This window comes from Rana temporaria, chromosome 10 (genome assembly GCF_905171775.1).
Source record: "Rana temporaria chromosome 10, aRanTem1.1, whole genome shotgun sequence".
Lineage (NCBI taxonomy): Eukaryota > Metazoa > Chordata > Amphibia > Anura > Ranidae > Rana > Rana temporaria.
The window spans coordinates 62,963,978-63,036,066 of NC_053498.1; the positions used below are offsets into that span (position 1 = coordinate 62,963,978).

At 44.2% G+C, this 72,089-nt stretch overlaps 1 long non-coding RNA gene across 1 annotated transcript; it reads left to right on the forward strand.

Moving 5' to 3' along the window:
- Positions 1-49,756: 49,756 nt before the first annotated feature.
- On the forward strand, positions 49,757-56,070 carry LOC120916066. The gene is made up of 3 exons (XR_005743944.1): positions 49,757-49,790; positions 54,540-54,702; positions 55,834-56,070. It is a non-coding gene; the product is annotated as an uncharacterized LOC120916066 (long non-coding RNA).
- Positions 56,071-72,089: the final 16,019 nt, after the last annotated feature.

The window sequence follows — 72,089 nt, forward strand, 5'->3', positions numbered from 1 at the left end:
GGTTGTTTTTTGTGATGAAAAAAAAAACAACAGTTTTAAAAACGTCATTTAAAATGACCGTGTGTGGGGAAAACGTTGTTTTATGTCTTCTGAAAAACGACCAAAAAAAAAATTCGAGCATGCTTCAATTTTTTGTCATTTTTCAAAACGTTGTTTTTTGTGTCATAAAAAATCACAGTGTGTAGCTAAAACGACGTTTAAAACTACGTTTTTAAACCCGCGCATGCTCAGAAGCAAGTTATGAAGCGAGCTTGAATGGAACAGAGTGCCGCCGTACGTGCTGAACGTAACCGCGCTTTGCTAGAGCATTTAAAAAAAAACTATGGTGTGTAGGCAACGTCGTTTTTTAAAATGAAGTTTGAAAAACGTTGTTTTTTTTCATGAGAAAAAACGACATTTTTTTACAAGACAAAAAACGACCGTGTGTATGCGGCATAAGTTTCCAGTTCATCTACTGTACCCTCACCTCTAATTCAGAGATTATCTGCCCAATCTCCCTAATCTCTTTAGTGAGTTTGTCAGTTATGTCATCTGAAGTCTGTTTCAATGCCTTCTGTAGCATCTTTTCAAACTGCTTAAGTATGCCAGATTGAATGGTAGCTTGTGAATGTTCCTCCTCAGAGTCGGTCTCACCTCCACAGTGCTGTGCCTTTAAACTTTGTGGCAGAGAAGTGGTAGTGCTCTGTGTGCTGGATCGTGAGGTGTTTGGCGGCCACATTTTGGAAGAAAACGCCTGGTCGGCGTCTCCTTATGATTCCCAGCTTTTATTTTTAGTTTGGGGCCCCGCAGGACCATATTACTGGCTCAGACGTGTTCCCGGATGTAAGCAGCAGTATCGGGAATAGTTTCAGAAGCCGCTGTAGTTCTACTATATTCTACTATAAAAAGGAAAAAGTGCAGCGCAATGATAAACAAATGATATTAAATATAATATATGTGCAAATCAATATCCAATAAGGAAAAGGAACCAGACGGATAAATATAAATAAATAAATTAAGCATATGTCAAGTGAAAAAAGTCCATAGTGATGATCCACCAGTGCTAAAGAATTCACAATTGTGACAATCCCTTCACCATAGGTCTCTCACCTTCCAGCATGGACCCCTGAATTACCAGGAAGTCATGCAAAGCAGATAAACCAAAAATCAGATGTCTCAAAAAACAACCGGTAAGGTAAGGTTGATTACCACATTTGGGGCACAATGGGGACATGTATGCAAAATCCTAGAGAAACATTGGGGTATCCTAACCAATAATAAGGAACTAGCCAACATAGTAGGAGATAGTCCAAAAATGGTGGCACGTAGAACAAGAAACCTAGGGGACATCCTTATGCATTTGGAATAGCACAACCTGGCTGTCGAAGTATCCACGGAGCAAAGGGATGTTTCCATGTACAAAATGTCAGATTTGTCCCTTTGTGGATAGAACAAGTGTATTTATGGATGCAGAGGGCCAGAAAGAGTTTGAAATTAGAGATCTAATTAACTCTTCCACCACTATATGATCACCTGCCCCTGCCCAAAAATATATATTGGCAAGACGAAGAGAATGTTAAGAGAATGTTAAAAGTAAGAATAGGGGAGCACCTCAGAGATATAAAGAAGGAGAGGGAAAGAGACCCAGAGAAAGAGCAAGAGAGACCAGTGGCCAAGCAGTGTCATCAAGGCAAGACTGATGGCTTAACAGTGAAAGGAATTTATGTCCTTAAACTTCCGGCTAGAAGAGGAGACTTTAATTGTATATTATTACAAAAAGAGAAGTGGTGGCTATATACTTTGAGATCGCTTATACCTCTAGGTATGAACACTGAATGTAACCTACAGTCCTTCTTGGACCAATAGAATACATACTTTCTCCTTGTATTGGCTTCTCTCCCTGGCTCTATAGCCCCCCTGTATTTTTCTTGGAACTGCAGGCCCCACCCGCCCAAACCTACCTTCCCGGATATAACTGAAATTAGTACACTTGACACAACTTTAAGTGGCAAAATATTTGGCCGCGACACCTTTATTGATTTACCAATAAATTTCCATAACTTTAATAAATCGTTCAAACATAAATCATCATATACCATGTAGCTGAAAAAACCTGCTCAGTTCTGAAAACTCGAGCAGTACTCCAACAATTTTCTTTTATTTACAAATAACGTCCCCCCTGGATACCAGGGTGACCCATCACATAAAGTAGTCGCGACTGGGGCGGGAGGGAGGGAGTCTGTGCTGCTTGCTTCACACAGGGCCAGAGGAAGACCACCGGAAGCTGCTGGTCCTTAAATAGCCTCCAGGCTCTTCCAGCAGCTTCCACCGCACCCTATTGGCTGATCCCACCCGGCCTGCCGAGCTCCTTAGCAGGCCAGGTGCTGCCATTAACCACCTTAACCCTTACCTACCTAGCAGGGCTGAGGGAGCCGCAGTCCCAAGAAAGTGGGCTCATATTGTGCCCCCTTTATTCATGGAACTGCAGGCCCCACCCGCCCAAACCTACCTTCCCGGATATAACTGAAATTAGTACACTTGACACAACTTTAAGTGGCAAAATATTTGGCCGCGACACCTTTATTGATTTACCAATAAATTTCCATAACTTTAATAAATCGTTCAAACATAAATCATCATATACCATGTAGCTGAAAAAACCTGCTCAGTTCTGAAAACTCGAGCAGTACTCCAACAATTTTCTTTTATTTACAAATAACGTCCCCACCAGGCGGGCTTGCCCTCAAGCCCGGCCCCCCCCCAAGCATCGCGGCCTTCTCAATCATATTCTGTAAACCTAAATTAAAAATGTCCAAACCAACCTCCGACAAGTGGATCCCATCCCTCCTGTACAAACCCGGGTAGCCACCCTCTAAATCCACATGACGATAGGAGAAACCCCCTAACTGTGGCATGAACTTCTCCAACGCCCTGTTAACCCTCTTCCTCATTTTCTCCATGACCCTCCTCTGCTCAGAGGAGAGCCATGTGAGCCGAGGGACTATCTCAGAGAATACCACTATCGTATCCGGGAAGGCTGAGCTGAAACGCTGCAGATCACTTTTCATTGCAAAAATTAAATCTAACGTTTTGACCTTCCCTAAGTCATTTCCACCCAAATGGATTACTAACACCGATGGCTGTGGCCATAACTGACAAAGTTTAGATAGTTGAAAATTCAATTGGGCCCATTGCAGACCTCTTATACCTCTCCATGAAACACTGAAATTGTCCGGGTGTAACGACAAATTGGACGAGTACACACGCTGATTCGCTCTTTTCTGAGCCCAATATACAAAGGAGTGCCCCAGAATCCACACTGTGAGCTGGGTACCTAAAATTAAACGAACAAATTAGGGCGAACATATAACTGAAAACATTTTGATCTCCACCCACCTAGTGCTTTAATGTCACCTTCCGGGACGCCGGACCGTGCGGCCTCCGAGGCTGCCCCGATCCTAAAAGAATGGGATGAAAATTTGAAATCCTCCAAACCCAATTTAGCCAGACACCTCTTCAGGATTGAATCAAATTGATATTTGGTAAGGGGAAGAGAATCAACATGAGCCAGGAAATACTCCCCCCCGGGTGGTCTGAACCTTAGGAAATGTTTCACCACTGCTACTGGGCAAATAGACAACTCATCCTGCATTTTTAAATTTACCCATCTACCTTTACCAACCTGGTCCGTCTTGGAGTGCTGTAGCCATATACGCACACCAGCTTGTTCCACCAACACCTGTTCTGGCCGTAGACCAGAACCACCTTTTTTGCTGGCCGGTATCAGTTCCGAAACACGGAAGGCACCAAAAAAGGCCAGCACAAACGCTGTCTTGAAGAGTAGTGCCTCGTATCTCGAAAAACACACCGCCTCTGTAGCCTTACACAGCCCTTTTAGGATTTCCAGCGAGATTGGTCTCCTCCCATCCGTCACCGGATTGGATCTTCTGTACCCCTTTAGGGCCTGTTTTACTGTAAAATAATAAGAACACGGCTTCAAACCTAATAAACGGAAATGAAAAGAAATGCCGGCCAACACCTTAGTAATGTGACTACAGGACAACTGTTGCCGCATTAAACTTGACAAAAAAGCTAAGATCGCGCCCTCAGAAGGCTGACTAAACACATGACCCTCTTGGCCTGCAAAAGCTATCCAGCTGCTCCAGGCTGCAGTGTAACAAGCCCATGTTTTGGGTGCCAGAGACCTCGTAATTGCCGCCGACACTTCCTCTAGATCATCTCCCACAGGTAGGCCGGGCAAGAAAAACCGAGCACATCCGCCTCCGGAAAAAGACTCCGAAAACGCTCCTCCTGCAGGCGAGACAGAGAATCGGCCAGATTATTCAACACCCCTGGGACATACTTAGCCTTCAGCCAGATGTTGAACTTGAGGCATCTGAAAACAACTTGCCGTAGGATCCTTATAACTGGCAACGACTTCGATGACAAGCAGTTGACAGCATAAAGTACCCCCTTATTGTCTGTCTCAACTAGAATTCGCCTGTTTGCAAATTCAGTTCCCCAGCCACTAATATTGGAAATAATTCCAAAAGGACCACGTTTTTGGTCGCTCCCGAAATCACCCAAGACTCTGGCCAAACTGCGCAACACCAGTGTGTTTTCCATATTGCACCGAAACCTTTCGAACCCTGCCGCATCTGTAAACAAACGAAAATCGCTGGCGACGACAAAATCTGCTTGGAAAAAAGACCTGCCGTTGTAGCAGTCCAAAAATCTTGCCCACACTAGAAGGTCCTCTTTCAAAGGGGTGGTCACCCTAATATGATCAAATGGCGATTTCTTTCCTGCAATGGAGAGATGCAAGCGTCGAGAAAAAACTCTGCCGACCGGCATTATCCTGCACGCAAATGCCAGAACGCCTAGCAACGATTGCATCTCTTTCAGGCGCACTTTTCTCTTCCGGAGCACCGACGCAATTAAACCTTTCAACTTTTGTACTTTTATAATTGGCAAACGGCACTCCATGCTTTCGGTGTCTAATTCGATGCCCAAAAAATCGAGCGACGTACCGGGCCGACGCGTTTTGTCCTCAGCGAGCGGAAAACCAAAATCTTGCGCCATCGACTGAAATTTAAACAAAAGCTCCGCGCATAAAAAGGAATCGGACGGTCCTATGAACAGAAAATCGTCCAGGTAGTGGACTATACTGTCCACTCCTGACTGCACACTGAGTACCCAGTGAAGAAAAGTTGCAAATGCCTCAAAATATGCGCATGACAGCGAGCACCCCATTGGTAGGCATCTGTCGAAAAAATACTGCCCTTCAAAATAAAAACCGAGAGAGTCGAATGCTCTTGGCGAGACTGGCAATAACCTGAAGGCCGCCTTTATGTCCGCCTTTGCCAGTAGCGCCCCCGGACCATGCAACTTTATTCTTGAAATCGCATCTTCTAAAGTGGCGTAAGATACCCTACATACCTCCTCCGCAATGTCGTCGTTCAACGATTCTCCTTTGGGAAAGGACAAATGATGGATTATCCTATATTCGTTAGGTTCCCGCTTCGGTACTACGCCTAACGGTGAGACCCTAAAATTCCGAAAGGGGGGTTGGTCAAAAGGCCCCGCTATTCTACCTTCTCTCAATTCTTTGCACAGCTTGTCCCTTACCACCTGAGGGAATCGCTCGACTGACTTCAAATTACCCGCTAGCCTGCAACCTTCCCCTGAAAAAGCAGGTAGCGGAAAACCCTGATCAAAACCCTCCTTAAGTAAACATGCCTTCTCCCTGTCTGGGTACCTGTCCAGCCACGGGCGCAGACTTTCCAGCCTCACAGGTGTGCAGGCTTTTGGAAAAATATGCTGCGCCTGCGAAGGGATGGCCACAGCATTTCTCTTAAAGCATTTTATCGCTGGATGCCCGCCAGCGCATATAGAGCATTCGTGCCTATACTTGCAAGCACTGTTCCAACGGCATTGGCTCTCGTTAAAAGCAAAACAGCAGCCTTTTCTGAGAGCCGCTGCGGGAGTAGCTCCAGGGGGCTGCCTAGGAGCTGGCGGTTTCAGGGGTGCCATCAAATTTAACCACAGGCCTACATCTTTCATACCCCACCTAAGGGACGGGTGGATTGATAATTTCTGACGGTATGACTCATCATAGAAGAACCAACCCATGCCGCCAAAATTTTTGTAAGCTTCCAACACGTGGTCTAGATGCTGGAAAAGCCCACCGCACTGCTCCGGGTGTTTTTCTCCTAGCACACCTGCAAATATGCAAAAGGCCTGGAGCCAGTTGTTGAAAGACCTAGGTATTGACCTGCGCCTCTCATCCTCTCTTTCTTCCCGCTTGCTAACAGCCACTTCCTTATTTGCAGGTAGTAATGAAAGCAAGTCTACATAATCTCCATTCCAGATCTTTTCTTTCAAAGCCAGGCTCAGATGGTAACCCAAAGGAGACACCTCACAAGGCAATGCCTCCTTCATAAACCTCTCTGGTACGCAGACTTTAGGAGTCTCCTTGCAACTTTCAACAGAGCCTGAACCACTAGCAGTAGCTAACTGAGGAGTAAACACAGGGGCAACAATGGGGTTAACAGCAGCGTTACCTGATATGTTGTGAGGGGTTAAGATTTCACTCTGACTAACAGGCATTTTAGCATTTAAAGATTGGATCAGTACTGACAATGAACCCACAAGCCCAGATAATAAAGATAACTGGCTTAACTCACCCACTGCTGGGGGCTGGATGCCCTGCTGCTGAGCGCTTGCCTGTGGTGGACCTTGTTGCTGCCTGAGGGCCTGCGCCGCCGGCTGTCTGCCTCTGCTGACCTGTGGAGTTGTCTTCTTTGCTTGACCCCGGCGACCCCCCTTCTTCGCGGGGGACTGTGAAGCCGCACGCTTCTTCTTTCTTCCACCCGAGCTCCTGGTCGCCACGCCCCCGGCCTCGTCCTCCGACTGCTGCGTTGACATCCCAGCTTCAGCCACTGGCGGGGCACTCGCTCTCTCCGGCGGGGAGCTGCGTCTTGAACGAGGGGATGGGGCGGGAGCGGGCGGTACCTGCACAGAGCCGTCCATCAAAATTAGCTCACCGCCCCATGGCACGCCTTCTTCTCCTTCCTCGCAAAGCCGCGCCTCCTTCTCCGTACCAGCCGACAGGCATTGGCGTAGCCACGCTTCGCCTCCGGCTCCGCCTGCCTTCTCGACGAGCTGCCTTAGCAAATCTTCCATCTGAGCAGGTAAGACGTTCAAGCAGGAGTCCGTGCTGCTTGCTTCACACAGGGCCAGAGAAAGACCACCGGAAGCTGCTGGTCCTTAAATAGCCTCCAGGCTCTTCCAGCAGCTTCCACCGCACCCTATTGGCTGATCCCACCCGGCCTGCCGAGCTCCTTAGCAGGCCAGGTGCTGCCATTAACCACCTTAACCCTTACCTACCTAGCAGGGCTGAGGGAGCCGCAGTCCCAAGAAAGTGGGCTCATATTGTGCCCCCTTTATTCATTCTCTCTCTCTCTCTCTCTCTCTCTCTCTCTCTCTCTCTCTCTCTCTCTCTCCCCTCTATCTATTCTTTACATATAAAGGAACTCTGTATTTAGGATATCCACACTGTATGAGAGCAGCAGGTGTTTTTTTTTGCAAATCCATCTTAAAACTAAAATACAATTTCCCCATCTCCTTCTTGGTTTCTTCCTGGTTTTTGAAGAATATGAAAACACAACAATCGGACAGCTATGCACTGTAAAGATTACAAAATAATAAAAAGGAAAACAAATATCTGGTGTCTACATGAAAAGGAACACACTCCAATAGAAAACATAAGTAAAGAGAACCGTTGTTTTTTCTTCCTTTCTCAATTTTTTCCATCCAGGAAAATATTTTTATTAGAGGGGCGGCTTCACAAGGGAGAAGTGAATGCCGTTCCCAAAATTCGTCCAGTATGGTTTTGTTAATCTGAACAATCTACAGAAAAGTGAATAGTGTTTATCCAGCTTAAATATCAAAATGCTGGCTAAGCACTGCAGTCAACTTTGCAACTTTCTCATCCTTTTTTTGAGCAACAATCAAGTCATCCACATATAAAATGTACATATATTCAGAATGAACTTATTTTGAGTATCAGCATTTGGATTGTCTGCATTAATTTCTATTTCTATATCACTTTGTTGCTTATCTTCATGTGACATTGATGTGGAATTTCCCTCAGTCTGAAGTGTTTTGCCCCGTACACACGATCAGAATTTCCGATGGAAAAAGTCTGACGGACTTTTTCCATCGGAAATTCTGATCGTGTGTATGCCCCATTGGATTATTTCCATCTGAAATTCTGAGGAATTCCATCAGAGTTTAGATAGAGAACATGTTCTCTTTTACTCCGATGGAATTCCGTCGGAATTCCGATGTGATTTTGGTCTGGACAAAGGTCCGACCGTGTGTACGGGCTTTAGTGTTAGTTTGTTAAATCTTGAACACAAGGTTCATCGACAATTACACTTCTACTAATGGTTACCTTGTTTGTGTCTTGGTGTAGAATTCTGTATCCCTTTTGATATTCACTGTACCCCATAAGTACATGTTCCTTTGTGCAAGCATCCTATTTTGTATGTTTTTCTTTTGGAATGTGCACATATTATGCCATGCTTTCTGAGATTTGCCTGTGTGTTATCACCTGTATATTCAGTTCCATTGTCTGTGCGCAATACACTTTATTTTATTACACTTTTATTGGTCCTTTACAAGGTCATGTAATCTGCTGTGTCCAAGGGATCTAGGAGCCATTCAGGAGCTGGGCAGTACCCAGGGGGGCCCATGTGTTTAGACAGCCCTGCTCATTTGTTAACTAGAAACTATTTTTTGAGCTAAAGGGTTTGCTAGTCACTTTTTATAAAAAAATAAAAATAGACACTTTTGCATTATATAAGCCACTGTCTTTTACTGACTGCCATCTGAATCTGTGTATGTTGCATGTCTAGGCACTAATTAAGTGCACTGACTCAAGTTTTAGCCCTCATTCACATCGACTGCCACTTTGAAATCATGCAACTTCATCTGTAAACACACAATGTCAAAGCCACATGTCAGCGTGATTTCAGGTGCGCTTTTGAAGACATCTGTGCAGCTTCATGCACAGATGTCTATGCAAGTCACACCTGAAACTACTTTTTAAAATGAATGCGGTACTGCAAAGTTGGCATTGCATTGATTTGAACATGGCCATTGCTGACAATAGGGTGCCACTTGTCATGTGATTTGACATGTCAAATCGCTAGACAAATCGATCCAATGTGAACGGGAGCTTAAATCTAATACATTTTGTAGGCCAGTGTGCCTCAGAACTGAACATCAATCATTACTTTTAGCCAATTGCAATGAAGCAGATCTCTGATGAGGAAAATAAAGACAACTGGATCAACAACAAAGCTGTTTCCCAACAAATAATCACATTCATTGTTTAACCACTTCCATACCGGGCATTTTCACCCCCCTCCTGCCCAGGCTAATTTTCAGATTTCAGCGCTGTCTCACTTTGAATGAGAATTGTGTGGTCATGCGACGTTGTACCCAATTTAATTTTGATAATTTCTTTCCCCACAAATAGAGCTTTCTTTTGGTGGTATCTGATCACCTCTGCGATTTTTATTTTTTGCGCTATAAACAAAAACAGAGCGACAATTTTGAAAAAAAACCACATAATTTATTACTTTTTGCTATTATAAATTTCCCAATTAAAAAAAAAAAGAAAAAAACTTTTTTTTCCTCTGTTTAGGCCAATATGTATTCTTCTACATATTTTTGTTAAATTGCGTGATAGATTGGATTATGCAAAAGTTATAGCGTCTACAAATTAGGGGATAGAATTATGGCATTTTTTTTTTTTTACTAGTAATGGCGGCGATATGCAATTTTTGTCAGGACTGCGATATTGCGGCAGACACATCGGACACTTTTGACACTATTTTGGGACCATTCACATTTATACAGCGAACAGTGCTATAAATATGCACTGATTACTGTATAAATGTGACTGGCAGGGAAGGGATTCAAACCAAGGGGCGATCAAGGGGTTAAATGTGTTCCCTAGGGAGTGATTCTAACTGTGGGGGGAGGAGACTGACTGGGGGAGGTGACCAAACGGTATCCCTATGTAAAAGGGACACACCATTGGTCTCCTTTCCCTGACAGGATGTGGATCTCTGTATTTACACACAGAGATCCACGCCCCTGCTCTGTGCGAGCAATCCCAGGTGCCCAGCGGACATTGCGGCCGCCGGGCATGCACATCGAGTCCCCAGTGATGTGGCAAGTGTGCTCGCGGAAGGACTAAGGATTACTGTGGACGTGATATAACTATCCGCTGGGCAGGAGCAGTTTAACCTTCTGAGCGGTATTCCCGAGTCTGACTCGGGGTGAGATTTTTGGGCTAAAATCGGTAACCCCGAGTCAGACTCGGGCTTGCCTCGCTGGATGTACAAGGAGTGTTTACTTACCTTGTCCCTGGATCCAGCGATGCCACCTCGCTGTGTGAGCGAGCGGGACCTCGCTCGATTCACACAACGTCCTCCTGTGCCGCCGATCTCCGTTCCCTGCGACGTTACGACGCACGGGGACGGAGAACGGCGCCAAATTCAAAAACGTAAACAAACACCTTACATACAGTATACTGTAATCTTATAGATTACAGTACTGTATGTAAAAAAAACACACCCCCCTTGTCCCTAGTGGTCTGCCCAGTGTCCTGCATGTCATTTTATATAATAAAAACCTTTTTTTCTCCCTGCAAACTGTAGATTGTCCACAGCAACCAAAAGTGTCCCTTTATGTTAAAAATGGTTTTAGATCAGCTAAAAAACAGTGATAATAAATTATAATCACTTGCAGAATTGTGCGATAGCGATTTGTGGGGAAATTCGTCATAAAAAAAAAAAAAAAAAAAATAGGGGGGCGTGGCTTGGCGCGCGGCGGACATGGTCGCTCAGTGAGAGAGCTCCGGAGCACACACGGCCTGCAACGGATAATTTCCCCGACCCACAGCTCTCAGATGCCGGGCAAGCGGTCTTACAGCACCCCGCACTCTCGCGCTAAGAAAGGAACGTCTGCCACGCCGGCTCGGATCATTACAGACCTGTTTAAGCCGTCGGCTGGGGCCCGCAGCACGATGGGGAAAGCCAAGATGGCGCCGGAGCAACACCACGAGGAGGATTACAGCGAGGACTCCCAATCCCTCCCGGAGGACTCAGGTAGGGAGGTGACCCGCTCCAACAACCCCCTCACGCTGGCGGACATGTCGGTGATAGCTGCAGACATTAAGTCTGCGTTCTCCGCTGCTATTACCGACATTAAGTCCAATCTCCTTGCACTTAATGAGCGCATGGCGGGAGTCGAATCTGATGGGAAACAGAGAGACAGGGCCATCCACCGCCTTGAAAGAGCCTCCTTTGCCCACAACTACCACTTTATTGAAATAAACAGGCACCTAGAGGATTTGGACAATAGGGGAAGGAGAAAGAACATTCGTGTAAGGGGTATCCCTGAATCTGTGGAGTCTGCCCAAATTATGCCTGCCTTGCAACGCGTGTTCAACAGTTTGCTTGAAAGACAGGAGGATGTAGTGATTGATTTTGTTAGAGCACATAGAGCTCTCAGGCCAAAGGGCCCTGACTCCGCTCCCCCTCGGGACATTATCTGCTGTCGGCAGAGTTTTCCTCTCAAGGAGGATATCATGAGAAAGGCGAGGGGGAATGATCACATTGTATTCAATGGGGCCACCATTATGCTGTTCCAGGATCTCTCCCAGATTACGCTGAAGAACAGGAGAGCCCTGCGCCCCCTGCTGGACAAACTCAGAGAACGTGACATGAGATATTCCTGGAAGTTTCCCTTTGCCCTGTCAGTGACCTCTGGTGGCCACCAACACACACTACGAGACCCAGATGGATTGCGAGATTTCTGTGCAGCATTGGAACTGGATTATGTCCCGCTTCCTGACTGGTATGCAGAGTTCCTGGGACCTCAACCCGAAAGTTCGCCCCTCAGATCACCTTTCTCCACCCCGGAGAAAAGATTCCATAAGAGACTGAAACCTCACCGTATGGATGGCTCTAAGGCGGGCACCCCGCGTACTTCCAGGGATGATCGCAGAGAACGTGGGGATGACTGATCGGGGCTATCTCATGCCCGAAATTGATCTATCGCTTTACTCCTTACCCAGATGTTCAATACTTACCTAGCTCTCAACATGCTATCCCCAAGTTTCCCCTTTTTATTTGCTAAGTGATTGACAGTTGTTGATTTGATGCCCATGCCGTCTCCCCTTTAGTCATCTCCCTAATTCCCACTGAGAACCACGTGACAGCGGTTTTGAAACTATTGCCTGAACTGATCACATAGGTTACCAGGCATTCCCCCCTCCTTCCTTTGGGACACCGGTTAACATTGCCTCTCCTACCCATCTAGTTGACGTAGCTTTCAGAGAGGTTTCCTTTGAAGCACAGAGGGTGGTTTACCGGATCCAAGAATGTAGATGTCCCTGATAAGGGTCGTAATACAGGGCAAGACATGTTTGATGAAGGGGGGGATGGGAGATGTTATGGGCTAATTGGGGAACATTGTACTAACTGAGTCGCACAATAGCTGGGCATCTGTTTTTTTTTTTCTTTTTTCTTTTATTTTTTCATTTTTGTTTGGCCCTCCTGTTTTCAGGGCCGGGGAAATTACGTCAGCTACGTACGGTGGCTGACGATGCTACATTAGCCTTAATTTGCAGGCTGTGTGTGTTTTCTTTTTTCTATTGAAGTTGACATATAAATCGTTTAAAACTTACTGTATTGGTTTAAAAAATATACCGGTAAGGTTGTCGGTCTATTGTCCCGCCGACTGCCTCCCTCTACCCCCCTACCCAGTGCCTCCGCACCCACTGAGTGGTTGTGGACGCACTGACAAACTCCGCCCGGGGAGAGATCCCTCACCCGGGAAGGGAAATCTGTTGCTCTCCTTAACTTGTTCCATCCTACACCTTACCTCTCCTTATATCTCTCTTTCCTACTCTCATACTGGCTGGACCTACAGCCTCTCTTTTTCTTTGGTATAGTCGATTTTGCTTTTAAACTGTGTCTCTACTTGTATGACAGTGCCTGTGTTTTGTGACTCTTTACTGCAGGTGTACTCCATCTCATCTCGCTCTGGGCTCTGACTATGGCTTACGCGGATCTTGGAAGGGACCCATTTGTTGTGTCCCATAATGTGAAGGGACTGAACATCCCTGAAAGGCGCTCCACCCTACTGAGGGAGCTCAGGAAAGGTAGGCCTCAGTTTGTGTTTCTCCAGGAAACCCATTTAAGGAACACATCATGTCCCCCGATTGACAGACTCATGTTACACAGAGGCTCACCATGCCACTAGTGATGACTCCAAGGCTAGGGGGGTTTCCATTCTGATACACAAAAATACACCCTTCATTCTCCAGGAAAAACTTATTGATCCAGGGGGTAGATATGTATTCCTCAAGGGTTTGTACAACAATTCACCTGTGACCCTGGCCAATGCTTATTTTCCCAATAAAGCACATGTGTCCTTCTGTCAGCGGATGGTTCAGGAGTTATTGGGTTTTTCCACTGGTTGCCTGATCCTAGGGGGAGACTTCAATGTCCCCCTCAATCCGCTGACAGATACATCAAATGGGAAAACTTGCATTACTTATAGGACTCTCAGACGCATTAAAACTTTACTTCAGTCTTTACAATTGATTGACGTATGGAGGTTTCTAAACCCAGATGGACGGGACTTTACTTTCTTTTCGCCCCCACACGACAGACATTCTCGCATCGACTACCTCTTTATCTCCCAGAGGGATCTGCCAAGGGTCTCGGGGGCACGCATTGGAATACAGTCCTTTTCAGACCACGCACCTATCTCGCTCTCCCTGGGAGACTTTGCAGCTCTTCCCAGTCCCCCATCGTGGAGACTGAATGCTTCCCTCTTGACGGACCCTGCCCTCCTGACTGAATTGACTACATCCCTAGCCGAATTTTTCAGACGTAATGTGACAGAAGATGCTGACCCCCTGATGGTCTGGGAGGCGCATAAATGTACAATACGTGGTGACCTAATGAGGATGGGGGCCCGTCGCAAGAGGGATAGAGAAAAAAACATTAGGACCCTGACAGAGCAGATAAAGGGACTTGAGACCCTTCACAAACAATCTCTGTCTGTTCAGACAGCTACTGAATTACTAGAAAAGAGGAAAGATTTGCAACAGCTTTTTGAGGACCGGTCAAGACGGTTCCTTTTTTTCAGGAAGCGGATTTACTACGAGTCTGGTAATAAGTCAGGGAAGCTTTTGGCCAGGGCCCTGAAGGAACAATTTAGCAAAAACTATATCCATGGCATTCGGAGGCCTGACGGCACACTGGATGTCACCACTGAAGCGATTGCAGGACATTTCCATGATTTCTATACGAAGCTGTATAATTTACCACCCCAGCATAGAATGGAGGGCATGGAGGGAGATAGGTCACAGATAATTTGTGATTACCTGATTGATAGTGGCTTACCCACTCTCTCAGAATCCAACATTGCTCTCTTGGAGGGCCCGATTACGTTGGAAGAAGTAGCATCTGCCATCGCGCAATTAAAATCAGGGAAAAGCCCAGGCCCAGATGGCTTCACCTCTATCTACTACAAAACTTTTGCACAGATCCTGGTGAACCCTCTTAGAGCTGCATTAGACTCACTATCTGAACCTAGAACAGTCAAGCCTGATTTTCTCTCAGCACACATTACGGTACTGCACAAAGACGGTAAAGATCCTACCGAATGCTCCAGTTACCGCCCCATATCGCTTCTAAATCTTGACGCAAAGATACACGCGAAGGTTTTGGCGACCAGACTAAGCCCCATTCTCGCGGATCTGGTTGGACCGGATCAGGTGGGCTTCATGCCGGGTCGCGAAGCACGAGACAACATGATAAAAACATTACTACTTACACAGGCGGCACGGACCGGGAACATCGAGGGCCTTCTCCTGTCCACCGATGCGGAGAAGGCCTTCGACCACGTTGCTTGGGACTTTATGCTGGCCGTATGCGCGAAGGTGGGCCTGGGCCCCCACATGTTGGCTAGAATTTCGGCGCTGTACCAAGGCCCCACGGCTAAACTGAAAATTAATGGCACGCTATCTGATAAAATCTCGATTGCGAATGGCACCCGACAGGGGTGCCTGCTATCTCCCCTCCTATTTATACTTTCCCTAGAGCCTTTCATCAGGACGGTCAGGAATAACGCAGACGTTCGGGGCTTCAGGATTTCGGACAAGGAATACAAGGTCGCCGCTTATGCGGACGACCTTCTTTTCTTCCTCACTAACCCTGTGACGTCGCTACCAGTTTTGTTACATGAGTTTGCTAAATATGGATATATATCCAACCTCAAAATTAATTACTCCAAGTCGGAAGCCCTGAACGTCTCGCTGCCGGATAACGTTGTAGCCCAGGTGAGGGCAGCGTCCTCCTTCAGGTGGGAATCTAAGTCTCTGAAATACTTGGGAGTGTGGCTCACGCCCAATTTAGCAGACACCTATAAACAAAACGTCCCCCTGTTTCTCAAAACTGTAGAGGCGGACTTCGAAAACTGGAGATCAGGTCGTTTCTCATGGTTTGGGCGCGCGGCCATCATCAAGATGGTTATCCTTCCGCGTCTGCTCTACCTCTTTCACACCCTGCCCCTTAAAATACCTCGGGCCTTTTTCACCTCGCTGAAATCTACCATATTGAAGTTTCTTTGGAACTCGCAAAAGGCTAGAATTAAATACTCCTTGTTACTGAAACCGAAGGACCGTGGGGGGGTGGGTTTACCTGACTTTGTGTTGTACTACAGGGCCGCCCACCTGACTAGGGTCATTGACTGGCACTGCCACAGCTCACTAAAGGACTGGGTGTCGTTGGAGGCGGACCTGTGCCTGCTCCCACTCAAACACTTACCATGGATCACTTGGGAAAGTTGCCCGACTAATCTCAAATCACACCCCGTCACGGGTTGCACTTTAGAGATACTTCATAAAATAGCTAAAACATCCACTATCACCTCTCAACCGGGACCTCTGACACCCTTAAAGGATAATCCAGACTTTGTACCAGGCCTAAACAACCCACATTTCGGTCCACCTGACAATCTGAAGCCCCTCCTGGCTGGGGATTGCTTCAAAGACGGAATAGTGAAGGAATGGGCTACACTTAAGAGGGACCTGAACGTACCACAGTTACCTATGTGGGCATACTTCCAATTACGGAGCTACCTGGGGGGAGCCCCCAGGAGGGTTGCATGCTGTAGGGCCCCTACTGCCTTGGAGTCAATCTGCCTTGAGGGCACAAGGTGTGTGAAACCTACCTCACAAGCCTATGTATGGCTACAGAACGCAGAACACGGGGCCGCCGATGAGCTCAGAGCGAGATGGTCAAGGGAGTTGGACATGGAGATCACGCCTACACAGTGGAGGTACGCCTGTATTTTGATACATAAATGCTCGATAAGCACTGCTATGCAGGAAACGGCATACAAAATTATGACCCATTGGTACAATACCCCGGCTAAGATGCATGGTTGGAACCCACAAATTTCGGACTCCTGCTGGAGATGCGGACATGAGAAGGGCACACTGGTTCACATTTGGTGGCAGTGTCCACTCATTGCACAATACTGGGAAAAAATCATCCGGCTGATTAGACAAATCACCGATACAAGCCTTACCCTGAACGCAGCCACTTGCTTACTACATGTCACAAATTTCTCATTGAAAAGATATAAAAATTCTCTGACGAGACACTTATTGAACGCAGCAAAGTCACTAATCCCATTGTATTGGAAATCTCAAAGGGTTCCTTCCATAGCTGATTGGCTCAGGAGGGTATCGGAGGTACATGGCATGGAGGAGACCCTGGCTCAGGCGTCTGATCGAGTTGACAAACTCCACAAAATATGGCAACCTTGGGTCGCTTTCAGGTATTCCTCTGCTTACCCTGACGGGGCCTTGCAGACGTCTGCCTGAGAGGTTCCTGGGAAATTGCTTACATCGACTTTTTACCATACCTTATACTACTTCTCTTTTCTGTTTTTTCGTTATTTCTTCCTGGCTATGATTCGCGATTATAGCAAGGGCTGCTTGATGGAAATAGTATGCTACGACCACCCAAGGTCCGCACCCCCTCGGGGTCTTCTGTTTTTGTGGTTGCTTTCGTTTTTTCTTTTTTTTTTCTTTTTTTTTTTTTTGAGAGAAAAAGAAAATGGCTGAGGCCTACTATCCAGCATTATCCAACGACAGTTACCTTTGCCTCGGGCAATAATAATTATTTGACAAGCAAGGTTATGCTGGAAATCCTTTTTTCCTTTTGTCTTTTTACACCACTTTACATGGGTCGTAATGGTTTTGTTTTGTTTGCCTTTGGCATGTTTTATAACTTACTATGCCATGCTCCTATCATATCACTGCTCTGCGAGCAGCTACATTGCTATATGATGTAACCTGTCCTGCCTCTGTTTATTACAATAAACTTTGAATGTTTAAAAAAAAAAAAAAAAAATAATGACAACGACAATTCTGCAACTGAGCAAATTTCTGTGATTTTGATTTGATTACATTATTGAATAATTTTTATTATAATTATATTATAATTTGTTATAATTATTTATAATTATTTATTATATTATAATTTATAATTTTGTTTTTAAAAAAATGTCATACCCGGGATGCCTATTAGAATCTTGTTTGGTCAGATTTAAGTGAGTTATTTCTAAAAATTACAGGCCTACAATATAAAACGCCAAATTTCCTTGCAAATAATGGTACCGCTTTCAGCATGTTTTTTCTGAAAGAATCATACCGCCAGGGAGGTTAAAGAATATGTCAACCTAAAATGTCATATTCCTGATACAGTATCTGCCTGCTGTATCATGTACTTTTATGAAAAAATATCCTCTTCTCTTTGTATTGCTGTGCATGGTAGCCAATCAGCTTCTAATGATGCGTACACACGATCATTTTTCGGGTTGTAAAAAATTAAGTTTTTTTTATGTCATTAAAAACGATCGTGTGTGGGCTTCAGAGCATTTTTCGGGTTCTGAAAAACGGCCAAAAAAATTCGAACATTCTCTATTTTTTAACAATGTTTTTTTTTTTTTTTTTTTTTTTTATTACATTTTCAAAATTACAAGCATATATTGTCAATAAACATAGACATTATAAATAGTAGCAGTTAAGGAGAACACAAGTTAGATATTTACATTAAGCTCCAGTGTTTTTTAGAAGGCAACAACAAAAGAAAAAAAACAGTAATTTGAGTTTAACATATGTTGGCCATTATCTGGAGACTTGCTAAAATATATGCTTAGTGTTGAATTTAGTAATTAAAAACCAGATATAGTAATATATTAACAGTGTAAGGTAATATGAGAATACATAAAGAAAAAAATTAAGGGTCATAATTTCTAGACCTTGTATAATGTTGGGGTAATATATAATGAAGATAAACAGGGATTTATTGTATAGACATTAGGTTTGTACTGTTTCAATGGAGCTCTAAAGCTGAAATATACTGATAAATAAAAACATTAAAAAAAAAGTAATGCTGCTACCATTTTTGCATATAATAACAATATATGCTAAGAAAGAAAAAACAACAACAAAAAAACTAAAGAGGCAAGATAGAATAGAGGGAAGGGGAAGAAGAAGAGAAAAAAAAATAAAGATAGTACGTAGATAAGATAGAAAAGGTCAAAAGGGTCCCCGGGGTATCTTATTATGTTTGTCTTATGTTATTAGCATATTAAATAGCTATTAGTAGTTATGTTACCAAGGTCTTAATAATGTGATGTCAAAGTTGGGAGGGAAAAAATGAGTCACCCAAGGATTCCAGATTTTTTCAAATTTTGCAATATTATCATTGGTAATGGCTTCCGTTTTTGAGTGGGTCATGGCTTGGTTTATTCTGGTTTTGGTTTCTGAGATCATTAATGTTGGGGTTTTCCACGCTTTGGCGATTGTCTGCTTTGCTGCCGTAGTGATTTGTAGAAGGAGTTTGAATTGAGTGTGGGAAATAGAAGTCGGTTTTAGATTTAGTAGTGCAATTGAAGGGTCAGGTTTTATTGTTTTTTTGAATAAGGTGGAGAGGATTAGAAAAACCTCTTTCCAAAAACATTTTGTAACCGGACATTCCCAAAATATGTGTATATGTGATTCTAGTTCACCACAGCCACGGAAGCAGAGTGGGGAGTATTGCGGAATATATTTCGCAATTCTGACAGGAACCAAGTACCAGCGCAAAAGTACTTTATAATTTGTCTCTAGAGCTATTATATTTTGTGAAGATGATTTTGTAGTGGTCCAAATTTTATCCCAATCAGATGATTCCAACTGAAGTCCAAGGTCTCTCTCCCATTTTTCCACGTATGATGGTGGATCTGCAGTAGGCAAAGTAATAAGGTGTTTATATATTATTGATATGAGACCCTTAGAGTGAGGTTCGCGTTTACATATACGTTCAAATTGCGTGAGTTCATCGATTTTAACAATGTTTTTAACGTTGTCGTTTTTCCGGGTTGTAAAAAATGGTCGTGTGTGGGCTTTAACGATGTGAAAAATCCGCACATGCTCAGAAGCAAGTTATGAGACGTGAGCGCTCGTTCTGGTAAAAGAACCGTTCATAATGGAGTAAGCACATTCATCACGCTGTAACATACAGAAAAGCGTGAATAGTCTTTTACTAACACAAAATCAGCTAAAGCGGCCCAGAGGGTGGCGCCATCCGAATGGAACTTCCCCTTTATAGAGCCGTAGTACGTGTTTTACGTCACCGTGCTTTGCTAGAGCATTTTTTTTCACGATCCTGTGTAGGAAAGACCGTTTTAGATTCAATAGGTTTTTATTGGTAGCATTTTCACATACATGTATGTATTGTACAACATAAATTGAGAGCAATAGAAGATAAAGAAGGCAAAAGGGAAAAAGAAACTTCCACACAGTGCTGGCACATATCGTACGATATTACTATAGTTTTCACAAAATAGTCACAAAATAGTCATAATGCATAACTCTAACTTGAGTCCCCCCGAGGCCCCTCGCCCGGAAGGCCAAGCGGGCCGCGCCAGACGGCGACCCCCGACGGACACCCCAATGGGATCCAGCTGTGTCCCCCGAGGGCCCCCCCCCGGCCCAGCCCGCCCCACCCCCCACACCGGACCCCAGGACCCCCACATCCATCATTGACAGATGCGTCAGGACCTCCCATGGACCGTATGCAGAGGGCTGTCCCCCCAGGGGAGCCGCGTGAGTCAGTGGGAGGAGAAAGAGGAGGGACGCATAAGGAGGGGGGGAAGGAAAGAAAAGGACAAGAAGAAAGGAGAATGGGAGGGAAAAGAATAAGGGTGAACCTTAAGTACTGAACTTTGGAACATGGATCTGCAATCAGCCCTATTGTTTTATATTCATTAAACTTATAGTTAAAACTTAAATAATATCAACCTTATACCTCGGACAGCCACTCAGTCCACGCTCTCCATCGCCCATGAGCTTCCATAGACCTGCCTTGGGACGCTGCGAACATCCGTTCGTAATCGATATGTGTGCTGGTGGTTGTGATTATTTCCCGCATTGTGGGAGCTGTGTGATCCCTCCAGTGTCGAGTGATTGCTAATCTAGTACTCATTAGAATATGGGATATAACTGCTCTATTAGTTTTGGAGAAAAATTCTAATCCCAGCGAAAGGACCGCCAGTCCCGGAGACAGCGGCACCTCTGCCCCCGTCACCCGGGCAGCCAAGGAGAAGATCTCCTCCCACACTGGACGAATGACGGGGCATTCCCATAGTATATGGAACAGAGTCCCCACCAGTCCGCATCTTCTCCAGCATAGAGGAGAAGCCTGAGGGCTGAATTTAGAAATCCTATACGGAGTCAGGTACCATCTTAACACTATTTTCTGATTGAGCTCCCAAAGATTGATACTCCTGGTGGAGGAGTTGGAGATACGGATAGCTCGCTGCCATTGATCTGATGTATATGAGGCTCCCATGTCTCCCTCCCACGCTACTATATTGGAAGATTTTACAAATTCTAGTTTGTTGTTCAAGACGTTGTAAAATAGGGATATTCCTTTAATCTTGGTAAATTGTTTAGACAGATAAAGTACGATTTTCCATGGGAGTTGGATCGAGAGAGTCGGACCAGTCCTAAAGAAGTGGTTCAGACGTAAGAAAGTGAAGTGGTCAGCCTCTCCCAAGCCAAACTCCACCTGGAGTGATCTAAACGTTTTCCCGCTTGGGCCTATCATTAGGTCTGATATATTGACTATTCCCTTATTGGACCAATGGGCAATGTTTAAGTCTGGTATGATGCCAGTAAGGCATGTTACTGGTATTGGGAGAGATGTTTTGGCGGATTGCGAATGGGAGACCTTTAGAAGTACCTCCCAGGCCTTCAAAGAGGCTACTATTGTAGGGGATAGCCCGTCAGTGGGTACGGCTCGAATTGTACATGCCATTAGGAGGTCATGTAGACTTCCGTGTGGATATTGAACTTCCTCCAGTTCCCGCCATCTCGTGGATGGCGGGTCCGGGAACCAATTCCTCAGCTGTGCCAACACAGCCGCTATATGATAGTCTTTCACCACTACATTACCAATCCCTCCTGCCCCTTTAGACGTTATCGAGTTCCTAAATGCCCACCTTGCTTTTTTACCTTTCCACAAAAATCGGTTGATAAGGGCCTGGACTTTAGTAAAAAATGAGTTAGGGACAGGAATAGGGAGGGTCCTAAATAAGTAGATAAGTTGTGGGAGGACCATCATCTTGAAGGCTGCTAAGCGGCCTGACCACAGCATCTCGGACTTAGCTAGCTCCTGCAGTTTGCCCGGGAGGGAGGCCAAGAACGGGGTGTAATTGTTTGTAAATAATTCCTTTGCTTTGGCTGGTAGCACAATTCCAAGATACTTAATGCCCTCAGTGCTCCAGGCGTATGGAAATCGCGAACCGAGTGACCTCCGTACATTGTCATTGATACCCATCCCCAGAATAAAGGATTTATTCTCATTGACCTTGTAATATGAGATCGTCCCAAATAATTGAAGTGTTTCATGTACCGAAGCCAGGGAAGTGACAGGGTCTGAGAGCATCAAAATGATGTCGTCAGCAAAAAGACTGATAGTATGTACAGTATTAGAAGAGGGGAAGCCGCTTATATCTCTATGTGCCCGTATATAGGATGCGAGGGGTTCCAGAATCAAGTTAAAAATTAAAGGGGATAATGGGCACCCCTGGCGGGTACCGTTGGTAATAGCAAAGGGTTTGGAAAGTGTTCCAGAGGTGAACACTCTAGCTGAGGGAGCCGAGTAAAGAGCTAATATTGCCGCACAAATGGGGCCCATGAAACCAAACTTCCTCAGGACCATCTCCAGGTATCCCCAATGGACCCTATCAAAGGCCTTCTCTGCATCCAAAGCTAGGAGCAGAGAAGGCCTTTGCTGAACCCCCGCAAGATGAACGATATTAACCAATCTTCTCGTGGCATCCGAGGCCTGACGCCCCCTGGTGAATCCCACCTGGTCCGGATGGATCAGTGTAGGCAGTATGTCCACCAATCGACCCGCAATAAGCTTGGCATATAGTTTAAGATCATTGTTCAGTAGTGATATAGGCCTGAAGTTGGCTGGGGTGTCAGGAGTCTTCCCTGGCTTGGGCAAGGTCACAATCAGTGCCTCCAGCATTTCTGGGGGGAAGGACGAAGAGGCGGCGGCCTTGTCAAACACCTTTAGAATGTAAGGTGACAGGATGGATTTAAACATCTGATAATACTCTCCCACAAACCCATCAGGTCCCGGGGATTTGTTGGCCGGTAGGGAGTCAATGGTTTTTTGTATTTCTTCTACCGTAAATGGGGAATTTAGAAATTTTAGTTGTGATGGGGAAAGCTGTGGTAGGGAAACTTTATTAAGAAAGTCATTTATCGAAGAGATAGTGGGTTGAGGCGTATGTTTGTCGTCCTTCAGGTTATAAAGGGCGCCATAATATTGACTAAAGGCATCTGCCATATCTTGGGGGTGGAGTAGTTTTGTTTTGTGCTCGGGGTGTAATATATGAGGGATCTTGGCTTTAATTCTGCGTCCCTTAAGTCTATTGGCCAACATTTTACCCGCTCTATTGCCTTGTGCATAATAAGTCATTCTCAACCTTTTGGAATGCCTCTCAAAGTCCTCCAGTAGGAGAAGCCTGAGATCGCTCCTTAGTTGCATTAGTTTAGTAGAAATTGTATGAGTGGGTGCCTGTTTATTTTCCCGGTCCATCTTTGCGATTTCATCGGTAAGGGTTTTTATTTTTAAATGCTTCTGCCTATTTGCCCTTGCCCCCAGTTGAATAAGTATACCCCTTAGATAAGCTTTGTGAGCAGACCACAGAGAGAATGGGTCTTGACCAGGTACATCATTTATATGAAAAAATTCCTGCAAGTGGTTTTCAATAAGTAGTCTGTTGGCGGGTTGTTGCAACAAAAATGTATTGGCCCTCCATACAGGGGATGGATTGGCAATGGAGCCATCCCTAAGAGTCAAAGAAATTGAGGCATGGTCTGACCAGGATATGTCATTTATAGATGATGAGATGGATCTGGTTAGGGAAGGATAATCCGTCAAAAACAGGTCTATTCTCGTGTACGTGCGATGCGGGGCCGAGAAGAAAGTGAAGTCTCTTTCCCCTGAATGTTGGCATCTCCACACATCAAACAGTTCTGCCTGATGGATCGCGTCTTGTAGTGTCACTCCTGCTCTAAGTGCCTTGGACGTGGTGTCCATATTTATGTCGGGCACAGCATTAAAGTCCCCGCATAGTAGAAGGAGGCCCTTCTTAACGGGTTGTATTTTTCTTAATAGCTTATTGAAAAAGCGAACCTGGTGGGCATTTGGAGCATAGACGTTCACAATGGTGTAGGCAACTGTGTTGATATCGCAGACCAAAATCAGGTATCTACCACTAGGATCAGCTATTTCCATGTGCAGAGTAAAGGTGACCGTGTCCCGAATGGCAATCAGGACTCCCTTAGTTTTAGTGTCCGCATTCGCGGTAAATACATTGGGGAAGTTTCTGTGGGAGCACTGAGGCGCTGATTCTCTACTGAAATGCGTTTCTTGAGCGCATATAATGTCACTTTTGTGTATCATAGCTTCCCTCCATAGGGACTTTCTCTTTACAGGGTGGTTCATACCTCTAGTGTTGATAGATAGTATCTTAATCACCATTGGTAGTAACTGGGGGTGATGTTTTGTGTAGCAGAGTCACATTTGAGAGACCTGAGGTCCCCTTGGGTGTCCCAGACATCAGTGGCTGAGTGCGACTGGCGCAAAGGTTACTCACTGTGGTCCCTGGTCGGTAAATTCTTTCAGAGGCTTGTGGAGGTGTTTGAATTTTGCATGTGGGAGAGCGGGTGGATTCTCCGAGCGGATTCCATCTCAAGTGGTCATGTGTGGCTGTGCAGATCCAAAAACAAGAAAAAAAAGGAAAGAACGAAAAAACAAAACATGAAATTACGCGTAACATCCGTAAACAACTAGCCATTACCATGGCAACAAAAGAACGCTCGTGAGGGCTATGCCCGGGTGCAGCTAAACGCTGCTCAGGTGTTGGTGGGGATAAGTTCATGCCCAGGAACCATTCAGGATCCCACAAGATTTGGTTAAGTCCAGGATTAGATCATCATCACACTTGTAGGAGAACAAAGGCACAGTTTAAAAAGAAAGCACCAAACTTAAAAGCAAAATAAACAAAAAAGAACTCATTTGTGTGATTTTGCATTTCTATGCGTAACTTGTTTCCAGATAGGAGTGACTGTATTGTTGTGCGAGGTTGGCTTGTCTTCCTCTCTAGAAGCTGGCAAAATTTCCCAGGTTTTTAGTAAGGCAATACCTCTGTCGACTGAATCTACATTGAATGACTTTTCTCTGTAAGTGATGATGAGTTTGGTAGGGAAGCCCCACTTGTAGGTGATATCATGGTTTCTCAGAGCTTTGGTAATTGTACTTAGATTCCTCCTTTTTTGCAGAGTGTGTTGGGAGAGGTCAGGGTAAAATTGTAGGTTTTGAAATCTGGGGGGGATTTTTTCATTCCTGCGCATCGCTTGCATGAGTTGTTCTTTTACATGGAAAAAAGTCATGCGCAGGATCACATCCCTAGGGATGGCATCAGGGAGGAAGGCTGGTTTTGGAAGCCTGTGGATCCTATCGATAGTGAAGTCCACGCTGTTAAGGTCAGGGAGGAGAGATGAGAACAGATCGATCGCATACGATCGCAGATCTGGGGGTTGCACTGACTCGGGGACCCCCCTTATTTTCATGTTGTTCCTCCGAGATCTGTCCTCGAGGTCTGCTAACTTATTCTTAATCCATTCATCATGTTCCTCCTGTGCTTCACTTGCATCCACTAAGCTGTTAATGGTGGAGGCATATTCCCCCATCTTGGATTCTATGTGTTCCACTCTGCCCTCCACCTCCCTCAGTTCTCCACTCACTCTATGTATACAATTTACCATGTCTGCCTGCAGTGAACTACGTAGTGTCACTAGCATGTCTCTGAGGACTGTGTCCATCACAGGCTGGTTTGATGTAGGGAAAGTTGCAATAGAGTCATGTAACTCACGTGTGTCCTCCCCAGAGTCCGTGGCAGGACTCGCTGCAGGGCCGCGTCCATCTTCATCCAGCCTCATCCGAGTCTTTGCGGGGCTGGTTGATGGTGAGGGAGAGGAGGTATGGGTGTCGGGAGAGGCCCTCTGTTCCCCACTCGAGTATCGAGGCCCTCCGCTGTGTTTGGCCTGGTGTGCAGGCGCGGGAGTTGAAGTCGCATCGGCGCCATCTTGCCTGCCCCCGTCTCGTGGCACTGTGAACATGTCCATCAGACGCTGGGGTTTCGCGGAGCCTTTCCGTTTGTTGGTCATCCTCCCAGTATGTACCCGGATCGGATCGCACACTTTTGGGGTCAGTTTTGTGCCCTGGATCGGTCGTTTAGTGCCGCTTCGTTCTCGTGGATGGAGGAGCTCGCTCACCACGCTACCATCCGGTCCCGCTGCAGGCCACGCCCCCAGGAAAGACCGTTTTAATGAGCCTGAAAAACATTGTTTTTTACAACCCGAAAAATTATCGTGTGTACGCGGCATAACAGTGTTTATTTTGGCAGCAGTTTTAGTCTTAGGCTCGATTCACACCTATGCATGTGCTTTTGAGCATTTTTGCAGTGCTTTTTGCGGTGCTTGCTGCATTTTTTCGACATGCGTTTTTACCTGCGATTTTACTGCGATTTGTGTTGTGCGTATTGTGGCCGTCGCATTCTCTTACGTGGTCTCTAGTCGGCTTTTTACGGCGTATAGTTAAAGCTGCTATTTTGCGGCGTAAAGATAGACTTGCCATGTTAAAGTATGGCCGTCGTTCCCGCGTCGAAATTTGAATTTTTTTTTTGCGTAAGTCGTCCGTGAATAGGGATGGACGTAAGTCACGTCTAAGTTTAAAAAATGATGTCGTTGCGACGTCATTTCGCGCAAAGCGCGGCGGGAAATTTAGAAACGGAGCATGCGCAGTTCAATCGGCGCGGGGACGCGCTTCATTTAAATGAATTCAGCAGCCAGAAATACACTACGCTGCCGTAACTTACGGCGCAAAATCTTCCTGGATTCGACTTAAAGCCAGGTAAGATACGGAGGCGTAGCGTATACGCTGCGCCTATCCAATTCTATGTGGATCTGGCCCATAGACTTTAACCACTTTTGGACCTCCTTCTGTAGCTTTACTGATACAGTGTGGCCCAGCTGTGCAGGGTCACGCAAATAGATGTGATTTGCATTTCCAGGTAGGGGGTGTGCACCTGTGCCCGCCACTCTGGCAGTGCTGTCAATCGCTACAACACAATTCGATTAGTGAGTCTCAGCAAGTGAATGATAAAAGATAGCCCTGTGTTGTAAACAGCACATAGCTCTTTACAGAGAGCTGTGTTTTTTCTCTCTGCAAAACAGGGAGTAAAAACTTGGCGTGTTGCTTAGTAAAAGCAGCACACAGTATTTCACAGTAAACATTGTTAGGCACACAGTCAAAGCGGTTGTATAGTCATTTTTTTTACTTTTACCTACAGGTAAGCCTATAATAAAGCTTACCTGTAGGTAAAAAAATAAATCTCCTAAACCTGTATGGTTTAGGAGATATTCCCCTCGCAATGAGCTGCTGATTGCAGTGGCGTATGCACACAGGGGATTCTCGGCTGAAAGCCCGGCAGACACCAAACCTTGCCGGAAAGAAGTCTCCCGTGCGCATGTGCGGGATTGACGACATTGCGACAACAGCCACTCAGAGCACTGGAGCCGCGATACCCGGAAGACACACCGAGGCAAAATGTCAGCTACCTCGGCGTGGACCAGGTGATTTACCAACGCCTCATTCTAAGGTAAGTATTTCATAATGAGCTGGTATGCGGTGCATACTAGCTCATTATGCCTTTTGCCTTACAGGGGTAAAAAAAAATAAACAAAATTCAGAGGGTATACAACCGCTTTAACCCTTTGCCCTAGATGTTAACCCCTTCTTAGCCAGTGTCATTAGTACAGTGACAGTGTATATTATTAGTACTCATCACTGTATTAGTGTCAGTTAATCAGTTCCCACAAAATGTCAGTTAGTGTCAGATTGTCCAAAGCACTATCACAGTCCCACAATAAGTCACTGATCACCATCATTACTGGTATAAAAAAATCTATAAAAAATCCAGTATATATATCATAGTTTGTAGACGCTGTAACTTTAACACATTTTTTTTTACCAAAGACATGTAGCAGAATAAATATCGGTCTAAATTTATAAACAAATAAAAATATATATTCTTTTTATTGGATATGTTTTGTAGCAGAAAGTAAAAGAAATGGCTTTTTTTTCTAAATGTTCAACTTTTTTTTTTTGGTAATGAAAATCCACCAAAAGAAAGCAAAATTTGTGGGAAAAAAATTAAATACATTTTTTAGGGTACAACGTTGCAGTTAAAGTAGCGCAAAAATGGCCTGGGGGTAAAATCTTCCAGAGCTGAAGTGGTTATTATAATTACTAAAAAGTTACAAAACTTAGAATATAATGTTAGTGGGAGCAGTTAAGTTTCAACTTGTGAACGCTTAAAGAATGCTATTTTGCCAAACATATTTAATAAGACCTGATAAGCAGTTCAGATGTTGGCTTTTACATTATCTTTTGGTTCCCTCACTTGCGTACAGTTCAATATCGCACAGATGACTGATGACTAAGGTGAGACAAAGATATCAAAATGACTACTGCTGTTGTTGTTTTTTTCTTATAAATGGATTCCACTCATTAAGACATAGGAGGCTCAATTAAATTTTATATTTAAAGCCCAAAAAGGAGCTCAGTGCACAGTACATAGCAGTGAATCCAGATGGAAAATATTGAAAATTCACATCTTAAGATTTCAAAGGACTTGGAAACAAACAAATGATAATCTCTGTGGTCGGATCCGTTCCAGCTCATACATGGAAGAGGGAAGAGAACAGGAGGAGAGGTGAAAAGGGAGTGAAAGAAGGAAAGACTGAGGCATTTAAAAGAAGACATTGAAGTACACAAAGGAAAATATAAACCCTGTCCAGGCAAAAACAAAAACACAATTATTTGTGGTCACAAACCCAAGCATATTTCTCCAAAAGAAGAAAGAACTTTTGGGTAAATTACAGTTCAAAAGACATTTGTTATTTTTTGGCGGGTCTATTTTGCTTCTTTCCAGAGGCCCTTAGCTTTATGTGCACCTTCCTGCACATACTGTCCCTGAAGTATACTGTAAGTATTCCACATTCCAGCTAGGATACTTTTAGTGAATATAAGAAAAATAAAGGAGAACACAGTGAGAAAATAAATGCTGAAGTTTAGTATATATATATATATTTTTTTTTTTGGGGGGGGGGGGCAGCACCAAACATCAGTTATTATGTGTAATGGTGACTATCTCATTACCTTCAGGTGGCTGCTTTTGGTAAAAAATCCTCCCTGCCGGAGACTGCCCTGCGTAACTACCTTCCGGCACTGGGAAAGCTAACAGCCTCTGCTACTGAGAGAAGTTGCTCCAGTAGCCTGTCCCCTTTTACATTCCCTGCCATTATCAAAATGCAATGCATTGTTGGAGTGTAGTGATACAAGTTTTGTAAATAGTAAAGGCAAAGGGGTACGTGTGATTGCCACACTTTTCTTGGTAGCAGAGGTTACTGTTAACTTTCACAGTGCCAGGAGAGAGATGCCCAGGACAGTATCTGGCTGCTGTGAAGGAGACATTACGGGAATGATTTCTACCAGTGCAGGTAAGGGGATACACATCTATACACATGCCTGATGTATTTGTTGCTGTAGCCCAGAAGTGTGTGTGTGTGTATATAAAATAAATATATACACACACTGGGGGTTATTTACTAAAGGAAAATCCACTTTGCACTACAAAGTGCACTTAAAATTGCACTGAAAGTGCACTTGGAAGTGCAGTCGCTGTAGATCCAAGGGGGACATGCAAGGAAAATAAAAAACAGCATTTTAGCTTGCACATGATTGGATAATAAAATCAGCAGAGCTTCCCCTCATTTCAGATCTACCCCTCAGATTTACAGCGACTGCACTTCCAAGTGCACTTTTAGTGAAATTTCAAGTGCACTTTCCACTTGTAGTGCAAAGTGGATTTGCCTTTTATAAATAACCCCCACTGTGTTTGTCTCTCTCTCTATATATGTATGTTTATATATATATATATATATATATATATATATATATATATATATATATATATATAAACATATATATATATATATATATATATATATATATATAAATAAATAAGCGTTAATATTTCTTTCCTCATGTATCATTATCCGGACCTCAACCAGCTTGTGGGAAAAATTCTGGGCAGTCTTGGATAGCTTTAAAACCTAAATTCACTTCATAGCTCTGATTACTGTATGTCCATCTAGTGGCTCAGCTAAGGACCAATGGTATTCTTTCTACTTCTTTCCCGTGAGTAGAAGGATGAGACAGGGTTGCCATTTTCCCCCCAAGCCTAATTGCATTCGCTTTGGAGGCCTTGGCTACACCTGACCGCCCGGGGGTAGTGGCTTCCCTGGATGTTGAAAAAGCATTTCATTCTGTTGATTGGAAAAACCTCTGTGTGGTCTTGGATAGCTTTGGTTTTGTTCCTAAATTCACTTCATAGCTCAGATTACTGTGGGCCAGATTCACAAATGAGATACAATGGCATATCTCCTGATACGCCGTTATATCTCTGTGTTAGGGCCGTCCTAACTATGCGACTGATTCATAGAATCAGTTACGCATAGCTAGCCCTAAGATCCGACAGGTGTAATTGAATTACACTGTCGGATCTTAAGGATGCAATTCTAGGCCGGCCGCTAGGTGGCGAGGCCATTGCGGTCGGCGTAGAATATGCAAATTAATACTTACGGCGATCCCCGAACGTCCGAGCTGCCCGTCGATCTAACGTTATGTTGTTTCCGTCGAGTTACGTCGCGTAAAATTAGGTCTACCTCCTAGGTGTCCTAAGCCATGTTAAGTATGGCCGTCGTTCCCGCGTCGAAATTTAAAAAACAACGTTGTTTGCGTAAGTCGTCCGTAAATGGCGCTGGACGCCATTTACGTTAACGTCTAAGCAAATGACGTCGGTGCGACATCATTTAGCGCAATGCACGTCGGGTAATTTACCCGACGGAGCATGCGCAGTACGTTCGGCGCGGGAACGCGCCTAATTTAAATGGTGCCCGCCCCATTTGAATGGGGCGGGCTTGCGTCGAGCGCATTTACGATACACCGCCGCAAGTTTACAGGTAAGAGTTCTGAGAATCAGGCACTTACGCTGTAAACCTGCGGCGGTGTAACGTAAATCACATACGTTACGCTGCCCAGGAGCAACGTAATTCTATGTGAATCTGGCCCTGTATGCCTATCAAGTGGCTGGACTAAGGACCAATGGTACTCTGATTCTTTCCCCTAAGTATAGGGAAAAGGCAGGGTTACCCTCTTTCCATGAGCCTGTTTGCGTTTGCTTCGAAGCCCATGTCAATCCTCCATAATGACCCTTTAGTACGTGATATTACCCCAATACTAATTTGAAATGCTTCTTTAAATGCAATAAATGACTACCATGCAAGGTCAACCAATGAACAAATAAGAAGAAATCATTTTTCAGATATATATCTACAGGAAAAGAATACAAAATTAAAGAATTAATTACCTGAAATAGCACACATGTAAATGTCCAAGTTGGCTACAGTACATTAGGAGAACATCTATGCCACTATTTGTCAAAATCCAGGAACACATTTGTAACATCAAAAAAGGATTCATGAAACATAGTGTGTCAAGACATTTTGGAGAATACCACCAAAGAGACCCATCAGTTATGGCCTTCTATGGTATAGACACAATCACAGGGCATTGGAGAGGGGATAACAAAAAGAAAAATATTTCACAAAAAATGCTGACTATGACCCTAAGAACACCATCCCTACAGTCAAGCATGGAGATGGAAACATGATGCTTTGGCGTTGTTTCTCTGCAAGATACAGGCTGACTTTCTGATTTGAAGGGCCAATGGATGGGGCCATGTATTGTAAAATCTTGGATGAGAACCATGTTCCCTCAGCCAAAACACCGAAGATGGGTCATGGATGGGTCTTCCAGCATGACAATGACCCAAAACATACTGTCAAGACAACAAAAGAGTGGCTCAAGAAAAGCACACTATGGTCATGGAGTGGTCCAGTTAGTCTAAGGACCTTAATCCTATAGAAAATTTATGGAGCGAGCTGAAACTTTGAGTTGCCAAGAGATAGCCAAGAAACCTTAAGGATTTAGAAAAGATCTGTAAAGAAGAGTGGCCCAAAATCCCTCCTGAGATGTGTCCAAACCTGGTAACCAACTACAAGAAACATCTTACCTCTGTGCTTGCCAGCAAGGGTTTCCCCACCAAGAACTAAGTCATGTTTTTCTTGTGGATCAAATACTTATTTTACTGACTTAACTGCAACTTAATTTATAGCATTTGTTGTATGCATTCTTTCTGGATTTTTGGTTGATATTGATAGCTGGATTTAGGTAGATTGCCGCAACTTTAAGGCGGCGTAGTGTATCGTATTTACGCTACGCCGCCTTAAGTCAGAGAGGCAAGTACTGTATTCACAAAGTATTTGCCTCCTAACTTGTGGCATAGCGTAAATGGGGCTGGCGTAAGCGCGCCTAATTCAAATTAGGCTGAGGGGGTGTGTTTTATGTTAATGAAGGGTGACCTGACGTGATTGAAGTTTTTTACGAATGGCGCGTGCGCCGTCCGTGTACATATCCCAGTGTGCATTGCTCCAAAGTACGCCGCAAGGACGTATTGGTTTTGACGTGAACGTAAATTACGTCCAGCCCCATTCACGGACGACTTACGCAAACGATGTAAAATTTTCAAATTTTGACGCGTGAACGACGGCCATACTTAACATTGACTAGGCCAGCTATTTGATGGAATAACTTTACGCCGGAAAATGCCTTACGTAAACGGCGTATCTTTACTGTGACGGGTGCACGTACGTTCGTGAATCGGCGTATATAGGCATTTGCATATTCTACGCTGAACTCAACGGAAGCGCCACCTAGCGGCCAAAGGAAAAATTGCACCCTAAGATACGACAGCGCAGGTTGTCTTATCTTAGCAAGGTTTAAGTGTATCTCAGTTTGAGAATACACTTAAACTTAGGACGGCGCAGATTCCGAGTTAGGTCGGCGTATCTACTGATACGCCGGCCTAACTCTCTCTGAATCTAGCTCTATGAATATGTCTCTATCATTTAAAATACACCTATGATAACAATTATAGACCCTTCATTTCTTTGTAAGTGGACAAACTTACAGGGAATCAAATAATTTTTTTTCTCACTGTATGTTAAAACTTTTCCATGGGGCCTATTATAGCACTTACAGCCTGACCAACATTTACCCTCAATCTAGTAGTAGATCTAGTAGTTATCTTACTATTATGTGTAGCACTTAATGCATATGGTTTGGTCCTGCCCTTTGATTGGCCTATTCTGGGAATCGGTGGTTGATGCTTCGAGTCCTAATGATATACAGTATGTGATCTTGCTTTAAGACTCAATCCATTACTCTTCCTACTGGGCATAATGGAGACTGTAGTGATGGGCAGACATGTAAAATAATTTCTTGCCTATGCAATTTCCTATACAAAGTGGGAAATGTGGCTGTGCTGGAAACTTCCCACTCCTCTTACTGTATCTACCTGGAGAGCCACTATTAACACTGTATTGCCTTTATATAAGTTAACTTACAAAAGTAGAAATTGTTCCAAAAAATTCAATAAGGTCTGGTCAGCTTGTGGACAGGAATCAAATTGAAACAACTGATTAGGTCCTTCTTCCTCCCCCTGCAGAGTTTCCTGCTATGGATATCAGTAGCTAGGTGTGGTTGCTGGGTTTGTTTCTTATCATGACAAGTCGTTGGTAATATTAGAGAGTGATTAGGTGTCCCAGGAGGAGCCACATATCAAGTCAAAACCTGCTTTATAATAGTGAATAGCAGTCTCAGCCTGGACCCCCAGCAGGCCACACTCCCAACACGTTTTACTCCACCTACCGGAGCTTACTCATGCATAAGCTCTGATGGGCAATGTGAAACACATTGGGGGCGCCGCCTGGTGGGGTCCAGGCTGAGACTGTTATTCACCATCATACAGAAGGTTTAAACTTGATCTGCAGCTCCCGGGACACCTAATCACTCTCAGCCATTGCCTGGAGCATAGACAAGCTCTCTTCACAGCCAGCACTGAGCACAGGACTTCATTCTCATAGAGCCTGAGCAGGTCTCACACATATCTTGGTTTTCGAAAGTTGCTGGCAGCTTCAACTATTCGCTGTTCTCTGCACACCAATGATCCCTGCAAATAATCTCTGGCTGTGCAGAGAGCCATGAATAGCTGTGGCCACCAGCGACCTGTCACTTTTGTGAAAGGGGCCACAGGCCACACTTACCACCTGAGAGCATCAGCAGAAATCTCTAATTTCTGCTGCAACTATTCTTACCGGCCCTAATCGCCAGTGTGTATGTAGCCTAAGTGTTGGTTGTTGACTAAAAGTAACTCCCATGCCCAGGGCTGTCTTAATAGCATCACGGGCTCCTGGGCAAAGTAATGCTCTGGGGCCCCCTACAATGATAACAGTGAAGGTAAACAGACATCAAGTAGGTAGGAGGCAGACTGCCTCCCCTGTGTATCCATCACTCTTAGTGCCATCATGGGGCCCCCAATTTCGGGGCAGTGTGGGCTCAAGGACCAGCTGCTTTGGGGAAGGTGCAGGGGCCCCCCATGCAGCTGGGGCCCCTGGGCAGTGCCCAGGTGTGCCCTCTCATTAAGACAGCCCTGCCCATGCCTATGCATCTGCATGTCATTCAAGCCTGGTCAATAGAAGAGGCAGAAGATTCCAGATATGAAAAAAGACTGGGAGAAAACAGAAGCACTACTGACAGGGCCACAAGAGAGTGCAAAGACATTGCATCGATGGTGAAAATAAAGGTCTGTAAGTGTGCCATAATAAATATTCTTTGCATACGTACACTATATGGCAAGATATTCTGGGCCCCAAAACATTAGTTCCACTGTAACAAAACATTTATAATATATATATATATATATATATATATATATATATATATATATATATATATATATATATATATATATATATATATATATGTAACATTTATAGCATGCTTCAAGCAGGCTTTAAAAGTGTCAGGCAGCACTGCTTGAAGCTTAATAGTGCTCTAAAGGTGTCAAGATAGGTGTTCATAATATACCAAAATGCAATTCAAATGCCTCATGTACACAGTGTATTTAACACTTGCATTTACAAGCCAATGCTTGTATGAATTAGGCTTCCAATCTACACTGTGACACTTCTAGTAGACTGCAGTAGAACAGGGAAACTCATTTCTGAGTTAGAAGTGTTGTGCATAATGTGATTTCAGAACCTTTGATAGAGTTGAGAATTCCTAGTCAACAGAATCACAGGTTGCAAGCAATCAGAAGCTTTAGCACAGCAGGACAGCAGCACATACTCAAATATTGCATGGAGGAAAACAAAATTCAGGACTTTTAGGATCTTTGGACTGTTTGATGCTTCATGTCAAACTTTCAAGTTTATTTGGAGCATAATAATAATAATAATTATAATAAATATTTACTAACTACTAATATAAGAAAGTTTTAGTTGTACTACATTCCTTTAGAACTATTCCAATAAAATCCACTTCTTTTCTGATGCAATTTCTCTTTCAACAACTGAAAAGCTGCAAACTTTAAAAGTATTTACTGGAACACATAAATACATATAGACGCTATCAAACCACACAGCACTGCTTTCCTCCTGTCCCTGAACTACTTTAGATTAACAAATAGGGAAGAACTGTAATGAAAGCTTGTTTGCATCCAAATCTGCCAGTCGGAAATCTTGACAGGTAGAGATGGAGAATCAAAATTGATCCAGAGGACGTAGAGTATTGGTTTCCTCTCAACGCCGAGAGTTCTTTTAGCATTGATCAGATGTATCTGCTTTTCTAATGGGCTTAACAAATGCCCCTTTGATATTGATCACTTGGAAAAAAGACAGCAAAATACAAAGAAAGACTGCCTGCAGATATCAGACTAAATGAACAAAGAACATTAATGCAAAGTCAGAGGGTCACAGTTCTTCTTATCACCCCTAAAAAAAACAGAAAATAATAGATAGTGTACCTAGCTTTACTGCATGTGACAAAGCAACAGGTATACAAATATCATGTGAATGCAGCAGTATGTGGTGTAGGAAACTCACGCAATTGTGCTCTGCAGCGGGTGTCAATATTAAGTTAATGACACCCCAAATGCAGGTTGCAAATTCAGTGTGTTTGCCCACACCAGATTGCATGGTGCAAAAGTACCATGTGATGCAGTTATAGTGAGCTTCGAAAAGGAGTGCATGGGTACGGTGTGATTTCAGCCCAAAATGAATGAGCTGATATCACACTGCACAGAACTGCATGTGAATTGCACAGGAACATACAATGCGGTGTGAATCTGCCATAAACTCTGCTCTGAACTAAAGTTACTATACACATACTGATCCAGCTTCTTAAACAAATCTAAAACAAAAAGATCCTTGAGCTTCCAAGTATAATTCCGCGTACACACAATAATTTTTTGGGTTGTAAAAAACAATTAACCCTTTCATGCCTAGGCCTATGTATGACATTTGGTGTTTACAAGTTAAAATCCATATTTTTGGCCAGAAAATTACTTAGAACCCCCAAATATTATATATATTTTTTTAGCAGAGAATCTAGAGAATAAAATGGCGATTTTTGCAATATTTTATGTCATACGGTATTTGTGCGGCGGTGTTTTAAACACAACTTTTTGGGAAAAATTAACTTTCATGAATTTTTAAAAAATGAAAAAGTAAAATTAGCCCATTTTTTTTACATAATGTGAAAGATGATGTTACGCCGAGTAAATAGATACCAAGCATGTCACGCTTTATAATTGCACGCACTCGTGGAATTGCGACAAACTACAGTACCTAAAAATCTCCATAGGCGACACTTTAAACTTTTTTTACGGTTACCAGGTTAGAGTTACAGAGTAGGTCTAGTGCTAGAATTATTGCTCTCGCTCTGACGATAGCGGCGATACCTCACATGTGTGATTTGAACACCGTTTTCATATGCGGGCGCGACTTCCGTATGCGTTTTCTTTGCTGCGCAAGCTCGCGGGGAGGGGGGCGCTTTAAAAAAAAAAATGTGTTTTATTTTTATTTTTTATTTTTTTTATAATATTAAATTGTGTTTTTTTTTTTTTTTTACATTTTGATCACTTTTATTGCTGTCACAAGGAATGTAAACATCCCTTGTGACAGTAATAGGTGGTGACAGGTACTCTTTATGGAGGGATCGGGGGTCTAAAAGACCTTTGCACTTCAAAGTATTCAGATCGCCGAATCCTTTTTTAAATCCGGCACCATTGACAGCCGAGAAACCCGGAAGTGACGTCATGACGCCGCTTCCGTGGTTTCAATGCGGAGACTGAATCAAAGCCGTTAACGGCTTAGTGTCACTCTCCGCCTGGACACAGAACGCGGCGGATGGAGGATTGGGTCTCCCGGTGGGACGGGAGGCCCGGTCAGAGCAGCGAGAGGCGGCGGGAGGGGGGGGATGTCCCCTCCCGCTCCTCCGGCATAACAACCAAGCGGCTTTTAGCCGCATCGGTTGTTATGTTTGGATAGCCGATCGCCGGCTCTAAACAACAGTACCGGGATGATGCCTGCGGCTGCAGGCATCATCCCGGTATAACCCCCGAAAGCCGAGGATGCATATATGCGTTGCGTCGGAGTGAAAGGGTTAAAATGACGTTGCCTACACACGATAGTGAACAAAAAAAATGCTCTAGCAAAGCGCGGTGATTAGGGATGAGCCGGACACCCACCTGTTCGGTTCGCACCAGAACCTGCGAACACACCAAATGTTCGTGTGAACTTTAGAACCCCGTTAAAGTCTATGGGACTCGAACGTTTGAAATCTAAAGTGCTAATTTTAAAGGCTAATATGCAAGTTATTGTCCTAAAAAGTGTTTGGGGACCCGGGTCCTGCACCATGTATCAATGCAAAAAAAAGTTTTAAAAACTGCAGTTTTTTCGGGAGCAGTGAATTTAATAATGCTTAAAGTGAAACAATAAAAGTGAAATATTCCTTTAAATTTCGTACCTAGGGGGGGGTGTAAAGTCAGCATGTGAAATAACGCATGTTTCCAGTACATAGAACTGTCTCTGCACAAAGTGTCATTTCTGAAAGAAAAAAAGTCATTTAAAACTGACTTGCGGCAATAATGAATTGTCGGCTCCCGGCAATTCAGAGAGAATTCATTCATTAAAAAAAAAATTCAATTACCAGGCCCTTCAGGTCTGGTATGGATAATAAGGGGAACCCCGCCGTCAATTTAAAAAAAAATGACGTGGGGTTCCCCCAAATATCCATTCCAGACCCTTCAGGTCTGGTGTGGATTTTAAGGGGAACTCCACCCCAAATTTTAAAACAAAATGAAGTGGAGTTCCCTCAAAAATCCACACCAGACCCCTTATCCAAGCACGTAACCTGGCCGGCCGCAGAAAATAGGGGGGACAGAGAGCGCCCCCCCCCTCCTGAACCATACCAGCCACATGCCCTTAACATGGGGGGGAGGTCCCCATGTTGATGGGGACAAGGGCCTCATCCCCACAACCCTTGCCCGATGGTTTTGGGGGTATGCGGGCGGGGGGCTTATCAGAATCTGGAAGACCCCTTTAACAAAGGGGACCCCCAAAACCTTCCCCCCCAAATGTCACTAGCTTCAGCAGCGTCATTTGCCGGGCTGTCTCCGGTGGAGACAGGTGGCCAGCGATGCTGCGCTTTGGATCCCGGACGATCTTCTCATCGCTGGACCGGAGAGGAGATCACCTGTCGCTGGATACCGACAACATTGAAGCGGGGAGCCGGGACCGAGAGTGGATTACCACCGCTGGATTTTTAATTTTTTTTGAATAAAGGACTTTTTTCCACAGTGTGTGTGTGTGTGTGTGTTTTTTTACAACTATTTACACTTCCTTCGTGAAATGGTAGGGGTACAATATACCCCATTACCAATTCACATTGGGGGGGCAAGATCTGGGGGTCCCCTTTGTTAAAGGGGTCTTCCAGATTCTGATAAGCCCCCCGCCCACAGACCCCCACAACCACCGGGCAAGGGTTGTGGGGATGAGGCCCTTGTCCCCATCAACATGGGGACATCCTCCCCATGTTGAGGGCATGTGGCCTGGTACGGTTCAGGAGGGGGGGGGGCGCTCTCTGTCCCCCCTTCTTTTCTGCGGGCGGCCAGGTTACGTGCTCGGATAAGGGGTTTGGTGTGGATTTTTGGGGGAACTCCACTCCATTTTTTTTTATTTGGAGTGGAGTTCACCATAAAATCCACACCAGACCTGAAGGGTCTGGAATGGATATTTGGGGGAAACCCCACGTAATTTTTTTTTTAATTGACGGCGGGGTTCCCCCTAATATCCATACCAGTTCTGAAGGGCCTGGTAATTGAATTTGGGGGGACCCCACCCTTTTTTTTTTTTTTTTATGAATGAATTCTCTCTGAATTACCAGGAGCTGACAATTCATTATAGCCGCGAGTCGGTTTTAAATGACTTTTTTTTCTTTCAGAAATGACACTTTGTGTAGAGACAGTTCTAAGTATGGGAATCATGTGCTATTTCACATGCTTACTTTACACCCCTGCATGGTACGAAATTTAAAGGAATATTTCACTTTTATTGTTCCACTTTAAGCATTATTAAATTCACTGCTCCCAAAAAAACTGAAGTTTTTAAAACTTTTTTTGCATTGATACATGTCCCCTGGTGCAGGACCCAGGTCCCCAAACACTTTTTAGGACAATAACTTGCATATTAGCCTTTAAAATTAGCACTTTAGATTTCTCCCTTAGACTTTAACAGGGTGTTCCGGGGCTTTTCGAATTTGCCGCAAACACCCCAAATTGTTCGTTGTTCGCCAAACAGGTGAACAGGCAAAGTTCGAGTCAAACATGAGTTTGACTCGAACTCGAAGCTCACCCCTAGCGGTGACGTACAACACATACGATGGCACTATAAAGGGGAAGTTCCATTCTCATGACGCCACCCTTTGGGCTGCTTTCGTGTTAGTAAAAGACGATTCGTGCTTTTCTGTCTGTTACAGCGTGATGAATGTGCTTACTCCATTACAAATTTGCGCCGTAAGTTACGGCGGCGTAGTGTATCTTTGGCGGCGTAATGGCGCGGAATTCAAATGGATGTAATGGGGGCATGTTTTATGTTAATACGTTGTCGCCCGACGTAAACAACATATTTTTTTTTACTGCGCATGCGCCGTCCGTGGGGGTATCCCAGTGCGCATGCTCGAAATTTACTCGGAATAAGCCAATGATCACGATGGTGACGTCATTCTACGTAAATCCCTATTCGCGAACGACTTACGCAAACGACGTAAAAAATTCAAAATTGTACGCGGGAACGACAGCCATACTTAACATTGAGTACGCCTCATAACAGCAGCTTTAACTATACGCCGGAAAAAGCCGAACACAAACGACGTAAACAAAATGCGCTGGCCGGTCGTACGTTTGTGGATCGCCGTAAATAGCTAATTTGCATACTCAACGCGGAATTCGACGGAAACGCCACCTAGCGGCCGCCGAAAAATTGCAGCTTAGACCTGACGGTGTACTAAGACGTACGCCTGTCGGATCTTGCCAACATGCCGTCGTATCTTGTTTTGAGGACACAAAACACGCCGGCGTAATTTCTTTGTGGATCTGCCCCTTGGTGTTTAAGTGGTTAAACATTCCCTAATTTACATACAGAAGTTTATTCCTTTGAAGTGATACAATGTTTTTTTTTTTTTTAAACTTTGTTTATTAGTTTTTGACAAGTACAAGTACATTCATCAAAAAGAAAAGGCACAGTAATTGGTACAATACAGGCATATCATGGCAAAAAATTGCGGCCAACTCACATCCCACTACTGTACTTCCCTCCCTCGGCATAATTGCCCTGGTCCCTCAACGGAGGAACCGGAAAACCCGTTACTCCCGGGTACCCCATGCGGACCAAACGTGGCCACATGTAGTAATTATCCACCACTCGTGGAGTTACCTGATAGGTACAAAACAATACCCCCAACACACTCACACACACACCCTCAAGCATCCAACCGATGTAACCCCCAGCCCCCCCCCCCCACTCCCAAAGTGATACAATGTTTAGACTTAACTTTCCACTGATAAAGAATGTTTTTAAAACTTGGCAGGCTGCCCAGACTTGGCAGATTGCCCAGACTGACTTTTGGCTGAGAGTAGAGAGGAAATTCTATGCATACCAAAGTGCAGAGAGAAAATTATTTTCATGTCAAAGATCATTAAGCCCTGTGTCAAGAATTGCAACGGGAAAAAGATTGTGATAACGATTCTTGATGATTAATCGTGCAGCTCTACTGCATAGCATAACATTGGCTACCTGCACACAGCTCCGGACACTGGCGAAGGGTGAAGCCCTGGCACTGTGGGACTGAACACAGTTTTTTCCCACACCCTCTTAATAATAAATACTCACAATCCAAATGTAGATACATATGAACAACCAATGATATAATTGAACCAATAAACGTAATAGCCCCATATGATTTTGTATGGTAATTGTTCATGAATATATTAAATCATTCCCATTAAATTAAAGGGATTGTAAAGTCAAAATTTTTTTTAATCTTTTTTTTTGTTTACAAACTTTTATATTTGGTACAAAATGGTGGTACAAAAAGCAAAATGGCATACAAAAAAAAAGTACACATAAGAAAATGTCCAGGAGTCAAAAAATAGACACTAGTAAACTATACAATCTTATGTAACATTAATAAAACATAGTTCTAAAGAGTAGAGAATTAAGATGAGGGTCAAAAAGTAGATATAAAACCATAAGTGTTATTAGGATAAACAGATCAGCAAAAGGAATTATGCGATTTAGATGGGATTAAAGAAAGTAGCAGCAGGGCCTTTTTTCAGGGGGAACTTGGGGGAACTCAGTTCCACCACCTTTGGCTCAGACCCTTTGGTGTCCGCTCACCACAATCACTTGTAAACACAGAAGTCTGGTTTCTGTGTTTACAAGTGACAGCTCTACACTCTGGGCCAAATTCTCAAAAGAGATACGCAGACTTAACTCCATTTTTCTAAATTTACACGGCGCGTATATTTGCGCACGATCGTCAAAACGACTTAAGCAAACATTTCCGTATTTTCAGCCGTACTTAAATTAGTTACACCTGCGCATTCCCGGGCGCAAATTACGCTAGGCTCGCCGCTGTTTTTGATAGGCAAAGATGCAAATGAGGGAGTTAGGGCGATTCTCAGAATTAAGTGTGTGTGCCGTATTTTCCGCCCTGTGCGCACCTATTCGTTTTTCTGACTAAATTTCCACATTATAAAACCAGCCCTAATTTTACACATGCTGTGGAAGGGTTTGCTGAAGGTAGTGACTAGAGGTTAGAGCTCTAGTTGTGAAGGTTATTTGTTTAAAAATGCCAGGACCAGCGATGATTTTGACGGCACTTGCTGCCTTACAGGCACAAAGGAGGAGGAGGGCACAGAGGAGGAGGATGAGGGCACAGGCGCGTGTTTATCGTCCACGGTGTGATATTTGGCAAATGCCAGCTTATGAGGTGATTGGCAACTACCGTTTTGATAGGGAGGCCATCCTGGAGATCACCCACTCCTTCATGAGGATCTAATCGCCCCAACCTTACGTTCCCATGCCCTGACACCTCTTGAAAAAGTGATGGCAACCCTCCATTTTTTAGCGAGTGGCTCATTCCAGCGAGCATCTGGAGGTGTGGCTGGGATGGTGCAGTCAACCATGAGCAAATGTCTCCATCAGGTGGTCCCTGCCATACTGCGGCGCATGAGCAAACAGTTTGTCATGCCCACCCAGGAGGACCAGCGTGTGCAAGCCATGACAGACTTTTATAATATTGCTGGCTTTCCTAAGACCATCGGGGCAATAGACTGCACCCATGTGGCATTACAGCCCCCCCATGATACTGAACACCTGTTCAGAAATAGGAAAGGCTGGCATTCGATAAATGTACAGGTTATCGTAGATGCACATGGCCTCATCTGGCACGTTTGTGCCAAGTTTCCCGGCTCGTGCCATGATAGTTACATCCTAAGGCAGACCAAGATCTACAGAGACTTTGAGATGAACGTTTATGGAGACAGCTGGCTGATTGGTGAGTGACATTGGTGTCAGGTATGCCCCCCCCATGATGCAGACATCACAAGGGGCACATGCATGACTAATATCCTCCTGTCTTTTCCCTTACAGGTGACTCAGGATATGCGTTGGGACCCCACCTGATGACCCCCTTTAGGAACCCCCAAACACCCGGAGAACGGAAATTCAATGAGGTGCACATCCAGACCCGGGCTATAGTAGAGCGGACTTTTGGCCTTCTAAAGTCAAGATTTAGATGCCTTGACAAGACTGGGGGTACACTATTGTATTCCCCAGACTTTGTATGCCAAATTATTGGGGCATGTTGCATCCTGCACAATTTTGCTTTAAGAAGGGGCATGCATGTGGAGATATGTCCTGACCTAACCCCCCACCCAGGCAATCCCCCCCCCCCAAACCCCTCTACCCGGTCTGCTGAGGGCCAGGCAATAAGGAGACAACTGTCTGAAGGCATCTTTGCCCAGTAAATGGATCCTAACTATCTTTTTGTTTTTGCTTTGCCCAGAACAAATCACAGAGATTATGTGACCTTTAAATCTTTACTTTGCAAAATAAATGCACATTACTTATATGCCAATGAGAATGTATTTTTTTTGTTACAAAACGCACATTAATTATCTCACAATGAGAATGCATGAATGCACGTCACTGTGGTCCCTAGCACAGACACATCACATGCACATCGAATTGGATTCGATCCAAGTCCCCCCCCCCCTTTGGTACTTGGGAGCAGTAACGCCCCGCCACGGCTCCAATTATGTCACTGTGCATTCATACACCATTCAGGAACCTAGGATGACTTCTCCCTGGTCCTGGGATCCCTACTCCACCAAAACTGAGGGTGACACCCTTATGTTTTCAGGAATGCCACCCCCCCACATTCACACATCATCCACACACATAAACCAAATCATAAGTACAGTGTAAAAAAAAAAAAAAAAAAAAAAAAAAAGCACCCCTGCAAATTAAGGATGTTGCCGAGTGCTCCTTCTGGGCTGCCCACGGCCACGGGCACAGGCACGGGCACGGCCATGGGGACGGCCACGGCCGACTGGGGGATCTTCACGGGGGGGGTCTGTGCAGGGGAGGGAGTATTTTCAGGGGGGGGGACTGTGCAGGGGACGGAGTATTTTCAGGGGGGGGGGACTGTGCAGGGGAGGGAGTATTTTGAGGGGTGGGGGACTGTACAGGGGAGGAAACAGCCTCCCCTGGTGTCTGTCCTCCTGCTGGCCTTCCCTCCAAGGCAACGGCTATCCTTGTCAGACAGGAAGTAATGTCAGCCGTATTGGCCTGCACAGCCCGGGTATTGGCCTGCACAGCCTGGGTGAGGGCAGTCACCTCCTGGGCCACACCTGTTGTGGCGTTCCTCAGGTCCCACAAACAGGTGATGACCCCCACGGAGTTGGTGGCCACGTCACCCAGTGACTCCCTCATTGCACCCAGGCTGCGCTCCACCTTGGTCATTGTTTTTTGTATTGCAGACAGACTGCGGGTCTGCCGGACATTGTCCCTCAACAGACTGACCGGCAGACGCACCAACCCCCCCCTGTTTTCCGGGGTCGGCCTCCTACTTGCCCCTGAGGCTTGTGGCCTTGGAGGAGGAGTTGGAGTGAGCCATGGGTGCTGCTGCATGTTGGAGGAGGGTTGGAAGGGGCGACCCATGATGGTGGCCTGACTGCTGGGCGCCTGTGGGGTTCCCTCAGGGGATGATTCAAAGGTCATATCTTGGCCCATCATTATTTCCTGCCCAATCAGAATATTGTCATCTTCCTCCCCCTCATCCTCCTCCCACTCAACATCCAAATTAGGGGAGTTGTGGGCACTCCCCTCCCATGGCGAATCCTGCCCTTCTTGGGACTCTGCATGAGCCTGTCTTGGGGGTGGTGCAGCAGCCTGACCTGATGGGCCAGCAACCTCCTGACCTGATGGGCCAGCCACCTCCTGGGCTGATGGGGCTGCCACCTCCTGGGCTGATGGGGCTGCCACCTCCTGGGCTGATGGGGCTGCCACCTCCTGGGCTGATGGGGCTGCCACCTCCTGGGCTGATGGGGCTGCCACCTCCTGGGCTGATGGGGCTGCAACCTCCTGGCCATCTGGGGAGGACACAAAACAATCACAGGTTGTTGGATCCACACACTTGGCACATCTTCCCTTCCCCCACCCACACATGCTAATCACCAGATAGAAATTGTAAAAAATTACCTGTCCTCATAAGAGGATCATTGTCAAAGCCAGGCAGGCCCACCACCTGCTGTGGGTGGAAACACTGGGCCACTGCCCATTCCTCCTCACTCATCCTGACTGGGCAGGGTCCCCCTCCTCCAGTGCCCCTGGTATGGGCATGCAGCGTTGCCAGCTTGTTCCGGGACACGCTCCTCAAGTCATACATTTTTTTTTGAACTCCTGGTCTCCCCCCCCCCCGCCGCATTGATCCGATCGGTGATCTTTTGAAGGATCTCCTTCCTCCTGGCCGGGGTGGTGTTGTGGCTCTCAGGGCCATGGAGAAATCGCCCAAATTTAATGACGCCCTGAGCAAGTATATGCTTCTCTGCCAGGGTAAAATTAAGCTTCCTGCGCTTGGGAGCCATGACAGACAACACCCAGCAACAGGGAACTCACCCAAAAAACAAACAACAATACACACACACACAACAAAGAAAATACAAACAAGCAAAAATAAAAAATATACAGACAGCTACTATTAATTCAAAAACAAACAGGCAAAAAAGGAAATCAAAAAATATAAACACACCAAAAAAAAAACACTTATCAAAAACAAACAGGCAAACAATCAAAACAAAGAACAAATTAGCAAAAACAAACACCAACTATACCCTCCAACTCCACAAACACTTTTCTCACAAACAAATCTTACCAACAAACACTGACAAACGTTCAAAGCAGAAGCAACTTGCTTTAGGAAGGGAACACAGGGAAATACTTTTGCAATTGAAGTCTGTTTGACTGGGGCTATTTAGACACAGGGCGATCTTCAAACTAAGTACGCTTGGCCTTTTACCTATCTCACTGATTGCGCTGACCAAAGTTCTGCACATGTGCAGTGAGATCCAGATTCGTGCGCGCATGCGCAGTACGGCCGGCACTTCATTTGCATGGGGTCACGGCTCATTACAATGAAGCACGCCCACTTCATTCCCACTTGCCATAACCACGCCTTACGCATTGAAACTTAAGTTAAGGATGGCGCAATTTGTGCGCAAATGCACTGAGAATACGGTACTTACGACACCAACTTAGGGCGCCGTAACTTAAATGACATAAGTTAGATAATCCTAAATTTACACATGTTTTTGAGAATTTGGCCCATCGTGTGTAACCCCCTGAACTCTAAACTGTATGTAATGCAGTCCTGGTATTTAATGCCCCTTTAAGACCCTTCTACTGTTTTTGAAATCTGAACAGGGTCGTGGTTGAGTTCCTGCACCTATTTTCTGAGAAAAAAAGCTCTGAGTAGCAGAATGTTCAAACCATGGGTCCCATTTTTTATTATATATATGGATCGAATTTTTAAGTTTTTTTTATCTTAACACATTTTTTTCCATCCGATTTTCGTATCGTGTGTTAGGGGTTTTAGACTGAACGTTGGAGCAAGTGCATGTGGACAAGAAGTGGTTAAAGAGGCTGGAGGAGATCAACAACCCTGAAAGGCGGAATACATGGGTAAAAACAGCATTTTATCAAACAAATGGCAAGTGTTTATGATGCACAGTGCTCTTTATAAAACTAGATTTAGGGGGTTAGTTAGGGTTTTGACCTTTTTGCAGTACCTCCTAAGAAAACATTTGGAAGAAGGGTAAAGTAATTACAAGATACTTTCTACACAAATGTATTCAAGTTAGGGACTGGAGGAGATGACACTCTTTGAGCTCTAGAGAGGTTAACCAAATCAAAAGGTTAACTGGGTCTTAGATCTTGCTGGAAACCAAGTGATGAGCTAGCAAAAACTTCTAGGATAAAAAATGTAATCAGCAATTGATGTTGAACTGATTTCCTGTGGTTTGATACAATAAACAATTACATCCATCTAGCTTCACTGAAGGATTTGTATCTAGTGTTTGGCACACTGCCCATATTTGCAAATGTGAATAGTCTATTTCTAAACAATGCAATTTGCATTTGTACCTGTGGTAGTGGAGATGGCAGGATGAGGATAAATGTACTGTATATATCTGGTGTCCAACATAAAACTAACATTTAGTGATACCTCCAAAGGAGTCACTGGATAGGATGGGTCCTCTGTTCTTGACCTCAGTCTCAAGAACCCCAGCCCTTCTTACACACTAGGTTAAGTCTACAAACACACAATATCACATAAATTCACTAAAAGTAATACTTAGTTAAAGCTGGCTGCTGCGTCGTTAACAACCAATGACTCATCAGCTGTCAGTGGACTTCCCCACTGACAGCTGAAATCTAAACAAAAGAATGCCGGCAAATTAAAAATGCAGAAAATAAACCATGTGCGCCCCCCCCCACCCCCAATCCATACCAGGCCTTTTGGGTCTAGTATGGATTGTATGGAGAACCCCACACCAAGGTAAAAAAAACAGCATGGGATTTCCACAAAATCCATACTAGACCCTTATCCAAGCATGCAGCCCAGCAGGCCAGTAAAGGGGGGAAGAGCAAGTGCCCCCCCCCCGAACCATAGCAAGCCATAGGCCCCCAAAAGCACCTTTTCCCCATTAATGGGGTTAAGGGCCCTTTTCCCACAACCCTGGCCAGTGCTTGTGGGGGTCTGCAGGCAGGGGGCTTATCAGAATTTGGAAGACTCCTTTAACAAGGGGCCCCCAGATGCCACCCTCCCCATGTGAATAGGTGGGGGGTAGTACCCCTACTCATTCATCAAAAAAAATGTAAAAAGTAAATAAAACCACATTTTTAACAAATCTTTTTTTTTAAATAAAAAAAATAAAATGTCCCTTGGTGTAGATCCATCGTCAATCACAAAGCCTGGTGAACTTCTGCTAGCTATGTTGGGGCTCTTTAAAACTGTTGCCACGCAGAATTGTGAAGAGGACTCAGGTGGGAGCATTCAACAGCAGTCTAGGGTAAAGTTAGGTACAGTAGACGTGTAGACTACTGCACGGGATGGCGACGGGAGGGACCTCTCCCGCCGCCTATAAGAACGATCAAGCGGCGGAACTGCCGCTATGATTGTTCTTACGGTGTGCAGGATCACCACCGGAAAAAAATTATATCTGAATGATGCCTCTAGGTGCAGGCATCATTCAGATATCCCCGCACAAAGTACAGGACGTCATATAACGTCCACCCGGGATAAGAGATCCCCTTTTTGGACGTCATATGACGGCGTGCGGTTTTGAAGTGGTTAAATGGTGTTCCGTGGCTTTTGAATTTGCTGCAAGCAGCCCAAATTGTTTGCTTTTCAGCGAACAGGCGAACACCCGACGTTCGAGTCAGACTTATGCTCAACTCGAACATCAGGCTCATCCCTAGTTTAAAGTGGTTGTAAGGCAGGCATCCCAATACTTTTGCCAATATAGTATATATACTGTATATTCTTTTTATACTAAGTCCAATGTTTGGACTTGGTACCTGCCGAAGGGTAATTCCAGCAGCCAATTAAAAGAAATTGGGATATTAAAGTTCCCCCCCCAGCACAAAAACACACACTGCACACACACACTGTACACACGCACACACACACTGTACACACACTGTACACATACTGCAGCTGCTGACTTTTAATCTTAGGACACTTACCTGTCCTGGAATCCGGCGATGTTGGTACTCCAGCCAATGTTTCCATCGGCTCTCGGGTGCTGCCACTGTCATTGCCTATAAGGGCCAATTCACACCACATGCAGTCCAGTGCATTTTTTTTCTGCATGGAGGTTATATGGTTTTTAATGGCATAGTTCACACCAGTGCCTGCAGTTCCAGTGTGTTCCAGTTCCAGAAAAAAAAGTAGAACATGCTGCATTTTTCCTGCAGTGGACTGTACTGTAACACTGTAAAGCACATCAAAAACGCACTGAAACGCACCTGAACGCACCTGAACACACATGTCCTTATTTAAGGTTAAGAAAAAAGAGGTGGGAAAATGCACTGGAATGAATAAAAAACACGCACGCAGAAAAGCATCTGGAAGGCATGCGGACTGCGGTTCTATGGTGTGAACTGGCCCTAAGGGAAACTGGCCTTGCAGCTTACCAGCCAGTTCCCTACTGCGCATGCCCGAAGTGTTCTGCACTTTCTGAATGGCCCAGCAGCGGGGGGAGGAGGAGGACGAACTTCTGGCTGATCTCCCCGCTGCGAATAATAGGAACCTGCTCCCCTCCCCCGAAAGGTGCCAAATTTGACAATGGAGGGGGGAAGAGGCAGATAAGTGGAGTTTCCACTTTTGGGTGGAACTCCGCTTTAAGTGTCATATCCCTGCCCAAGCTGCACTGCTGCCGTGTGTCAATACTGGGCTGGGCTGGAAGATAAATATGTAAGTGATGAGAGCTGCATTCTTGTGTGTGTGTGTGTATATATATATATATATATATATATATATATATATATATATATACACAATTACACACATAGTATATTTATCACACACACATATCTAGCAGAATGAAAGTACAGTATATATCCCTAGAATGCATCTCCCATCACTTACATGTATAAATATTGTCCCCATTTCTTTTTTCTTGTTCCTTTTATTGGGATGGGGGGTGATTTCTGTGCCAACAATCTCCTAATATGTAAATCCTGCTCTGGGGGAAAATTCATTAAACAGGATGATAGAGACTGCAATGCACTCAGCATCAATACAGCAAGTCTGTGGGAGGAAGTGGGAACCAGAGGAGTGAACTTTCACCTCTCACTTCCTGTTCTGGCCTAGTCTGTGGAAGTCTGGAACCATGCTGGATAGAACTCTCTGTATCAGGTAAGTGTCTTTTATCAAATAACATTAGAATTGTGAAAGTTTGGTGTATGAGTTTAGTTTTATTTGTCTATTCCCTGCTAAATAGTTCTCATTCTGTATCTTCCCAGTTAGTACACAGTGCTAAAAGGAAGTAATAGAGCTCCTATTCCACAACATGTCACCATGCTGCACAGTGGAGAGCTGACAGCCTTAGGCCTGGGGAGCAAGTCCAGTCAAGGTGCCCATGGATCAGGTAAAACAGTCTAAGGTTTTACATTATCACAAAGGTGGGGGAGGGGCAGGGAGGACAATGTGGCCCTCCATGCCCCTGGGGGATTGTACCACCATGGCCTCCAGTAACTAAAGTGCAAACAAGTCCCTGTATGAATCCCTCAGAGCTGAGGACCTGACTCCCCCCCCCCTCACAACTAGTGGAGGACTACAAGTCCAAGCATTAATGCCTGAGATCTAAAGATGTGACCCCCCCAATTAATGATGGAGTACAAGTCCCAGCATGAACCCCTGAGATCTAAGGATGTGACCCCTTTAGATCTCATGGATTAATGCTGTGACCTGTAGTTCTTCACTAGTTGGGAGGGGGTTTGTGACACATCCTGAACACTGAGGGGTTCATGCAGGGCTGGTGCAAGGATTTTTGACACCCTAGGCGAAGCCTCATTTTGCCCCCCCCCCACACACCAGTTCCCCCTCTGTACCCCCCCCCACACACACACACCAGTTCCCTCTCTGTACCCCCGCACATCTGCCCCCCCCCCACACACACACCAGTTCCCTCTCTGTACCCCCGCACATCTGCCCCCCCCACACACACACACACCAGTTCCATCTCTGTACCCCCACACATCTGCCCCCCCCCACACACACACACCAGTTCCCTCTCTGTACCCCTGCACATCTGCCCCCCCCACACACACACACACCAGTTCCCTCTCTGTACCCCCGCACATCTGCCCCTCCCCCCACACACCAGGCCCCCCTCTGTACCCCCCCCCCACACACACACACACACCAGTTCCCTCTCTGTACCCCCGAACATCTGCCCCCCCACACACCAGTTTCCCCCCACACACACCAGTTCCCCCTCTGTACCCCCCCCCCCACACACACACACACACACACCAGTTCCCTCTCTGTACTCCCGCACATCTGCCCCCCACACACACACCAGTTCCCTCTCTGTACCCCCCCCACAAACAGACCAGTTCCCCCTCTGTACCCCCGCACATCTGCCCCCCTCTGTACCCCCCCACACACACCAGTTCCCTCTCTGTACCCCCGAACATCTGCCCCCCCCCACACACCAGTTCCCCCTCTGTACCCCCCCCCCACACACACACACACACACACACCAGTTCCCTCTCTGTACCCCCGCACATCTGCCCCCCACACACACACGTTCCTTCTCTGTACCCCCCCCCCCACACACACCAGTTCCCTCTCTGTACCCCCACACATCTGTCCCCCCCATACACACACCAGTTCCCCCTCTGTACCCCCGCACATCTGCCCCCCTCTGTACCCCCCCCACACACCAGTTCCCCCTCTGTACCCCCGCACATCTGCCCCCCTCTGTACCCCCCCCACACACCAGTTCCCTCTCTGTACCCCCGCACATCTGCCTCCCTCTGTACCCCCCACACACCAGTTCCCTCTCTGTACCCCCGAACATCTGCCCCCCCACACACCAGTTCCCCCACACACACACCAGTACCCTCTCTGTACCCCCGCACATCTGCCCGCCCCACACACACCAGTTCCCCCTCTGTACCCCCGCACATCTGCCCGCCCCACACACACACCAGTTCCCCCTCTGTACCCCCCCCCACACACACACACACACACACACACACACACACACGTTCCCTCTCTGTACCCCCACACATCTGTCCCCCCCACACACACACCAGTTCCCTCTCTGTACCCCCACACATCTTCCCCCCCATACACACACCAGTTCCCTCTCTGTACCCCCACACACACACCAGTCCCCTCTCTGTACCCCCGCACATCTGCCCCCCCCCCACACACACGCACCAGTCCCCTCTCTGTACCCACGCACATCTGCCCCCCCCCATACACACACCAGTTGCCTCTCTGTACCCCCGCACATCTGCCCCCACCCCTACACACACCAGTTCCCCCTCTGTACCCCACCCCCCCACCACCAGTTCCCCTCTGTACCACCCCCCCCTGTACACAAGGCACTAAAAACTTGACAGCACAGTCAGTTTTTTTTATTATTTCATGTGACAGGGTGCAGGATTGCAACACAGAGCGTGCTGCCTGTGCTTCCACTATGTACCTCAGTACCTGAGCCAGCGGCGGTGAAGGCTTTACTCAAGGAGAGCTGCGCTGCTGCCTGTCCTCTCCTATCCTGTCTGCCTGTCCTCTGTTCCTCTCAACAGTTCCCCGAGCGACCAGGAGAAAGGGGGAATCGGATATCACAGCAAGCCCAGGCCGGACTTACATGCAGGGCTTCCATCTCACCCCCCGGCCGGTTCCATCGATCATGCAGCACTTCCGGCTGGCTGCTCCTTGTAGTCCCAGCTCTCTCCCCTCATCTTCTCACTGCCGCTGCTAATGTCTTCAATGGCGCAACCGCCCCCTAGCCTGGCAGCTGGCGCCATAAAGCATGTTTTAAAAAAAAATGCCGATCCTGGCAGGGATTTGGGGAGCGATACCCATTCGCCCACAATGCACGGGCTGCCACATTTGTATTGTTACCCCGTACAGGAGATCAGGGTCAAGTAACCTGTGGCCGACCATCAGTGCCGGCCCAAGACATTGTGCTGCCTGGGACCCCCACATTCATTATTTTATATCATGATAACTAAAGAGGACCTGTCATGGCTCTATACATGTATAAAGGAGTATAAAGAGGACCTGTCATGGCTCTATACATGTATATAGGGTATAAAGAGTACTTGACATGGCTCTATACATGTATAAAGGAGTATAACGAGGGCCTGTCATGGCTCTATAGATGTATAAAGAGAACCTGTCATGGCTCTATACATGTATAAAGAGGACATGTCATGGCTCTATACATAGTATATAGAGGACCTGTCATGGCTCTATAAATGTATAAAGAGGACCTGTCATGGCTCTATAAATGTATATAGGAGTATAAAGAGGACCTGTCATGGCTCTATACATGTATAAAGAAGTATAACGAGGGCCTGGCATGGCTCTATAGATGTATAAAGAGGGCCTGTCATGGCTCTGTACATGCATATAGGTGTATAAAAGGACCTGCCATTGCTCTATACATGTATCCAGGAGTATAAAGGGATCTGTGAATTGCCGGCAGCCACAATGTCTTTTGCGCAAACTAATCAATGTACGCTAATTGTGGGTTTTTTTTGGTACCAAAAATATGTAGAATACATATCGGCCTAAACTGAAGAAAATGGTTTATTTTTCTAAATTTTGGGGATATTTATTATAGCAAAAAGTTAAAAAATATATATATTTATAGCACAAAAAATATCAAATATCACCAAAAGAAAGCTCTATTTGTGGGGAAAAAAAAGGACATCAATTTTATTTGGGTAGCGGAGCTGGCGGAACGGGCTGGTGGGCATCAGTATGCTGCCCCCTAAAAGTGCTGCCTGGTACCCATGGTACCACCTGGTCCCATCATAGGGCCGGCCCTGCCGACCGTGTTGCTGCTTCCAGGAAAGGGTCCCCACCTTGCACAGCTGCAAAGTCTTCCCAGCATCGAAAAGGGAAATAATTCTTCCCTCTCAGACTCCCTCCAACTCGTCCAACTCGTCCTTACCACTTCTTGATCCCCTCTCAATATTATTTTTTTTGTGATTCTGACAGATGGGCCGCCAGCCGCTGTTAAAGCACCTGACAAAGACTGACAACTGGTGAATGGAAAACCGGAATAAGCACTTGGAAGAAGAAAACCAACAACTGAGACAACTAATTGTTACAGGCAAGTCAATATACCTACCTCTCAGCTAGGTAGTTACCTTTCTGAAAGCCAGGCAGGTGGACAATAGACAAATTTGACCAATCATTTTCCCTTTCATAATACAGTGTTTTAAGGCAGAGTTGGGCAACCTTAGAGAGGTGGAGATCTACCTGAACAACATGGGAGAAGTCAAAGATCACTGGGCACAGTGTCCTCCAATGTTGCCTCCTCACACCTGATTTAAACATATAATTGCCATACTACCGCGCTGCAATCACGTGCCTTTCACTGCAATTACTGGTGTAAACATTTTGCCTCCTCACCACCTTGCATAATTTTTCAGAGGAGCATTGCATACCGCACTTGTGAATGAGCCCTTTAAGGTTCATTCACATGTGAATTTGGGGGTGTTACCCTCGTTAGCTGCTAAGGGGGAGGGGGGCAGGGTGCCATGGGAGGTGGATGCTTGAGAGTTACTATTAGCTCTCAAGCAACCAGAAACAACAGTACCAATGGGGATCGTTGGGTAACTGGGAGTTTACCGTACTACATTCATTATAATATGAGTGAGTGCACTGAGGTAACTACATACTATATGCACAAGTAATATTTTCTGTTTTGTGGAACATCCTTACTTTTACCTTGGGTGAAACCCTCCTGGAATATTTTTGATCTGGTGGGGGGGTCGGCAGCAGACTGGAGGAAACCCTCTAATCATTTAAAAGTACATTTTTCCACAAGTAATCAATTTCTAACAAATGAAATGTATGGATATAGTAAGAAATAGGCCATTATGTTACTTAAAATGTTTTTATGCATTTCCATAGATTTTCCTGGCGTAATGGATACTTCGAAAACCACAAGAGCGCAGCTAATAGCACTGAAGGTGGCAGTTCATACTGTGTGGGACAGAAGGTGATGCACACGATACGCCGATCTGAAGAGTTGAGCTCATCTGCTTGTCAAGTGTCGTACTCAAGGCCTAAACAGGTAGGTTTTCTTTTGGTACCGAAACATTCAACGTTAAAACATCGTTTTATTTTTTAAATATCAAACCTGTCCTATTTACCTGCCCTGTGTAAGGATTTTTGCACAGAGCAGCTTGGATCCTTCTCTTCTCAGGTCCCATGCCGGTGCTCCTGAACCACAGCTCTGTGTGTCCGATCACACACTGAGCCTTGCCCTGGCCCCATCTCCTAATTGGCTCACTGGCTGTGTTTGACAGCACCGGGAGCCAATAGCTCCCACCACTACAGAAAGCCAATCGGCAGTGCAAGTCCCTGGAGAGACAAGGCTCTTGTGGACATTGCTGGATCGAGAGGGGGCTCATGTAAGTATAGGGGGGCTGCTGCACACAGAAGTTTTTTTTTTTTTTTTACCTTCATGCACTGGCACATGCAACCACTTCAATAAAAAGTAACTTTTAAGGCGGTGCCTCCAAGCGGCTGACAGATGGAGAGAAGCGGGTACAGTTAGACCCTATGAAAACATCAGCTTTGACATGTAGACTGTAAGCCAATTTGACTGTTGTGTCAAAATGAGATATCTTGCTCAGTCTGGTAGTAGTCTGAACTAAAAAGGCAAGTTGTAGGCAAGATGTTGATTTTTATACTGATTTTTGAAAAGTCTACAATATTTTGATGTTTTTATACATGCTTAATTTTGTTAGTTTTATTTACTCAGCTGCATCTGTTAGACTCCTTTCACACTGAGGCAGTTTTCAGGCGTTTTAGCGCTAGAAATAGCCTCTAAAAAGCTCATAAAACTGCATCCCTTTCAGTGCAATGAGTAATTTCACACTGGGGCAGTGCGCTTGCGCAACATTAGAAAAAGTCATGCAAGCAGCATCTGGGGCGGGTTGGGAGCGCTATAAATAGCGCTCCTAAAACGCACCTGTCTATTGAAATTAATGGGCAGCGCTTCCAAAGCACCTTAAAAGCGCATTAAAAACTGGACTTTTTGCCTTTAAAAAAAAAAAAAAAAACGCCTAAAAAGTGCTACAAAAACACTGCAAAAACCGCCGGAGTTTTAGCAGCGCTGCAGTGTGAAAGGGGTCTTATATGGCTTTTGATTCACAGGGAAAATTTAATAAGTCTAATATTTTCCATTTACTTTTTAAAGCTGCTACTTTGACAAAGTTTCCTGGGACTTCATAAGGTGCGATCAGTGACGCTGTTGCGAGAAAAATTGCGGCATTGAAATATCACTTGAAGGGAAACATCAGGAACCTCATCAGAATACCACAAATAAACTTTTATGTCATTAATGTCATTTACCACAGTTAACACCACTTTCTATTCCCTGTGTTGAAGTTTTTGTATATTTGCATGATAATAAAGTTGTGTGTATTGTACTGTGTACTGTGTTATTGTTTTTTTTCCAAATGTTTGCTGGTTTTATAGGCCTACAATATATAAAATACAATATATAAATACACAGCATTTCAAAATGTAATAGGAATGTATTTTTTTTTTAATTTTGCATTCAGAAGTACATTTACATTTATATTTAAAATATATTTTAAAAAACATTCTTAATATATTTTCCCAAATATATTGCCATATATTTGAAATGCTACAATTTTGGCCAGATTCAATATATTTCAAAAATATATTTCAATATATTTGTACATATATTTCGGAATGCATTGTGAAATATGTTGCAAATATATTCATGAATATATGTTAAATGTACTTCTGAATGCATTTAGTAATATATTTTTGCAGCCATAAATATATTGCAAAGTGCATTTTGGAATGCATTGTGAATATATTCATGAATATATGTGAAATGTACTTCTGAATGCATTTAGCAATATATTTCTGAATATATTAACAATACATTCCAAAATGCAAATTGCAATATATTTATGGTTGCATAAATATATTGCTAAATGCATTCAGAAGTACATTTAACATATATTTATGAATATATTTGCAACATATTTCACGATGCATTCCACAATATATTCACAAATATATTGGAATATATTTTTGAAATATATTGAATCTGGCCAAAATTGTAGCATTTCAAATATATGGCAATATATTTGAGAAAAATATATTAAGAATGTTTTTTTAAAATATATTTAAAATATATTTTTCTTCCACATGGGAAGGCAGAAGTTTTTTTTATGTTTTATCTTAATGCATTCTATGCGTTAGAATAAGAAAACCTTCTGTGTGCAGCAGCCCCCCTAATACTTACCTGAGCCCCATCTTGATGTTGCACGAGTGCCTCGGCCATTCGGGCCTCTACCCCCTGATTGGGACACAGCAGCAGCACCACTGGCTCCCACTGCTGTCAATCAAAGTCAGTTAGCCAATGAGAAGAGAGATGGGGCAGGCTCTATGTCTAAATGGACACAAAGAACTGCTTGCTGTGGGGGGCACTCAGCAAGAGTGAGGGGCCAGCCCCCCAGCCACGCCCCCCTACAGTAAGAAACACACATTAGGGAACACTTTAACCCTTTTGCGCCCCCTACAGGTTAACCCCTTCACTGCCAGTGTCACAGTAATCAGTGCATTTTTATAGCACTGTTTGCGGTAAAAATTACAATGGTCCCAAAATAGTGTCAAAAGTGTCCGATGTGTCTGTCATAATGTTGCAGTCACGCTAAAAATCGCTGATCGCCGCCATTACTAGTAAAAAATTAATTATTAATAAAAATGCCATAAAACGATTCCCTATTTTGTAGACGCTATAACTTTTGCACAAACCAATCAATAAACGCTTATTGCAATTTTTTTTAACAAAAATATGTAGAAGAATATGTATCGGCCTAAACTGAGGAAAAAAAATGTTTTTTTTTTATATATTTTTGGGGGATATTTATTTAAAATTTAATTTTTTTAATTTTTTTTTTCAAAATTGTTGCTCTATTTTTGTTTATAGCGTAAAAAATAAAAACCGCAGAGGTGATCAAATACCACCAAAAGAAAGCTCTATTTGTGGGAAAAAAAGGACGTCAATTTTGTTTGGGAGCCACGTCAGTTAAAGCGACGCAGTTCCGCATCGCAAAAAGGGGCCTGGACCTTTAGCTGCATAATGGTCCGGGGCTTAAGTGGTTAAGGCTGCAATCACACCTAAGCCTTTTAAGCTCATAAAACCCTTCTAAAACGGCATAAAAAAACACCTGAAAAAGGCCTAACAAGTAAAATCCTATTCATTTCAATGGCACCTGTTCACATATGAGCGTTTTGTCACCTGAAGCAAAACGCCTGAAAAACGCCTTAGGCCCATTTCACACTTGTGCGACTTGTAGTGCTACTTGGGACTGCAAAGTCGTACCCCATGATTTCCAATGAGCACCATTCATATCTGTCCGACTTCGAGTTGCATCGACTTCAAAGTAGTCCCTGTACTACTTTGGCCCGACTTTGATGTGAGCTACACAGGCATTCCCTGAAATAGCAGCACATTTTTTTTCAAAATTGCGTGATTTTAAAGTTGCAGTAGTGTGAAAGGGGCCTTAAGCTCAAAATATAACATGGGCTTCTTTGAGGCAGATTACAGGGTTTTTTCTGCTTTTTACATTGGTGACCTGTACAAAATTGCATCAACACGAAGCAAATCGCGGTAAAAACACTGTAAAATGCGGTAAAAACACAGTAAGGCCCCTTTCACACTTGTACGACTTGTCCTATGACTTGGGACTGCAAAGTCGCATGATAAGTTGTTCCCCATGATTTCTAATGACAACCATTCATATTAGTATGACTTCAAGCCGTGCATACTTTAAAGTAGTCCCTGCACTACTTTGGTCCAACTGCAAAATTTAGGTTCATAGACCTCAAGTCTCCCTGAAATCACGGCAACATTGCGTGGAGTCGCGGTAGTGTAACGTGCAACTTTGAGGCTGCATTCACACCTAGGCTCTGTTCACACCTAGGCATTTTTTTACAGGTCAAACGGTCACCAATGTAAAAAGTTGGAAAACGCCTGTAATCTGCCAAAAAAAAGCTCATGTACTTTTTTGAGCTTCAAGCGTTTTGCTTCAGATGACAAAACGCTCAGATGTGAAAAGGGTCATTAAAATGAATGGGATTTGTCTTGTTGGGCGTTTTTAGAACTGAGGCTTACAGCAGAAAAACACCCAAAAACACCTAGGTGTGTACAGATCATAAAGCCTCGTACGATCGTACTTCCATCTGACTTTTCCGTAGATTTCTGTCTGAAGGGCATTGTCTGTGGTAAGCATACACAAGGTAGAGCATTTTTAGCCAACAAACACGAACATAGCGACATTTCAGCATACTTACGACACTTCAAAAGAGGAAGTTCAATTCTCATGCGTCACCCTTTGGGCTCCTTCTGCTAATCTCGAGTAAGTAGAAGTTTGGTCAGTGTTGATTCACGTTTTTCAGTTTCGTGCTTTTCTAGGGAGGATAGAACAATGGCGGGACTGTAACGGTGCCAACAGAAAATGAAAAAAAGATATAACAATGGCATAGATTTTAATAATTTATTAAAAGAAGAACAGTAGAACATCAAGCTATACAGCACACTATGGACCCAAAAGGGCCCAGCGGGTACACAGATAACCTGATTAATAACACACTATCATAAAAATTCCTGTGACAGAGAGCAAGTACTGTAACGGGGATCACAACCAGGTTGATAAAACCCAATATATTTCGCCCGGTTGGGCTTCTTCGACTCTAATGATAGGATACAAAAAAATACACAAGTTTACAAACATTCTTATATATACAGAAATATTATTGTCATTCTGCCAGTGCACACCACATAATGCCAACCTGCTGATCCGGGGTGGAGAAAAAGAAGAGGGGGCGATAAAACACCCTGGTCACGTCTCAGGCCAGATGGATAGGACCGGGTGACAAAAGTAGACAGCCAACCGGGGGAATTTGAGCAGGGATGGTGGCAACCCAGCTTTGGACACTGCCGTAGATGGAGGTCACAAGGTCCCCGACCACAGTAGGGGGGGGGGGGTTTGTGGCACACAGGGGAGACAAGCACCAGCTATAAAGAAGGGATATTGAGTACCATCAGTATATATTTCTTAAGATGCATATGAATAAAATAAAAAATAAATAAAAATTAATAGAAAAGAGAGTTGACTCACAGTAGTCAGGTAAGCATACAAAACATCTGTGGAAATATCCACCTCTGACTGACGCAGCCAGTTCACGGGAACCTACAAAAAGCCAGTCCAGACACATAGGGCCTGATTTACTATGCTCTGTGCGCTGCGCTGGTTCATGCCTTAATTAGTGCGCCGGGTGGAGGCTTAATTAGGCGCATGAACCAGCGTAGCAGCCGGCGCATTGAAAGTAATATGTAAAGCCGCGCCGAACTCCCTATAGAAGTCTATGGGAGAAATCAAAAGTGTTCATTTTAAAGGCTAATCTGCTAGTTTTGTCCTAAAAAGTGTTTGGGGACCTCAGTCCTGCCCCAGGGGACATGTATCAATGTTTTTTTTTATTTTTTAAAACGGCCGTTTTTTCGGGAGCAGTGAAATTAATAATTCTTAAAGTGAAACAATAAAAGTGAAATATTCCTTTAAATTTCGTACCTAGGGGGGGTGTAATGTCAGCATGTGAAATAGCGCATTTTTCCCACACTTAGAACTGCCCCTGCACAAAATGACATTCAGAAGGAAAAAAGTCATTTAAAAATTCACACGCGGCTATAATGAATTGTCGGCTCTGACAATTCTAAAGGGATTCATTCATAAAACAAACAAAAAAATGTGTAGGGGTTCCCCCAAATTAAATTACCAGGCCCTTCAGGTCTGGAATGGATATTAAGGGGAACCCCGCCGTAAAAACCAAAAAAAAAAGACGTGCGGTTCCCGGCAAATATCCATTCCAGGCCCTTCAGGCCCTTCCCCGGACCCAGCGTTTGAATTTGATTTGGCTGCCGTGTTGCGCTCCTGGGACCCGCCCCCCTCTGACGCCACAAGTAAACTCCTTAGAAGGTCATGTGCGTCAGAGGGGGGCGGGGTCACAGAGCGTCACACAGCGGGGGAATTCAATTTCAATCGCGCCGCCCGGAGAAGAAGTTCCCGCCGTGTCACACTCATGTGACCCCGCCCCCCTCTGATGCACATATGCCACACGCGGACTTTCACATGAGTTTACTTGTGGCGTCAGAGGGGGGCGGGTCCCAGGAGCGGGAACACGGCGGCCAAATCAAATTCAAACGCTGGGTCCGGGGAAGAAAAACATGTGGACGAGAAGGCTGGCGGACCGAGAAGAAGACCGGAGAAGACACAAGATGCGGACGAGGAGGCTGGCGGACGGACGGAGAAGAAGACAGGACAAGACAACGGGCAAGATGTGGGACCAGAAGGCTGAAGGACGGACGGAGAAGATAGAAGAACACGTCGGGCAAGATGTGGACGAGAAGACCCAAGAAAGAAGCAGCGGAAGAAACCCGAAGGAAAGAAGAAAAGAAGATTTTATTAAAAGATTTGTCAAAAACCGGCTACTGTCATTTTTAACACTTTTGACATTTTTTTTGGGGTGAAATGGTAGAGGTACAATGTACCGCATTACCATTTCACATAGGGGGGGGCCAGGATCTGGGGGTCCCCTTTGTTAAAGGGGTCTTCCAGATTCTGATAAGCCCCCCGCCCGCAGACCCCCACAACCACCGGGCAAGGGTTGTGGGGATGAGGCCCTTGTCCCCATCAACATGGGGACATCCTCCCCATGTTGAGGGCATGTGGCCTGGTGCGGTTCAGGAGAGGGGGGGCCGCACTCTGTCCCCCCCTCTTTTCTGCGGCCGGCCAGGTCAACGTGCTCGGATAAGGGTCTGGTGTGGATTTTTAGGGGGACTCCACGCCATTTTTTTTTCAATTTGGGGTGGAGTTTCCCTTAAAATTCACACCAGACCTGAAGGGTCTGGTATGGATATTTGGGGGGACCCCACGCCATTTTTTGGGGGGGTTTTACGGCGGGGTTCCCCTTAATATCCATTCCAGACCTGAAGGGCCTGGTAATTTAATTTGGAGGGACCCCCATTTTTTTTTTTTTTTTATTATTATTTTTAATGAGCAATGACTGTATTCTTTATAGCCATGAGTACTTTAAACTTCCTTTTTTTTGTTTCACTTCAGAAATGACATCTTGTACAGGGACAGTTCTAAGCACGGGAAACATGCGTGTACCCCCCCTCCCCCCCTGTATGAAATTTAAAGGAATATTTCACTTTTATTATTTCACTTTAACCACTTCCATACCGCGCCTATTCTGCACTTCTCTCCTTCATGTAAAAATTATATTTTGTTCCTGGGAAATTAATCAGGACCCCCAAACATTATATATAATTTTTTAGCAGACACCCTAGGGAATAAAGTTAGCGGTCATTTTTTATTTGATTTCCAACGGTATTTGCGCAATAATTTTTCTAACGCCTTTTTTTTGGCCCAAAAAAAAAACACGGTTCATGAATTAAAAAAAAAAAACAGTAAAGTTAGCCCAATTTTTATGGATAATGTTAAAGATGATGTTACACCGAGTAAATAGATACCTAACTTGTCACGCTTTAATATTGTAGACACTCATGGAATGGCGCCAAACTTCGGGACATAAAAATATCCATAGGCGATGCTTGTTTTTTTTTTTACAGGTGACCAGTTCAGAGTTACAGAGGAGGTCTAGGGCTAGAATTATTGCTCTCGCTCTAACGCACGCGTCAATACCTCACATGTGTGGTTTGAATGGTGTTTACATATGTGGGCGGGACTTACATGCATATTTGCTTCTGAGTGCGAGCTTCTAGGGACAGGGGCGTTTTTTTTTTTTTTTTTTTTTTTTTACCTCATATTTTTATTCTTGCATTTTTTTGACACTTTTTTTTATTTTGGATCACTTTTCTTCCTATTACAAGGAATGTAAACATCCCTTGTAATAGGACTAGTGTGTGACAGGTCCTCTTTATGGAGAGAGGCGGGGTCAATAAGGCTGGAAAGCATGGTATTGAAAAAATAAATAAAAGATCTCATGCTTTCAGCTGCAATCATGTTCGTTCAGCACAGTGGTGTAGTGTATAGCACTTTGACCTAGCAGCAAAAGAGTCGTTGGTTCGAATCCCGCCCGTGACAGCATCTGCATGGAGTTTGCATGTTCTCCCTGTGCCTGCGTGGGTTTCCTCCCACAATATAAACACACGCTGTAAATCGGATCCGGTCTAAATAAGCCCTAATATGCAGTAGTATATTTAGGTTTTGTTCTGCCCTAGGCCTGACTACATATCTGCACCTCCTAATAGAAAAATGACCCACCCCTTCCTGTCAAGGTCACACCCTGTTTTTGTATGACCCGCCCAGGAATTTTCAGGGGACCCACACACTAGTTCTGGGGGGGAGGGGGGCACTGGATTCCCTTAACCACTTCCATACCAGGCACTTACGCACCTTCCCGCCCAAGCCAATTTTCAGCTTTCAACACTGTCGCACTTTGAATGGCAATTGCGCGGTCATACAACACTGTACCCAAACAAAATTGGCGTCCTTTTTCCCCCACAAATAGAGCTTTCTTTTGTTGGTATTTGATCACCTCTGCGATTTTTTTTTTGCGCAACAACTAAAAAAAGACTGCAAATTTTGAAACAAAAAAACGTTTTTATTTTTTTAGGTTAATTTTTTTGTAAATAAGTTTTTCTCTTTCAATTACGGGCACTGATATGGCGGCACTGATGGGCACCGATGAGATGGCACTGATGGACATCAATGAGGTAGTAAATAATTGGATTAGAGGGTGGTGGCGCTGCTTGTGCTTTTTGATAAGTGTCCACAAGATGTCCTATGTGTAGTGAGATATTATGTTTGTAGGGGAGCTTCAATTACTAGGAGAGACCAATGGAGGTGGGTCTCCTAGACCTGCATGTCGTTATGTCCAAACATCCAGGTGCTACCCCCTATTATTGCTTGTGATCAACACTGGTGACCCAATGATCTGTTGGTTCTACCAGTGAAATTGATGTATATGTTTCAAAAGAGTGTAAATGCAGCCAGTAGATTACATTTCTGTTCTGATGATATCCTATGTACTTTTATCTAATTCAGATAGATGTATCCAATTATATTCAAAGGTGTCTCAGGTGGTTCCAAGGTGTAACCTCTAAGTGATAATATGTGCAATAGGTGCACAGATCCAGTGTTCCGTGAGATCCAAATTAAAAAATAGAAAACACAAAAAATAATTATAAAGTAAAGTGTCCCCCAGGGCACTGTGAAATAGGTGATAATTCAGGGTTTAACACCCTAAATTGCTGTGAGATAAAGTATTATACAAAATGTATATAAATTATTAGTGCCTTTTCCAGGACACTGTGCAGGCAAAAAGTAAAGTTTGTACTGTAGGCCTTAGTATAGATCAACTCTGGCATCAAGTGAGTTGAAAAATGAGTGTAAAGAAAAAATAAATAAAAAGAAACAATACAGTGGGATTAGGACCACCAACAAAATTTTGTCAGGTCTTAAACCAAAAATAAGTGCAAAGCGACAATTGATTAAATGTGAATATATACCTTCCCTAGATAGGGTACACAGAGTAATGGTATTGAAAAATATATATGTATGCTGTTAATTGTCAATTAGGAGTGAGAAAAACAGCAACAGTGAAAAGTAAACATGTAGGGAGTGAAGTTGAACGTCCGGGCTCAAATATATAGTTAATCAGAATAAACAAACAACCCTTAGTGGGTGTAGGCAATTGATTGCTAAAAAGATCTCTTGGTTAGCCGGGATCTCAAAGATCAAACAAAAGTTCAGTTTGGAAACAATGTATCACTGATGACAAAGTGCATATTTAAGGAAAAGCAAAATAGTGACTTCATGTGATTTTCTTCTTGATGGATTTTAACGTGACTTTTGTGCTCCCCCTGCTGGGTCCCCACTCACCAGATGTTGGCACCCCTAGGGGCAAAGGGCAATGGTGGTGGTACCTCGGTATTTGTTGTTGCGCTGGTTTATATTTCTAAACGGCAGGAAAATTCTTTATCACCTCTCCAGAGGGGGAGGGAAGAGAATCCAAACAGCTTCCAGGTGTCCAATGGATAGTAATTAAAAAAGAAAAAAAGAAATCCACATAGCGTGACACTGCGTTTGCAAGAGAAAAAGACCAAACATCTTTATTTAAAAAATGTATCCATATATAAATCTGCTAATTTTTAGGTGGTTTGACAAACCAACCATTAATCCCAAATCCCCGTGGGATAGATATAAGATTTAGCAGAAAAATAGCTTTAAAAAAACATTTCCAGGAAATAGTTAACAAGGAATGAATAAAATTAAAAATGAAATTAAAAATCAGTGGGCCATTCAGAAACAAGAATGCAGATTTAGATAAAATAAAAATGAGCTGCAATGGCACAATAAGCCCTGTTATTCGTTCCTGCTCACGAGCTAATGGGCAAAGCCTGTGTCACACGATACCGCCGTGCAGTCAGCAGAGAGCGTTCGTGGCTTCCCGTTCAGGCAAATCGCGGCTCGGAGGACAACGATACAGTCAGCTGGTGGGCCGTGCGTACGTGTGTGCTTGCATCTGGGTCACCTGACGCGTTTCGTCGTATGACGTTCTCAAAGGCGATTCAAGCATCAGACGTACGCTATTGATTTTTATACAAGGCTTGAGATGTGTCCCGCCTATAGTGAGGAGTTTGATTGCTGGCTATACGATTACTTTCAGCCCATAGTCCTCCCACCCGATAACCCTTGGTAGAATCCAATTGTATTAAGGGGAAGGACACAGCCGGCGCCGAAGATTAAAATAGCTCTCTCTATTAGGATGGTAAACAACTTAGCTAGCTACTCAATTAATGCTGCCACAATGTGAACATGTAACAAGAGAAGGTCTTAAGTTGAAATCTCCATTATACTGCAAACTTATATATGCATATACACAACAAAAAAATATAATAATAATAGTAAATAAATAAATTTTTACAGAGATAAAGGTAGGTATTATATTTTCCCTGACCTTAATGGTTAAAGAGAGATGATAAAGAATGTATATGAGGTAATTATAATTAAAGTATATGACTAGAGTCAGGGTGAAGGAATCCTGCCCAAGTTCCATAGTTACCCAATACTGTGAATAATTGTATACACAGGGAGCTCATTGCATTTGTGATGTATTTCCCTATATAAATAGTGGACAAGCCCTGTATGAGAGGACCCGTCATTTACCCATGGGGGGAAATACCCCCATTCAATAATGTGATCCACTAGATAGGTAATCTATACGTTTTCTTGCCTGTGTTTTTTGTATACAGAGAGGGAAAGGGGATGATTCCATACACCTCCCTGAGTGAGTGTAACGGGAGGTTCATATTTTGAAAGCAAAAGCATAAGTAGGAATTATATGTAAAATACTAAATATATATGTGTTAAAAGATGTAAACGGAAGTTTGAAAAATGCCTTTCATTGATGCCCATTCCTATATACCGGGCATTTTGTATACTTTGGGTAAAGCCTATCATCTGATTCAAATTTGGCTTATGGAAGGACTGGTGGGTTACCCCACATCTTTTTTCCTTTCCAATTAAATTTATTTGTGGAATATAGTTGCCTGATGCCTAAGGGTAATCCCTTAGGCACCGGTATGCCCGGTATATAGGAATGGGCATCAATGAAAGGCATTTTTCAAACTTCCGTTTACATCTTTTAACACATATATATTTAGTATTTTACATATAATTCCTACTTATGCTTTTGCTTTCAAAATATGAACCTCCCGTTACACTCACTCAGGGAGGTGTATGGAATCATCCCCTTTCCCTCTCTGTATACAAAAAACACAGGCAAGAAAACGTATAGATTACCTATCTAGTGGATCGCCCCGATATGACAACACATTATTGAATGGGGGTATTTCCCCCCATGGGTAAATGACGGGTCCTCTCATACAGGGCTTGTCCACTATTTATATAGGGAAATACATCACAAATGCAATGAGCTCCCTGTGTATACAATTATTCACAGTATTGGGTAACTATGGAACTTGGGCAGGATTCCTTCACCCTGACTCTAGTCATATACTTTAATTATAATTACCTCATATACATTCTTTATCATCTCTCTTTAACCATTAAGGTCAGGGAAAATATAATACCTACCTTTATCTCTGTAAAAATTAATTTATTTACTATTATTATTATATTTTTTTGTTGTGTATATGCATATATAAGTTTGCAGTATAATGGAGATTTCAACTTAAGACCTTCTCTTGTTACATGTTCACATTGTGGCAGCATTAATTGAGTAGCTAGCTAAGTTGTTTACCATCCTAATAGAGAGAGCTATTTTTTTAATTCGGCGCCGGCTGTGTCCTTCCCCTTAATACAATTGGATTCTACCAAGGGTTATCGGGTGGGAGGACTATGGGCCGAAAGTAATCGTATAGCCAGCAATCAAACTCCTCACTATAGGCGGGACACATCTCAAGCCTTGTATAAAAATCAATAGCGTACGTCTGATGCTTGAATCGCCTTTGAGAACGTCATACGACGAAACGCGTCAGGTGACCCAGACGCAAGCACACACGTACGCACGGCCCACCAGCTGACTGTATCGTTGTCCTCCGAGCCGCGATTTGCCTGAACGGGAAGCCACGAACGCTCTCTGCTGACTGCACGGCGGTATCGTGTGACACAGGCTTCGCCCATTAGCTCGTGAGCAGGAACGAATAACAGGGCTTATTGTGCCATTGCAGCTCATTTTTATTTTATCTAAATCTGCATTCTTGTTTCTGAATGGCCCACTGATTTTTAATTTCATTTTTAATTTTATTCATTCCTTGTTAACTATTTCCTGGAAATGTTTTTTTAAAGCTATTTTTCTGCTAAATCTTATATCTATCCCACGGGGATTTGGGATTAATGGTTGGTTTGTCAAACCACCTAAAAATTAGCAGATTTATATATGGATACATTTTTTAAATAAAGATGTTTGGTCTTTTTCTCTTGCAAACGCAGTGTCACGCTATGTGGATTTCTTTTTTTCTTTTTTAATTACTATCCATTGGACACCTGGAAGCTGTTTGGATTCTCTTCCCTCCCCCTCTGGAGAGGTGATAAAGAAATTTCCTGCCGTTTAGAAATATAAACCAGCGCAACAACAAATACCGAGGTACCACCACCATTGCCCTTTGCCCCTAGGGGTGCCAACATCTGGTGAGTGGGGACCCAGCAGGGGGAGCACAAAAGTCACGTTAAAATCCATCAAGAAGAAAATCACATGAAGTCACTATTTTGCTTTTCCTTAAATATGCACTTTGTCATCAGTGATACATTGTTTCCAAACTGAACTTTTGTTTGATCTTTGAGATCCCGGCTAACCAAGAGATCTTTTTAGCAATCAATTGCCTACACCCACTAAGGGTTGTTTGTTTATTCTGATTAACTATATATTTGAGCCCGGACGTTCAACTTCACTCCCTACATGTTTACTTTTCACTGTTGCTGTTTTTCTCACTCCTAATTGACAATTAACAGCATACATATATATTTTTCAATACCATTACTCTGTGTACCCTATCTAGGGAAGGTATATATTCACATTTAATCAATTGTCGCTTTGCACTTATTTTTGGTTTAAGACCTGACAAAATTTTGTTGGTGGTCCTAATCCCACTGTATTGTTTCTTTTTATTTATTTTTTCTTTACACTCATTTTTCAACTCACTTGATGCTAGAGTTGATCTATACTAAGGCCTACAGTACAAACTTTACTTTTTGCCTGCACAGTGTCCTGGAAAAGGCACTAATAATTTATATACATTTTGTATAATACTTTATCTCACAGCAATTTAGGGTGTTAAACCCTGAATTATCACCTATTTCACAGTGCCCTGGGGGACACTTTACTTTATAATTATTTTTTGTGTTTTCTATTTTTTAATTTGGATCTCACGGAACACTGGATCTGTGCACCTATTGCACATATTATCACTTAGAGGTTACACCTTGGAACCACCTGAGACACCTTTGAATATAATTGGATACATCTATCTGAATTAGATAAAAGTACATAGGATATCATCAGAACAGAAATGTAATCTACTGGCTGCATTTACACTCTTTTGAAACATATACATCAATTTCACTGGTAGAACCAACAGATCATTGGGTCACCAGTGTTGATCACAAGCAATAATAGGGGGTAGCACCTGGATGTTTGGACATAACGACATGCAGGTCTAGGAGACCCACCTCCATTGGTCTCTCCTAGTAATTGAAGCTCCCCTACAAACATAATATCTCACTACACATAGGACATCTTGTGGACACTTATCAAAAAGCACAAGCAGCGCCATCACCCTGTAATCCAATTATTTACTATTTCCAGGTCTCTCTGAGACTTGTTAGGGAGGCAGCAGCTTAACATCCCCTTATCCTAAGCGCGGATCCCCCCAATTCATCGATGAGGTAGTACTGACGGGCACAGATGAGGTGGCATTGATTGGCGGCGCTGGTATGCGGCACTGATGGGCACTCATAGGCGGCACTGATGGGCACTCATGGGCGGCACAGATGGGCACTCATGGGCGGCACTTATGGGTGGCACTGATGGATACTTATGGGTGGCACAGGTGGGCACTGTGCATGGATGGGCACTGTGGGGTGGCACTGATGGACACTGTGGGGTGGCACTGATTTTCCCAGGTTGCCAGTCAGTGCCCATTTGTGGGCACTGATTGGCATCTTTTTACTTTTTTTTTAATGCTTTTTGTTTTTTTTTTCCATTTTTTTTTTTTTTGCCCACCCTGGTGGTCCAGGGTGGGCATCCCTGGTGGTCCAGTGTGGTGATCCGAGGGGGGGCTGCGCTGATAAACAATCAGCGCGAACGCCCCCTGTCAGGAGAGCCACCGATCGGCTCTCCTATACTCGCGTCTGTCAGACGCGAGTGAGGAAGAGCCATCGATGGCTCTTCCTGTTTACATCGTGATCAGCCGTGATTGGACACGGCTGATCACGTGGTAAAGAGTCTCCGTCTCCGTGAGAGACTCTTTACCGAGATCGGAGATGCAGGGTGTCAGACTGACACCCCCCATCACCGATCGCCGCGCTGCGTGCCCCCACAGGCGCGCGCGGCATGAAATCCTGCAGGACGTCCTGTCAGGATTGTGTAACCACTTCCCGGACGTAAATCGGCCATAGGCTGGGCGGGAAGTGGTTAATTTGCATAGTTTTTCTCTCACTTCCTGTTTGGCTATGGGGCAGGAAGTGAAGGCAAATCTCCCCAATTGGACACAGATAATACAAAATAAACTGACAGGGCCAATAACCCTCCCTCACTCTATCCAAAATTAAAGAAAATAAAACTTGTTGATTATAGTTCTTGTCAGGGGCGGACTGACCATTGAGTCACTCGGGCACTGCCCGAGGGCCCCATGCCACTAGGGGGCCCCATCCGGGTTGCCAGGCTCAGTAAAACCAGGGACAGTATGTAAAAATCTGTGTTTTTTTAGATCTGTCCCTGATATGTCCGAAAATGACATGCTTTTAATGTGAATATCCCAAGATTTTAGCTGCCCGCCTCTGCACTACCTCCTGGCGTGGTGGCCATCTGTAAGCCAGAGGGGCCCCATAATCTTCTATTGCCCGGGGGCCCCATGAGTTGTCAGTCCGCCCCTGGTTCTAGCTTAAGCACAAATTTCATAGAGTTTTATTGAGAGCCCTAAGAAAATATAACCATGCCAATAGGCCAGGATACAGCGTTGCTAATATGTAGGAATGTGTGTGTTAGAGCACCCCACCCAATGTTAACTAAAAAATTATTAATTTGCAAATAAGTATTATCTGCTCATTTTTTTGGGGATGTCTGCACCCCTGATAGTGACAACATTTGTGAGGTGTCTTCACCCTTTCTAATTCATTCACTTCCTGTCGCATAGCCAAACAGGAAGTGAGGGTAAAACCTTACTAATATCTTTTCTTGGGGACACAGAGATCAATCTAAATAGTTTCCCATTATGTAAATTGCACTCTAGCATTTTGCTGTGTACCCCCCAAATTATTAGGGATCTTGGACTTTGGGGTCCATTTACTAAAGGCAAATCCACTTTGCACTACAAGTGCAACGCAAGGAAGAAAGAAAACAACTTTGCTTCTACAGGATTGGATGTGAAAACCATCAGTGCTTCCTCTCTGATTTTCAGAAACTATGCTTGTACTGCAGAGTGGCTTTTCCTTTACTAAACCCCAAACTAAATAATCATTTGGGGCAGGGATCCTCAAACTACGGCCCTCCAGCTGTTGTAGAACTACACATCCCATGAGGCCTTGTAATGCACTGACATTCACAGACATGACTAGGCATGATGGGAATTATAGTTCCTGAACAACTGGAGGGCCGTAGTTTGAAGACCCATGATTTGGGGTGTACACAGCAGTGCTGGAGTGCAATTTGCTTAATGGGGAAACTAGTTAGATTGACCTGTGTCCCCAAGAAATGACACTGGTAGGGTTTTAACCTCGCTTCCTGTTCAGCTGTGTGACAGGAAGTGAAGCCAATTTTAAGAAAAGGGACACAAAGCTCAACCCAAAAATAAAAAAAACACAAAGCAGGGGTTCTAACACTCACTTGGCTTCCCTCAAACACCCACAATTTGAATAGGATTGCCTTGCGCTAGATTTAAGCACAGTGCTGTAAATCAGCACGTCAAGCCTGTCCACCAATAGCAAACCCCCCCCACACAGGCCATGTTTGCAGGTTTTCCTTCATCTTGCACATGTGCTTTAAAAGACAGTCTGGACAGCAATTCTTGATAAGAGAAATCCACAAAACATGTCCTGTCGGGGGTACTTGAGGGCTGAGGACCACTGCAGAAAAAAGAAAATACTTACCAGTTTTGTCTTTAAAGTCATGGAGAATAAACATGGCAAACATTTCATGATTACACACCAGGAAAGAAGCTTAGACAAAAATCACACATAATTTGTTAGGCCCAAACCGATTTCAGCTGCAGCTGTCAACATATGTAGCATGAAAAAGTAACAAAAGACAAACTTAACAATTTTAAAGTAATTTTTATTGGTCAACAAAACAAGGAAAGCAAAAAAAGACAAACAAACAAACACAAACAAAAATACATTTCAAAATTCAAAATAACCATAGCTTTAACATCTTCACACATTTTCATAAAATAAGGCCACATAGAAAAATACATCAAAGTGAACATCATTTAAAAATAAACCAAAACCATTGGCAAAACACAACCCATGCAACAAACCACATTTGTGTTTAGCAACAGCATTTCTGCCAGCCTGCCCCTTCTGAGGGCAGCTGAGGACTGATCGATCCCTGCTTTTTATAACAGTGCTAGTAATGAAGCAATTGAAATCACATGAACAAATTGCAGTCTCTAGTTTGGGTGAGCTTGTAATTGGGCACACCTGCAAT